Source organism: Cervus elaphus, chromosome 1 (assembly GCF_910594005.1).
Source record: "Cervus elaphus chromosome 1, mCerEla1.1, whole genome shotgun sequence".
Taxonomy (NCBI): Eukaryota; Metazoa; Chordata; class Mammalia; order Artiodactyla; family Cervidae; genus Cervus; species Cervus elaphus.
The window spans coordinates 5,922,324-5,994,412 of record NC_057815.1 but is presented as its reverse complement, the minus strand read 5'-3'; positions in this window follow the sequence as shown (position 1 = coordinate 5,994,412).

Below are 72,089 nucleotides of genomic sequence, written 5' to 3'. Positions count from 1 at the left end.
ATATCCCTGCAGTGACTTGAATGCAGGCTCGTCTTGCATCTCCCAAGACGAAAGGATGTCTGAATCCCCTGTGGAGACCACAGAAAAAGAACTATTTCCCCACCTCATCGCGACCGGAGGCCTCACATTCTTTGAAAACTCCAGAGGGACGCGGAGATCAGTTCCTCCAAAGGAGACGATGCCTGACTCCTCGTGAAAATTGATAGGAGTCCCAGGATTCCTGTGTCACGGGGAAAGGGACCCTTGGTCTCCCGCCTCAGCTGGAGAGGCGTCCCAATTGCCCTGCCAAGCCTCGAGGAGAATCCCGAGTTGTCCCTCGCAACTAGGCAGGAGTCCTGACGCGGCTGAACAAAGACGTGTGTGTAAGGGCCATCCCCGTCGTAACTCCAGAATATACACCAGGTTCCCGACGCAACTCGAGAAAAACCATGAGACTTCCCCCTCGCCGCGAGATGAGGCCCGATTCCCCTGCACTGCGTGCAGAGCAATTCCGTCTTGCACATCACACATCAAAGGAGCCTTGATTTCCTTGATGGCACTCCAGAGAAACCCCAAGAACACTGTTTCAAGGTAGAGGGATCCTGAGGTCCCTGTAGCCACACAAAAGAGCTCCGTGGACAAAAAATCAACTCGAGTTGAGAGGTTAGTCCCTGGCTTCGACTCCAGAGGAATACCACCTTACCACAAGCACCTCAAGAGGAGGCTTCTCTCAGCTCTAGATATGTGAGAGGGACCCTGAGTTTGCGGCCTCAAGTGGAATGGACACCGTGATGCCCTGACTCGAAATAAGGCTGAATATCCCTGCAGTGACTTGAATGCAGGCTCGTCTTGCATCTCCCAAGACGAAAGGATATCTGAAACCCCTGTGGACACCACAGAGAAAACCTACTTCCCCACCTCATCGCGTCCGGAGGCCTCACATCCTTTGAAAACTCCAGAGGTACGCGGAGATCAGTGCCTCCAAAGGAGACGATGCCTGACTCCTCGTGAAACTTGATAGGAGTCCCAGGATTCCTGTGGCACGTGGAAAGGGACCCTTGGTCTCCCGTCTCAGCTGGAGAGGCATCCCAATTGCCCTGTCAAGCCTCGAGGAGAATCCCGAGTTGTCCCTCGCAACTAGGCAGGAGTCCTCACGTCGCTGAACAAACACGTGGGTGGAAGGGCCATCCCCGTCGTAACTCGAGAATATACCCCAGGTTCACACAGCAACTCGAGAAAAACCATGAGACTTCCCCCTCGCCGAAAAATGACCACCGATACCGTGCACTTCGTGCAGAGCAATTCCCTGTTGCACATCACACATGAAAGGAGCCTTGATTTCCTTGATGGCACTCCAGAGAAACCCCAAGCACACTGTTTCAAGGCTAGAGGGAAACTGAGGTCACTGTAGCAACACGAAAGAGCTCCGTGGACCAAGAATCAACTCGAGATGAGAGGTTAGTCCCTGGCTTCGACTCCAGAGGAATACCACCTTACCACAAGCACCTCAAGAGGAGGCTTCTCTCAGCTCTAGGTATGTGAGAGGGACCCTGAGTTTGCGGCCTCAAGTGAAATGGACACCGCGATGCCCTGACTCAAAATAAGGCCGGATATCCCTGCAGTGACTTGAATGCAGGCTCGTCTTGCATCTCCCAAGATGAAAGGATGACTGAATCCCCTGTGGAGACCACAGAGAAAGACCTAGTTCCCCACCTCATCGCGACCGGAGGCCTCACATCCTTTGAAAACTCCAGAGGTACACGGAGATCAGTGCCTCCAAAGGAGACGATGCCTGACTCCTCGTGAAACTTGATAGGAGTCCCAGGATTCCTGTGGCACGTGGAAAGGGACCCTTGGTCTACCGCCTCAGCTGGAGAGGCGTCCCAATTGCCCTGCCAAGCCTCGAGGAGAATCCCGAGTTGTCCCTCGCAACTAGGCAGGAGTCTTGACGTCGCTGAACAAACACGTGTGTGGAAGGGCCATCCCCGTCGTAACTCGAGAATATACCCCAGGTTCCCGCCGCAACTCGAGAAAAAGCATGAGACTTCCCCCTCACCGCGAGATGAGGCCCGATTCCCCTGCACTGCGTGCAGAGCAATTCCGTGTTGCACATCACACATGAAAGGAGCCTGGATTTCCTTGATGGCACTCCAGAAAAACCCCAAGAACACTGTTTCAAGGCTAGAGGGATCCTGAGGTCACTGTAGCAGCACGAAAGAGCTCCGTGGACCAACAATCAACTCGAGATGAGAGGTTAGTCCCTGGCTTCGACTCCAGAAGAATATCACCTTACCAGAAGCACTTCAAGAGGAGGCTTCTCTCAGCTCTAGGTATGTGAGAGGGACCCTGAGTTTGCGGCCTCAAGTGGAATGGACACCGCGATGCCCTGACTCGAAATAAGGCCGGATATCCCTGCAGTGACTTGAATGCAGGCTCGTCTTGCATCTCCCAAGACGAAAGGATGTCTGAATACCCTGTGGAGACCACAGAAAAAGAACTAGTTCCCCACCTCATCGCGACCGGAGGCCTCACATTCTTTGAAAACTCCATAGGTACGCGGAGATCAGTGCCTCCATAGGAGACGATGCCTGACTCCTCATGAAAATTGATAGGAGTCCCAGGATTCCTGTGGCACGTTGAAAGGGACCCTTGGTCTCCCGCCTCAGCTGGAGAGGCGTCCCAATTGCCCTGCCAAGCCTCGAGGAGAATCTCGAGTTGTCCCTCGCAACTAGGCAGGAGTCCTGACGCGGCTGAACAAACACGTGTGTGTAAGGGCCATCCCCGTCGTAACTCGAGAATATACCCCAGGTTCCCGACGCAACTCGAGAAAAACCATGAGACTTCGCCCTCGCCGCGAGATGAGGCCCGATTCACCTGCACTGCGTGCAGAGCAATTCCGTCTTGCACATCACACATCAAAGGAGCCTTGATTTCCTTGATGGCACTCCAGAGAAACCCCAAGAACACTGTTTCAAGGTAGAGGGATCCTGAGGTCGCTGTAGCCACACAAAAGAGCTCCGTGGACAAAAAATCAACTCGAGTTGAGAGGTTAGTCCCTGGCTTCGACTCCAGAGGAGTACCACCTTACCACAAGCACCTCAAGAGGAGGCTTCTCTCAGCTCTAGATATGTGAGAGGGACCCTGAGTTTGCGGCCTCAAGTGGAATGGACACCGTGATGCCCTGACTCGAAATAAGGCCGAATATCCCTGCAGTGACTTGAATGCAGGCTCGTCTTGCATCTCCCAAGACGAAAGGATGTCTGAATCCCCTGTGGAGACCACAGAGAAAGACCTAGTTCCCCACCTCATCGCGACCGGAGGCCTCACATCCTTTGAAAATTCCAGAGGTATGCGGAGATCAGTGCCTCCAAAGGAGACGATGCCTGACTCCTCGTGAAACTTGATAGGAGTCCCAGGATTCCTGTGGCACATGGAAAGGGACCCGTGGTCTACCGACTCAGCTGGAGAGGCGTCCCAATTGCCCTGCCAAGCCCCCAGGAGAATCCCGAGTTGTCCCTCTTAACTAGGCAGGAGTCCTGACGTCGCTGAACAAACACGTGGGTGGAAGGGCCATCCCCGTCGTAACTCGAGAATATTCCCCAGGTTCCCGCCGCAACTCGAGAAAAACCATGAGACTACCCCCTCGCCGCGAGATGAGGCCCGATTCCCCTGCACTGCGGGCAGAGCAATTCCGTGTTGCACATCACACATGAAAGGAGCCTTGATTTCCTTGATGGCACTCCAGAGAAACCCCAAGAACACTGTTTCAAGGCTCGAGGGATCCTGAGGTCACTGTAGCAACAAGAAAGAGCTCCGTGGACCAAAAATCAACTCGAGATGAGAGGTTAGTCCCTGGATTCGACTCCAGAGGAATACCACCTTACCACAAGCACCTCAAGAGGAGGCTTCTCTCAGCTCTAGCTATGTGAGAGGGACCCTGAGTTTGCGGCCTCAAGTGGAATGGGCACCGCGATGCCCTGACTCGAAATAAAGCCGGATATCCCTGCAGTGACTTGAATGCAGCTCGTCTTGCATCTCCCAAGACGAAAGGATGTCTGAATCCCCTGTGGAGACCACAGAGAAAGACCTACTTCCCCACCTCATCGCGACCGGAGGCCTCACACCCTTAAAAACTCCAGCGATACGCAGAGATCAGTACCTCCAAAGGAGACGATGCCTGACTCCTCGTGAAACTTGATAGGAGTCCCAGGATTCCTGCGGCACGTGGAAAGGGACCCTTGGTCTCCCGCCTCAGATTGAGAGGCATCCCAATTGCCCTGCCAAGCCTCGAGGAGAATCCCGAGTTGTCCCTCGCAACTAGGCAGGAGTCTTGAAGTCGCTGAACAAACACGTGTGTGGAAGGGCCATCCCCGTCGTAACTCGAGAATATACCCCAGGTTCCCGCCGCAACTCGAGAAAAAGGATGAGACTTCCCCCTCGCCGCGAGATGACGCTCGATTCCCCTGCACTGCGTGCAGAGCAATTCCGTGTTGCACATCACACATGAAAGGAGCCTTGATTTCCTTGATGGCACTCCAGAAAATCCCCAAGAACACTGTTTCAAGGCTAGAGGGATCCTGAGGTCACTGTAGCCACACGAAAGAGCTCCGTTGACCAAAAATCAACTCGAGATGAGAGGTTAGTCCCTGGCTTCGACTCCAGAAGAATATCACCTTACCAGAAGCACCTCAAGAGGAGGCTTCTCTCAGTTCTAGGTATGTGAGAGGGACCCTGATTTGCGGCCTCAAGTGGAATGGACACCGCGATGCCCTGACTCGAAATAAGGCCGGATATCCCTGCAGTGACTTGAATGCAGGCTCGTCTTGCATCTCCCAAGACGAAAGGATGTCTGAATCCCATGTGGAGACCACAGAAAAAGAACTAGTTCCCCACCTCATCTCGACCGGAGGCCTCACATTATTTGAAAACTCCAGAGGTACGCGGAGATCAGTGCCTCCAAAGGAGACGATGCCTGACTCCTCGTGAAACTTGATAGGAGTCCCAAGATTCCTGTGGCACGTGGAAAGGGATACTTGGTCACCCCCCTCAGCTGGAGAGGCGTCCCAATTGCCCTGCCAAGCCTCGAGGAGAATCCCGAGTTGTCCCTCGCAACTAGGCAGGAGTCCTGACGTCGCTGAACAAGCACGTGTGTGGAAGGGCCATCCCCGTCGTAACTCGAGAATATACCCCAGGTTCCCGCCGAAACTCGAGAAAAACCATGAGACTTCCCCCTAGCCGCAAAATGAGGCCCGATTCACCTGCACTGCGTGCAGAGCAATTCCGTGTTGCACATCACACATGAAAGGAGCCTTGATTTCTTTGATGGCACTCCAGAGAAACCCCAAGAACACTGTTTCAAGGTAGAGGGATCCTGAGGTCACTGTAGCCACACAAAAGAGCTCTGTGGACCAAAAATCAACTTGAGTTGAGAGGTTAGTCCCTGGCAGCGACTCCAGAGGAATACCACCTTACCACAAGCACCTCAAGAGGAGGCTTCTCTCAGCTCTAGATATGTGAGAGGGACCCTGAGTTTGCGGCCTCAAGTGGAATGGACACCGTGTTGCCCTGACTCGAAATAAGGCCGAATATCCCTGCAGTGACTTGAATGCAGGCTCGTCTTTCATCTCCCAAGACGAAAGGATGTCTGAATCCCCTGTGGAGACCACAGAGAAAACCTACTTCCCCACCTCATCGCGACCGGAGGCCTCACATCCTTTGAAAACTCCAGAGGTACGCGGAGATCAGTGCCTCCAAAGGAGACGATGCCTGACTCCTCATGAAACTTGATAGGAGTCCCAGGATTCCTGTGGCACATGGAAAGGGACCCTTGGTCTCCCGCCTCAGCTGGAGAGGCGTCCCAATTGTCCTGCCAAGCCGCGAGGAGAATCCCGAGTTGTCCCTCGCAACTAGGCAGGAGTCCTGACGTCGCTGAACAAACACGTGTGTGGAAGGGCCATCCCCGTCCTAACTCGAGAATATACCCCAGGTTCCCGCCGCAACTCGAGAAAAACCATGAGACTTCCCCCTCGCCGCGAGATGAGGCCCGATTCCCCTGCACTGCGTGCAGAGCAATTCCGTGTTGCACATCACACATGATAGGAGCCCTGATTTCCTTGATGGCACTCCAGAGAAACCCCAAGAACACTGTTTCAAGGCTAGAGGGATCCTGAGGTCACTGGAGCAACACGAAAGAGCTCCGTGGACCAAAAATCAACTCGAGATGAGAGGTTAGTCCCTGGCTTCGACTCCAGAGGAATACCACCTTACCACAAGCACCTCAAAAGGAGGCTTCTCTCAGCTCTAGATATGTGAGAGGGACCCTGAGTTTGCGGCCTCAAGTGAAATGGACACCGCGATGCCCTGACTCGAAATAAGGCCGAATATCCCTGCAGTGACTTGAATGCAGGCTCGTCTTGCATCTCCCAAGACGAAAGGATATCTGAAACCCCTGTGGACACCACAGAGAAAACCTACTTCCCCACCTCATCGCGTCCGGAGGCCTCACATCCTTTGAAAACTCCAGAGGTACGCGGAGATCAGTGCCTCCAAAGGAGACGATGCCTGACTCCTCGTGAAACTTGATAGGAGTCCCAGGATTCCTGTGGCACGTGGAAAGGGACCCTTGGTCTCCCGTCTCAGCTGGAGAGGCATCCCAATTGCCCTGTCAAGCCTCGAGGAGAATCCCGAGTTGTCCCTCGCAACTAGGCAGGAGTCCTGACGTCGCTGAACAAACACGTGGGTGGAAGGGCCATCCCCGTCGTAACTCGAGAATATACCCCAGGTTCACACAGCAACTCGAGAAAAACCATGAGACTTCCCCCTCGCCGAAAAATGACCACCGATACCGTGCACTTCGTGCAGAGCAATTCCCTGTTGCACATCACACATGAAAGGAGCCTTGATTTCCTTGATGGCACTCCAGAGAAACCCCAAGCACACTGTTTCAAGGCTAGAGGGAAACTGAGGTCACTGTAGCAACACGAAAGAGCTCCGTGGACCAAGAATCAACTCGAGATGAGAGGTTAGTCCCTGGCTTCGACTCCAGAGGAATACCACCTTACCACAAGCACCTCAAGAGGAGGCTTCTCTCAGCTCTAGGTATGTGAGAGGGACCCTGAGTTTGCGGCCTCAAGTGAAATGGACACCGCGATGCCCTGACTCAAAATAAGGCCGGATATCCCTGCAGTGACTTGAATGCAGGCTCGTCTTGCATCTCCCAAGATGAAAGGATGACTGAATCCCCTGTGGAGACCACAGAGAAAGACCTAGTTCCCCACCTCATCGCGACCAGAGGCCTCACATCCTTTGAAAACTCCAGAGGTACACGGAGATCAGTGCCTCCAAAGGAGACGATGCCTGACTCCTCGTGAAACTTGATAGGAGTCCCAGGATTCCTGTGGCACGTGGAAAGGGACCCTTGGTCTACCGCCTCAGCTGGAGAGGCGTCCCAATTGCCCTGCCAAGCCTCGAGGAGAATCCCGAGTTGTCCCTCGCAACTAGGCAGGAGTCTTGACGTCGCTGAACAAACACGTGTGTGGAAGGGCCATCCCCGTCGTAACTCGAGAATATACCCCAGGTTCCCGCCGCAACTCGAGAAAAAGCATGAGACTTCCCCCTCACCGCGAGATGAGGCCCGATTCCCCTGCACTGCGTGCAGAGCAATTCCGTGTTGCACATCACACATGAAAGGAGCCTGGATTTCCTTGATGGCACTCCAGAAAAACCCCAAGAACACTGTTTCAAGGCTAGAGGGATCCTGAGGTCACTGTAGCAGCACGAAAGAGCTCCGTGGACCAACAATCAACTCGAGATGAGAGGTTAGTCCCTGGCTTCGACTCCAGAAGAATATCACCTTACCAGAAGCACTTCAAGAGGAGGCTTCTCTCAGCTCTAGGTATGTGAGAGGGACCCTGAGTTTGCGGCCTCAAGTGGAATGGACACCGCGATGCCCTGACTCGAAATAAGGCCGGATATCCCTGCAGTGACTTGAATGCAGGCTCGTCTTGCATCTCCCAAGACGAAAGGATGTCTGAATACCCTGTGGAGACCACAGAAAAAGAACTAGTTCCCCACCTCATCGCGACCGGAGGCCTCACATTCTTTGAAAACTCCATAGGTACGCGGAGATCAGTGCCTCCATAGGAGACGATGCCTGACTCCTCATGAAAATTGATAGGAGTCCCAGGATTCCTGTGGCACGTTGAAAGGGACCCTTGGTCTCCCGCCTCAGCTGGAGAGGCGTCCCAATTGCCCTGCCAAGCCTCGAGGAGAATCTCGAGTTGTCCCTCGCAACTAGGCAGGAGTCCTGACGCGGCTGAACAAACACGTGTGTGTAAGGGCCATCCCCGTCGTAACTCGAGAATATACCCCAGGTTCCCGACGCAACTCGAGAAAAACCATGAGACTTCGCCCTCGCCGCGAGATGAGGCCCGATTCACCTGCACTGCGTGCAGAGCAATTCCGTCTTGCACATCACACATCAAAGGAGCCTTGATTTCCTTGATGGCACTCCAGAGAAACCCCAAGAACACTGTTTCAAGGTAGAGGGATCCTGAGGTCGCTGTAGCCACACAAAAGAGCTCCGTGGACAAAAAATCAACTCGAGTTGAGAGGTTAGTCCCTGGCTTCGACTCCAGAGGAGTACCACCTTACCACAAGCACCTCAAGAGGAGGCTTCTCTCAGCTCTAGATATGTGAGAGGGACCCTGAGTTTGCGGCCTCAAGTGGAATGGACACCGTGATGCCCTGACTCGAAATAAGGCCGAATATCCCTGCAGTGACTTGAATGCAGGCTCGTCTTGCATCTCCCAAGACGAAAGGATGTCTGAATCCCCTGTGGAGACCACAGAGAAAGACCTAGTTCCCCACCTCATCGCGACCGGAGGCCTCACATCCTTTGAAAATTCCAGAGGTATGCGGAGATCAGTGCCTCCAAAGGAGACGATGCCTGACTCCTCGTGAAACTTGATAGGAGTCCCAGGATTCCTGTGGCACATGGAAAGGGACCCGTGGTCTACCGACTCAGCTGGAGAGGCGTCCCAATTGCCCTGCCAAGCCCCCAGGAGAATCCCGAGTTGTCCCTCTTAACTAGGCAGGAGTCCTGACGTCGCTGAACAAACACGTGGGTGGAAGGGCCATCCCCGTCGTAACTCGAGAATATTCCCCAGGTTCCCGCCGCAACTCGAGAAAAACCATGAGACTACCCCCTCGCCGCGAGATGAGGCCCGATTCCCCTGCACTGCGGGCAGAGCAATTCCGTGTTGCACATCACACATGAAAGGAGCCTTGATTTCCTTGATGGCACTCCAGAGAAACCCCAAGAACACTGTTTCAAGGCTCGAGGGATCCTGAGGTCACTGTAGCAACAAGAAAGAGCTCCGTGGACCAAAAATCAACTCGAGATGAGAGGTTAGTCCCTGGATTCGACTCCAGAGGAATACCACCTTACCACAAGCACCTCAAGAGGAGGCTTCTCTCAGCTCTAGCTATGTGAGAGGGACCCTGAGTTTGCGGCCTCAAGTGGAATGGACACCGCGATGCCCTGACTCGAAATAAAGCCGGATATCCCTGCAGTGACTTGAATGCAGCTCGTCTTGCATCTCCCAAGACGAAAGGATGTCTGAATCCCCTGTGGAGACCACAGAGAAAGACCTACTTCCCCACCTCATCGCGACCGGAGGCCTCACACCCTTAAAAACTCCAGCGATACGCAGAGATCAGTACCTCCAAAGGAGACGATGCCTGACTCCTCGTGAAACTTGATAGGAGTCCCAGGATTCCTGCGGCACGTGGAAAGGGACCCTTGGTCTCCCGCCTCAGATTGAGAGGCATCCCAATTGCCCTGCCAAGCCTCGAGGAGAATCCCGAGTTGTCCCTCGCAACTAGGCAGGAGTCTTGAAGTCGCTGAACAAACACGTGTGTGGAAGGGCCATCCCCGTCGTAACTCGAGAATATACCCCAGGTTCCCGCCGCAACTCGAGAAAAAGGATGAGACTTCCCCCTCGCCGCGAGATGACGCTCGATTCCCCTGCACTGCGTGCAGAGCAATTCCGTGTTGCACATCACACATGAAAGGAGCCTTGATTTCCTTGATGGCACTCCAGAAAATCCCCAAGAACACTGTTTCAAGGCTAGAGGGATCCTGAGGTCACTGTAGCCACACGAAAGAGCTCCGTTGACCAAAAATCAACTCGAGATGAGAGGTTAGTCCCTGGCTTCGACTCCAGAAGAATATCACCTTACCAGAAGCACCTCAAGAGGAGGCTTCTCTCAGTTCTAGGTATGTGAGAGGGACCCTGATTTGCGGCCTCAAGTGGAATGGACACCGCGATGCCCTGACTCGAAATAAGGCCGGATATCCCTGCAGTGACTTGAATGCAGGCTCGTCTTGCATCTCCCAAGACGAAAGGATGTCTGAATCCCATGTGGAGACCACAGAAAAAGAACTAGTTCCCCACCTCATCTCGACCGGAGGCCTCACATTATTTGAAAACTCCAGAGGTACGCGGAGATCAGTGCCTCCAAAGGAGACGATGCCTGACTCCTCGTGAAACTTGATAGGAGTCCCAAGATTCCTGTGGCACGTGGAAAGGGATACTTGGTCACCCCCCTCAGCTGGAGAGGCGTCCCAATTGCCCTGCCAAGCCTCGAGGAGAATCCCGAGTTGTCCCTCGCAACTAGGCAGGAGTCCTGACGTCGCTGAACAAGCACGTGTGTGGAAGGGCCATCCCCGTCGTAACTCGAGAATATACCCCAGGTTCCCGCCGAAACTCGAGAAAAACCATGAGACTTCCCCCTAGCCGCAAAATGAGGCCCGATTCACCTGCACTGCGTGCAGAGCAATTCCGTGTTGCACATCACACATGAAAGGAGCCTTGATTTCTTTGATGGCACTCCAGAGAAACCCCAAGAACACTGTTTCAAGGTAGAGGGATCCTGAGGTCACTGTAGCCACACAAAAGAGCTCTGTGGACCAAAAATCAACTTGAGTTGAGAGGTTAGTCCCTGGCAGCGACTCCAGAGGAATACCACCTTACCACAAGCACCTCAAGAGGAGGCTTCTCTCAGCTCTAGATATGTGAGAGGGACCCTGAGTTTGCGGCCTCAAGTGGAATGGACACCGTGTTGCCCTGACTCGAAATAAGGCCGAATATCCCTGCAGTGACTTGAATGCAGGCTCGTCTTTCATCTCCCAAGACGAAAGGATGTCTGAATCCCCTGTGGAGACCACAGAGAAAACCTACTTCCCCACCTCATCGCGACCGGAGGCCTCACATCCTTTGAAAACTCCAGAGGTACGCGGAGATCAGTGCCTCCAAAGGAGACGATGCCTGACTCCTCATGAAACTTGATAGGAGTCCCAGGATTCCTGTGGCACATGGAAAGGGACCCTTGGTCTCCCGCCTCAGCTGGAGAGGCGTCCCAATTGTCCTGCCAAGCCGCGAGGAGAATCCCGAGTTGTCCCTCGCAACTAGGCAGGAGTCCTGACGTCGCTGAACAAACACGTGTGTGGAAGGGCCATCCCCGTCCTAACTCGAGAATATACCCCAGGTTCCCGCCGCAACTCGAGAAAAACCATGAGACTTCCCCCTCGCCGCGAGATGAGGCCCGATTCCCCTGCACTGCGTGCAGAGCAATTCCGTGTTGCACATCACACATGATAGGAGCCCTGATTTCCTTGATGGCACTCCAGAGAAACCCCAAGAACACTGTTTCAAGGCTAGAGGGATCCTGAGGTCACTGGAGCAACACGAAAGAGCTCCGTGGACCAAAAATCAACTCGAGATGAGAGGTTAGTCCCTGGCTTCGACTCCAGAGGAATACCACCTTACCACAAGCACCTCAAAAGGAGGCTTCTCTCAGCTCTAGATATGTGAGAGGGACCCTGAGTTTGCGGCCTCAAGTGAAATGGACACCGCGATGCCCTGACTCGAAATAAGGCCGAATATCCCTGCAGTGACTTGAATGCAGGCTCGTCTTGCATCTCCCAAGACGAAAGGATATCTGAAACCCCTGTGGACACCACAGAGAAAACCTACTTCCCCACCTCATCGCGTCCGGAGGCCTCACATCCTTTGAAAACTCCAGAGGTACGCGGAGATCAGTGCCTCCAAAGGAGACGATGCCTGACTCCTCGTGAAACTTGATAGGAGTCCCAGGATTCCTGTGGCACGTGGAAAGGGACCCTTGGTCTCCCGTCTCAGCTGGAGAGGCATCCCAATTGCCCTGTCAAGCCTCGAGGAGAATCCCGAGTTGTCCCTCGCAACTAGGCAGGAGTCCTGACGTCGCTGAACAAACACGTGGGTGGAAGGGCCATCCCCGTCGTAACTCGAGAATATACCCCAGGTTCACACAGCAACTCGAGAAAAACCATGAGACTTCCCCCTCGCCGAAAAATGACCACCGATACCGTGCACTTCGTGCAGAGCAATTCCCTGTTGCACATCACACATGAAAGGAGCCTTGATTTCCTTGATGGCACTCCAGAGAAACCCCAAGCACACTGTTTCAAGGCTAGAGGGAAACTGAGGTCACTGTAGCAACACGAAAGAGCTCCGTGGACCAAGAATCAACTCGAGATGAGAGGTTAGTCCCTGGCTTCGACTCCAGAGGAATACCACCTTACCACAAGCACCTCAAGAGGAGGCTTCTCTCAGCTCTAGGTATGTGAGAGGGACCCTGAGTTTGCGGCCTCAAGTGAAATGGACACCGCGATGCCCTGACTCGAAATAAGGCCGGATATCCCTGCAGTGACTTGAATGCAGGCTCGTCTTGCATCTCCCAAGATGAAAGGATGACTGAATCCCCTGTGGAGACCACAGAGAAAGACCTAGTTCCCCACCTCATCGCGACCGGAGGCCTCACATCCTTTGAAAACTCCAGAGGTACACGGAGATCAGTGCCTCCAAAGGAGACGATGCCTGACTCCTCGTGAAACTTGATAGGAGTCCCAGGATTCCTGTGGCACGTGGAAAGGGACCCTTGGTCTCCCGCCTCAGCTGGAGAGGCGTCCCAATTGCCCTGCCAAGCCTCGAGGAGAATCCCGTGTTGTCCCTCGCAACTAGGCAGGAGTCTTGACGTCGCTGAACAAACACGTGTGTGGAAGGGCCATCCCCGTCGTAACTCGAGAATATACCCCAGGTTCCCGCCGCAACTCGAGAAAAACCATGAGACTTTCCCCTCGCCACGAGATGAGGCCCGATTCCCCTGCACTGCGTGCAGAGCAATTCCGTGTTGCACATCACACATGAAAGGAGCCTGGATTTCCTTGATGGCACTCCAGAAAAACCCCAAGAACACTGTTTCAAGGCTAGAGGGATCCTGAGGTCACTGTAGCAGCACGAAAGAGCTCCGTGGACCAACAGTCAACTCGAGATGAGAGGTTAGTCCCTGGCTTCGACTCCAGAAGAATATCACCTTACCAGAAGCACTTCAAGAGGAGGCTTCTCTCAGCTCTAGCTATGTGAGAGGGACCCTGATTTGCGGCCTCAAGTGGAATGGACACCGCGATGCCCTGACTCGAAATAAGGCCGGATATCCCTGCAGTGACTTGAATGCAGGCTCGTCTTGCATCTCCCAAGACGAAAGGATGTCTGAATACCCTGTGGAGACCACAGAAAAAGAACTAGTTCCCCACCTCATCGCGACCGGAGGCCTCACATTCTTTGAAAACTCCATAGGTACGCGGAGATCAGTGCCTCCATAGGAGACGATGCCTGACTCCTCATGAAAATTGATAGGAGTCCCAGGATTCCTGTGGCACGGGGAAAGGGACCCTTCGTCTCCCGCCTCAGCTGGAGAGGCGTCCCAATTGCCCTGCCAAGCCTCGAGGAGAATCTCGAGTTGTCCCTCGCAACTAGGCAGGAGTCCTGACGCGGCTGAACAAACACGTGTGTGTAAGGGCCATCCCCGTCGTAACTCGAGAATATACCCCAGGTTCCCGACACAACTCGAGAAAAACCATGAGACTTCGCCCTCGCCGCGAGATGAGGCCCGATTCACCTGCACTGCGTGCAGAGCAATTCCGTCTTGCACATCACACATCAAAGGAGCCTTGATTTCCTTGATGGCACTCCAGAGAAACCCCAAGAACACTGTTTCAAGGTAGAGGGATCCTGAGGTCGCTGTAGCCACACAAAAGAGCTCCGTGGACAAAAAATCAACTCGAGTTGAGAGGTTAGTCCCTGGCTTCGACTCCAGAGGAGTAGCACCTTACCACAAGCACCTCAAGAGGAGGCTTCTCTCAGCTCTAGATATGTGAGAGGGACCCTGAGTTTGCGGCCTCAAGTGGAATGGACACCGTGATGCTCTGACTCGAAATAAGGCCGAATATCCCTGCAGTGACTTGAATGCAGGCTCGTCTTGCATCTCCCAAGACGAAAGGATATCTGAATCCCCTGTGGAGACCACAGAGAAAGACCTAGTTCCCCACCTCATCGCGACCGGAGGCCTCACATCCTTTGAAAATTCCAGAGGTATGCGGAGATCAGTGCCTCCAAAGGAGACGATGCCTGACTCCTCGTGAAACTTGATAGGAGTCCCAGGATCCCTGTGGCACATGGAAAGGGACCCGTGGTCTACCGACTCAGCTGGAGAGGCGTCCCAATTGCCCTGCCAAGCCCCCAGGAGAATCCCGAGTTGTCCCTCTTAACTAGGCAGGAGTCCTGACGTCGCTGAACAAACACGTGGGTGGAAGGGCCATCCCCGTCGTAACTCGAGAATATACCCCAGGTTCCCGCCGCAACTCGAGAAAAACCATGAGACTACCCCCTCGCCGCGAGATGAGGCCTGATTCCCCTGCACTGCGGGCAGAGCAATTCCGTGTTGCACATCACACATGAAAGGAGCCTTGATTTCCTTGATGGCACTCCAGAGAAACCCCAAGAACACTGTTTCAAGGCTAGAGGGATCCTGAGGTCACTGTAGCAACAAGAAAGAGCTCCGTGGACCAAAAATCAACTCGAGATGAGAGGTTAGTCCCTGGATTCGACTCCAGAGGAATACCACCTTACCACAAGCACCTCAAGAGGAGGCTTCTCTCAGCTCTAGCTATGTGAGAGGGACCCTGAGTTTGCGGCCTCAAGTGGAATGGACACCGCGATGCCCTGACTCGAAATAAAGCCGGATATCCCTGCAGTGACTTGAATGCAGGCTCGTCTTGCATCTCCCAAGACGAAAGGATGTCTGAATCCCCTGTGGAGACCACAGAGAAAGACCTACTTCCCCACCTCATCGCGACCGGAGGCCTCACACCCTTAAAAACTCCAGCGATACGCAGAGATCAGTACCTCCAAAGGAGACGATGCCTGACTCCTCGTGAAACTTGATAGGAGTCCCAGGATTCCTGCGGCACGTGGAAAGGGACCCTTGGTCTCCCGCCTCAGATTGAGAGGCATCCCAATTGCCCTGCCAAGCCTCGAGGAGAATCCCGAGTTGTCCCTCGCAACTAGGCAGGAGTCTTGACGTCACTGAACAAACACGTGTGTGGAAGGGCCATCCCCGTCGTAACTCGAGAATATACCCCAGGTTCCCGCCGCAACTCGAGAAAAAGCATGAGACTTCCCCCTCGCCGCGAGATGACGCCCGATTCCCCTGCACTGCGTGCAGAGCAATTCCGTGTTGCACATCACACATGAAAGGAGCCTTGATTTCCTTGATGGCACTCCAGAAAATCCCCAAGAACACTGTTTCAAGGCTAGAGGGATCCTGAGGTCACTGTAGCCACACGAAAGAGCTCCGTTGACCAAAAATCAACTCGAGATGAGAGGTTAGTCCCTGGCTTCGACTCCAGAAGAATATCACCTTACCAGAAGCACCTCAAGAGGAGGCTTCTCTCAGTTCTAGGTATGTGAGAGGGACCCTGAAATGCGGCCTCAAGTGGAATGGACACCGCGATGCCCTGACTCGAAATAAGGCCGGATATCCCTGCAGTGACTTGAATGCAGGCTCGTCTTGCATCTCCCAAGACGAAAGGATGTCTGAATCCCCTGTGGAGACCACAGAAAAAGAACTAGTTCCCCACCTCATCTCGACCGGAGGCCTCAGATCCTTTGAAAACTCCAGAGGTACGCGGAGATCAGTGCCTCCAAAGGAGACGATGCCTGACTCCTCGTGAAACTTGATAGGAGTCCCAAGATTCCTGTGGCATGTGGAAAGGGACACTTGGTCTCCCCCCTCAGCTGGAGAGGCATCCCAATTGCCCTGCCAAGCCTCGAGGAGAATCCCGAGTTGTTCCTCGCAACTAGGCAGGAGTCCTGACGTCGCTGAACAAGCACGTGTGTGGAAGGGCCATCCCCGTCGTAACTCGAGAATATACCCCAGGTTCCCGCCGCAACTCGAGAAAAACCATGAGACTTCCCCCTCGCCGCAAAATGAGGCCCGATTCACCTGCACTGCGTGCAGAGCAATTCCGTGTTGCGCATTACACATGAAAGGAGCCTTGATTTCTTTGATGGCACTCCAGAGAAACCCCAAGAACACTGTTTCAAGGTAGAGGGATCCTGAGGTCACTGTAGCCACACAAAAGAGCTCTGTGGACCAAAAATCAACTCGAGTTGAGAGGTTAGTCCCTGGCATCGACTCCAGAGGAATACCACCTTACCACAAGCACCTCAAGAGGAGGCTTCTCTCAGCTCTAGATATGTGAGAGGGACCCTGAGTTTGCGGCCTCAAGTGGAATGGACACCGTGTTGCCCTGACACGAAATAAGGCCGAATATCCCTGCAGTGACTTGAATGCAGGCTCCTCTTGCATCTCCCAAGACGAAAGGATGTCTGAATCCCCTGTGGAGACCACAGAGAAAACCTACTTCCACACCTCATTGCGACCGGAAGCCTCACATCCTTTGAAAACTCCAGAGGTACGCGGAGATCAGTGCCTCCAAAGGAGATGATGCCTGACTCCTCGTGAAACTTGATAGGAGTCCCAGGATTCCTGTGGCACGTGGAAAGGGACTCTTGGTCTCCCGCCTCAGCTGGAGAGGCGTCCTAATTGCCCTGCCAAGCCTCGAGGAGAATCCCGAGTTGTCCCTCGCAACTAGGCAGGAGTCCTGCAGTCGCTGAACAAACACGTGTGTGGAAGGGCCATCCCCGTCCTAACGCGAGAATATACCCCAGGTTCCCGCCGCAACTCGAGAAAAACCATGAGATTTCCCCCTCGGCACGAGATGTGGCCCGATTCCCCTGCACTGCGTGCAGAGCACTTCCGTGTTGCACATCACACATGAAAGGAGCCTTGATTTCCTTGATGGCACTCCAGAGAAACCCCAAGAACACTGTTTCAAGGCTAGAGGGATTCTGAGGTCACTGTAGCAACACGAAAGAGCTCCGTGGACCAAAAATCAACTCGAGATGAGAGGATAGTACCTGGCTTCGACTCCAGAGGAATACCACCTTACCACAAGCACCTCAAGAGCAGGCTTATCTCAGCTCTAGGTATGTGAGAGGGACCCTGAGTTTGCGGCCTCAAGTGGAATGGAGACCGCGATGCCCTGACTCGAAATAAGGCTGAATATTCCTGCAGTGACATGAATGCAGGCTCGTCTTGCATCTCCCAAGACGAAAGGATGTCTGAATCCTCTGTGGAGATCACAAGGAAACCTACTTCCCCACCTCATCGCGACCGGAGGCCTCACATCCTTTGAAAACTCCAGAGGTACGCGGAGATCAGTGCCTCCAAAGGAGACGATGCCTGACTCCTCGTGAAACTTGATAGGAGTCCCAGGATTCCTGTGGCACGTGGAAAGGGACCCTTGGTCTCCCGCCTCATCTGGAGAGGCGTCCCAATTGCCCTGCTAAGCCTCGAGGAGATTCCCGAGTTGTCCCTCGCAACTAGGCAGGAGTCCTGACGTCGCTGAACAAACACGTGGGTGGAAGGGCCATCCCCGTCGTAACTCGAGAATATACCCCAGGTTCCCGCCGCAACTCGAGAAAAACCATGAGACTACCCCCTCGCCGCGAGATGAGGCCCGATTCCCCTGCACTGCGGGCAGAGCAATTCCGTATTGCACATCACACATGAAAGGAGCCTTGATTTCCTTGATGGCACTCCAGAGAAACCCCAAGAACACTGTTTCAAGGCTAGAGGGATCCTGAGGTCACTGTAGCACCAAGAAAGAGCTCCGTGGACCAAAAATCAACTCGAGATGAGAGGTTAGTCCCTGGCTTCGACTCCAGAGGCATACCACCTTACCACAAGCACCTCAAGAGGAAGCTTCTCTCAGCTCTAGCTATGTGAGAGGGACCCTGAGTTTGCGGCCTCAAGTGGAATGGACACCGCGATGCCCTGACTCGATATAAGGCCGGATATCCCTGCAGTGACTTGAATGCAGGCTCGTCTTGCATCTCCCAAACGAAAGGATATCTGAAACCCCTGTGGAGACCACAGAGAAAGACCTAGTTCCCCACCTCATCACGACCGGAGACCTCACATCCTTTGAAAACTCCAGAGGTACGCGGAGATCAGTGCTTCCAAAGGAGACGATGCCTGACTCCTCGTTAAACTTGATAGGAGTCCCAGGATTCCTGTGGCACGTGGAAAGGGACCCTTGGTCTCCCGTCTCAGCTGGAGAGGCATCCCAATTGCCCTGCCAAGCCTCGAGGAGAATCCCGAGTTGTCCCTCGCAACTAGGCAGGAGTCCTGACGTCGCTGAACAAACACGTGGGTGGAAGGGCCATCCCCGTCGTATCTCGAGAATATACCCCAGGTTCCCACCGCAACTCGAGAAAAACCATGAGACTTCCCCCTCGCCGAAAGATGAGGCCCGATTCCCCTGCACTGCGTGAAGAGCAATTCCGTGTTGCACATCAAACATGAAAGGAGCCTTGATTTCCTTGATGGCACTCCAGAGAAACCCCAAGAACACTGTTTCAAGGCTAGAGGGATCCTGAGGTCACTGTAGCAACAAGAAAGAGCTCCGTGGACCAAAAATCAACTCGAGATGAGAGGTTAGTCCCTGGCTTCGACTCCAGAGGAATACCACCTTACCACAAGCACCTCAAGAGGAGGCTTCTCTCATCTCTAGATATGTGAGAGGGACCCTGAGTTTGCGGACTCAAGTGGAATGGACACCGAGATGCCCTGACTCGAAATAAGGCCGGATATCCCTGCAGTGACTTGAATGCAGGCTCGTCTGGCATCTCCCAAGACGAAAGGATGTCTGAATCCCCTGTGGAGACCACAGAGAAAGACCGAGTTCCCCACCTCATCGCGACCGGAGGCCTCACATCCTTTGAAAATTCCAGAGGTACGCAGAGATCAGTGCCTCCAAAGGAGACAATGCCTGACTCCTCGTGAAACTTGATAGGAGTCCCAGGATTCCTGTGGCACGTGGAAAGGGACTCTTGGTCTCCCGCCTCAGCTGGAGAGGCGTCCCAATTGCCCTGCCAAGCCTCGAGGAGAATCCCGAGTTGTCCCTCGCAACTAGGCAGGAGTCCTGCCGTCGCTGAACAAACACGTGTGTGGAAGGGCCATCCCCGTCGTAACTCGAGAATAAACCCCAGGTTCCCGCCGCAACTCAAGAAAAACCATGAGAATTCCCCCTCGCCGCGAGATGAGGCCCGATTCTCCTGCACTGCGTGCAGAGCAATTCCGTGTTGCACATCACACATGAAAGGAGCCTTGATTTCCTTGATGGCACTCCAGAGAAACCCCAAGAACACTGTTTCAAGGCTAGAGGGATCCTGAGGTCACTGTAGCAACACGAAAGAGCTCCGTGGACCAAAAATCAACTCGAGATGAGAGGTTAGTCCCTGGCTTCGACTCCAGAGGAATACCACCTTACCACAAGCACCTCAAGAGCAGGATTATCTCAGCTCTAGCTATGTGAGAGGGACCCTGAGTTTGCGGCCTCAAGTGGAATGGACACCGCGATGCCCTGACTCGAAATAAGGCCGGATATCCCTGCAGTGAATTGAATGCAAGCTCGTCTTGCATCTCCCAAGACGAAAGGATGTCTGAATCCCCTGTGGAGACCACAGAGAAAACCTACTTCCCCACCTCATCGCAACCGGAGGCCTCAAATCCTTTGAAAACTCCAGAGGTACGCGGAGATCAGTGCCTGCAAAGGAGACGATGCCTGACTCCTCGTGAAACTTGATAGGAGTCCCAGGATTCCTGTGGCACGTGGAAAGGGACCCTTGGTCTCCCGTCTCAGCTGGAGAGGCATCCCAATTGCCCTGTCAAGCCTCGAGGAGAATCCCGAGTTGTCCCTCGCAACTAGGCAGGAGTCCTGACGTCGCTGAACAAACACGTGGGTGGAAGGGCCATCCCCGTCGTATCTCGAGAATATACCCCAGGTTCCCACCGCAACTCGAGAAAAACCATGAGACTTCCCCCTCGCCGAAAGATGAGGCCCGATTCCCCTGCACTGCGTGCAGAGCAATTCCGTGTTGCACATCAAACATGAAAGGAGCCTTGATTTCCTTGATGGCACTCCAGAGAAACCCCAAGAACACTGTTTCAAGGCTAGAGGGATCCTGAGGTCACTGTAGCAACAAGAAAGAGCTCCGTGGACCAAAAATCAACTCGAGATGAGAGGTTAGTCCCTGGCTTCGACTCCAGAGGAATACCACCTTACCACAAGCACCTCAAGAGGAGGCTTCTCTCACCTCTAGATATGTGAGAGGGACCCTGAGTTTGCGGCCTCAAGTGGAATGGACACCGAGATGCCCTGACTCGAAATAAGGCCGGATATCCCTGCAGTGACTTGAATGCAGGCTCGTCTTGCATCTCCCAAGACGAAAGGATGTCTGAATCCCCTGTGGAGACCACAGAGAAAACCTACTTCCCCACCTCATCGCAACCGGAGGCCTCAAATCCTTTGAAAACTCCAGAGGTACGCGGAGATCAGTGCCTGCAAAGGAGACGATGCCTGACTCCTCGTGAAACTTGATAGGAGTCCCAGGATTCCTGTGGCACATGGAAAGGGACACTTGGTCTACCGCCTCAGCTGGAGAGGCGTCCCAATTGCCCTGCCAAGCCCCCAGGAGAATCCCCAGTTGTCCCTCGCAACTAGGCAGGAGTCCTGACGTCGCTGAACAAACACGTGGGTGGAAGGGCCATCCCCGTCGTAACTCGAGAATATACCCCAGGTTCCCGCCGCAACTCGAGAAAAATCATGAGACTTCCCCCTCGCCGGGAGATGAGGCCCGATTCCCCTTCACTGCGGGCAGAGCAATTCCGAGTTTCACATCACACATGAAAGGAGCCTTGATTTCCTTGATGGCACTCCAGAGAAACCCCAAGAACACTGTTTCAAGGCTAGAGGGATCCTGAGGTCACTGTAGCAACAAGAAAGAGCTCCGTGGACCAAGAATCAACTCGAGATGAGAGGTTAGTCCCTGGCTTCGACTCCAGAGGAATACCACCTTACCACAAGCACCTCAAGAGGAGGCTTCTCTCAGCTCTAGGTATGTGAGAGGGACCCTGAGTTTGCGGCCTCAAGTGGAATGGACACCGTGATGCCGTGACTCGAAATAAGGCCGGATATCCTTGCAGTGACTTGAATGCAGGCTCGTCTTGCATCTCCCAAGACGAAAGGATGTCTGAATCCCCTGTGGAGACCATAGAAAAAGACCTAGTTGCCTACCTCATCGCGAACGGAGGCCTCACATCCTTTGAAAACTACAGAGGGACACGGAGATCAGAGCCTCCAAAGGAGACGATGCCTGACTCCTCGTGAAACTTGATAGGATTACCAGGATTCCTGTGGCACGTGGAAAGGGACCCTTGGTCTCCCGCCTCAGCTGGAGAGGCGTCCCAATTGCCCTGCCAAGCCTCGAGGAGAATCCCGAGTTGTCCCTCGCAACTAGGCAGGAGTCCTGACGTCGCTGAACAAACACGTGTGTGGAAGGGCCATCCCCGTCGTAACTCGAGAATATACCCCAGGTTCCCGCCGCAACTCGAGAAAAAGCATGAGACTTCCCCCTCGCTGCAAAATGAGGCCCGATTCCCCTGCACTGCGTGCAGAGCAATTCCGTGTTGCACATCACACATGAAAGGACCCTTGATTTCCTTGATGGCACTCCAGAAAAACCCCAAGAACACTGTTTCAAGGCTAGAGGGATCCTGAGATCACTGTAGCCACATGAAAGAGCTCCGTGGACCTAAAATCAACTCAAGATGAGAGGTTAGTCCCTGGCTTCGACTCCAGAGGAATATCACCTTACCAGAAGCACCTCAAGAGGAGGCTTCTCTCTGCTCTAGGTATGTGAGAGGGACCCTGATTTGGGGCCTCAAGTGGAATGGACACCGCGATGCCCTGACTCGAAATAAGGCCGGATATCCCTGCAGTGACTTGAATGCAGGCTCGTCTTACATCTCCCAAGACGAAAGGATGTCTGACTCTCCTGTGGAGACCACAGAAAAAGAACAAGTTCCCCACCTCATCGCGACCGGAGGCCTCACATTCTTTGAAAACTCCAGAGGTACGCGGAGATCAGTGCCTCCAAAGGAGACGATGCCTGACTCCTCGTGAAACATGATAGGAGTCCCAGGATTCCTGTGGCACATGGAAAGGGACCCTTGGTCTCCTGCCTCACCTGGAGAGGCGTCCCAATTGCCCTGCCAAGCCTCGAGGAGAATCCCGAGTTGTCCCTCGCAACTAGGCAGGAGTCCTGACGTCGCTGAACAAACACGTGGGTGGAAGGGCCATCCCCGTCGTAACTCGAGAATATACCCCAGGTTCCCGCCGCAACTGGAGAAAAACCATGAGACATCCCCCTCGCCGCGAGATGAGGCCCGATTCCCCTGCACTGCGTGCAGAGCAATTCCGTGTTGCACATCACACATGAAAGGAGCCTTGATTTCCTTGATGGCACTCCAGAGACACGCCAAGAACACTGTTTCAAGGCTCGAGGGATCCTGAGGTCACTGTAGCAACACGAAAGAGCTCCGTGGACCAAGAATCAACTCGAGATGAGAGGTTAGTCCCTGGCTTCGACTCCAGAGGAATACCACCTTACCACAAGCACCTCAAGAGGAGGCTTCTCTCAGCTCTAGATATGTGAGAGGGACACTGAGTTTGCGGCCTCAAGTGGAATGGACACCGTGATGCCCTGACTCGAAATAAGGCCGAATATCCCTGCAGTGACTTGAATGCAGGCTCGTCTTGCATCTCCCAAGACGAAAGGATGTCTGAATCCCCTGTGGAGACCACAGAGAAAGACATACTTCCCCACCTCATCGCGACCGGAGGCCTCACATCCTTTGAAAATTCCAGAGGTACCCGGAGATCAGTGCCTCCAAAGGAGGCGATGCCTGACTCCTCGTGAAACTTGATAGGAGTCCCAGGATTCCTGTGGCACTTGGAAAGGGACCCTTGGTCTACCGCCTCAGCTGCAGATGCGTCCCAATTGCCCTGCCAAGCCTCGAGGAGAATCCCGAGTTGTCCCTCGCAACTAGGCAGGAGTCCTGACGTCGCTGAACAAACACATGTGTGGAAGGGCCATCCCCGTCGTAACTCGAGAATATACCCCAGGTTCCCGCCGCAACTCGAGAAAAACCATGAGACTTCCCCCTCGCCGCGAGATGAGTCCCGATTCCCCTACACTGCATGCCGAGCAATTCCGTGTTGCACATCACACATGAAAGGAGCCTTGATTTCCTTGATGGCACTCCAGAGAATCCCCAAGAACACTGTTTCAAGGCTAGAGGGATTCTGAGGTCACTGTAGCAACAAGAAAGAGCTCCGTGGACCAAAAATCAACTCGAGATGAGAGGTTAGTCCCTGGCTTCGACTCCAGAGGAATACCACCTTACCACAAGCACCTCAAGAGGAGGCTTCTCTCAGCTCTAGCTATGTGAGAGGGACCCTGAGTTTGCGGCGTCAAGTGGAATGGACACCGCGATGCCCTGACTCGAAATGAGGCAGGATATCCCTGCAGTGACTTAAATGCAGGCTCGTTTTGCATCTCCCAAGACGAAAGGATGCCTGAATCCCCTGAGGAGACCACAGAGAAAGACATAGTTCCCCACTTCATCGCGACCGGAGGGCTCACATCCTTTGAAAAATCCAGAGGTACGCGGAGATCAGTGCCTCCAAAGGAGACGATGCCTGACTCCTCGTGAAACTTGATAGGAGTCCCAAGATTCCTGTGGCACGTGGAAAGGGACACTTGGTCTCCCCCCTCAGCTGGAGAGGCGTCCCAATTGCCCTGCCAAGCCTCGAGGAGAATCCCGAGTTGTTCCTCGCAACTAGGCAGGAGTCCTGACGTCGCTGAACAAACACGTGTGTGGAAGGGCCATCCACGTCATAACTCGAGAATATACCCCAGGTTCCCGCCGCAACTCGAGAAAAACCATGAGACTTCCCCCTCGCCGCAAAATGAGGCCCGATTCACCTGCACTGCGTGCAGAACAATTCCGTGTTGCGCATCACACATGAAAGGAGCCTTGATTTCTTTGATGGCACTCCAGAGAAACCCCAAGAACACTGTTTCAAGGTAGAGGGATCCTGAGGTCACTGTAGCCACACAAAAGAGCTCTGTGGACCAAAAATCAACTCGAGTTGAGAGGTTAGTCCCTGGCATCGACTCCAGAGGAATACCACCTTACCACAAGCACCTCAAGAGGAGGCTTCTCTCACCTCTAGATATGTGAGAGGGACCCTGAGTTTGCGGCCTCAAGTGGAATGGACACCGCGATGCCCTGACTCGAAATAAGGCCGGATATCCCTGCAGTGACTTGAATGCAGGCTCGTCTTGCATCTCCCAAGACGAAAGGATGTCTGAATCCCCTGTGGAGACCACAGAGAAAACCTACTTCCCCACCTCATCGCAACCGGAGGCCTCAAATCCTTTGAAAACTCCAGAGGTACGCGGAGATCAGTGCCTGCAAAGGAGACGATGCCTGACTCCTCGTGAAACTTGATAGGAGTCCCAGGATTCCTGTGGCACATGGAAAGGGACCCTTGGTCTACCGCCTCAGCTGGAGAGGCGTCCCAATTGCCCTGCCAAGCCCCCAGGAGAATCCCCAGTTGTCCCTCGCAACTAGGCAGGAGTCCTGACGTCGCTGAACAAACACGTGTGTGGAAGGGCCATCCCCGTCGTAACTCGAGAATATACCCCAGGTTCCCGCCGCAACTCGAGAAAAAGCATGAGACTTCCCCCTCGCTGCAAAATGAGGCCCGATTCCCCTGCACTGCGTGCAGAGCAATTTCGTGTTGCACATCACACATGAAAGGACCCTTGATTTCCTTGATGGCACTCCAGAAAAACCCCAAGAACACTGTTTCAAGGCTAGAGGGATCCTGAGATCACTGTAGCCACATGAAAGAGCTCCGTGGACCTAAAATCATCTCGAGATGAGAGGTTAGTCCCTGGCTTCGACTCCAGAGGAATATCACCTTACCAGAAGCACCTCAAGAGGAGGCTTCTCTCTGCTCTAGGTATGTGAGAGGGACCCTGATTTGGGGCCTCAAGTGGAATGGACACCGCGATGCCCTGACTCGAAATAAGGCCGGATATCCCTGCAGTGACTTGAATGCAGGCTCGTCTTACATCTCCCAAGACGAAAGGATGTCTGACTCTCCTGTGGAGACAACAGAAAAAGAACAAGTTCCCCACCTCATCGCGACCGGAGGACTCACATTCTTTGAAAATTCCAGAGGTACCCGGAGATCAGTGCCTCCAAAGGAGACGATGCCTGACTCCTCGTGAAACTTGATAGGAGTCCCAGGATTCCTGTGGCACATGGAAAGGGACCCTTGGTCTCCCGCCTCAGCTGGAGAGGCGTCCCAATTGTCCTGCCAAGCCTCGAGGAGAATCCCGAGTTGTCCCTCGCAACTAGGCAGGAGTCCTGACGTCGCTGAACAAACACGTGTGTGGAAGGGCCATCCCCGTCGTAACTCGAGAATATACCCCAGGTTCCCGCCGCAACTCGAGAAAAACCATGAGACTTCCCCCTCGCCGCGAGATGAGGCCCGATTCCCCTGCACTGCGTGCAGAGCAATTCCGTGTTGCACATCACACATGACAGGAGCCCTGATTTCCTTGATGGCACTCCAGAGAAACCCCAAGAACACTGTTTCAAGGCTAGAGGGATCCTGAGGTCACTGTAGCAACACGAAAGAGCTCCGTGGACCAAAAATCAACTCGAGATGAGAGGTTAGTCCCTGGCTTCGACTCCAGAGGAATACCACCTTACCACAAGCACCTCAAGAGCAGGCTTCTCTCAGCTCTAGCTATGTGAGAGGGACCCTGAGTTTGCGACCTCAAGTGGAATGGACACCGCGATGCCCTGACTCGAAATAATGCCGGATATCCCTGGAGTGACTTAAATGCAGGCTCGTTTTGCATCTCCCAAGAAGAAAGGATGTCTGAATCCGCCTTGGAGACCACAGAGAAAGACCTAGTTCCCCACTTTATCGGGACCAGAGGCCTCACATCCTTTGAAAACTCCAGAGGTACGCGGAGATCAGTGCCTCCAAAGGAGACGATGCCTGACTCCTCGTGAAACTTGATAGGAGTCCCAGGATTCCTGTGGCACGTGGAAAGGGACCCTTGGTCTCCCGCCTCAGCTGGAGAGGCGTCCCAATTGCCCTGCCAAGCCTCGAGGAGAATCCCGAGTTGTCCCTCACAACTAGGCAGGAGTCCTGCCGTCGCTGAACAAACACGTGTGTGGAAGGGCCATCCCCGTCCTAACTCGAGAATATACCCAAGGTTCCCGCCGCAACTCGAGAAAAACCATGAGACTTCCCCCTCGGCGCGAGATGAGGCCCGATTCCCCTGCACTGCGTGCAGAGCACTTCCGTGTTGCACATCACACATGAAAGGAGCCTTGATTTCCTTGATGGCACTCCAGAGAAACCCCAAGAACACTGTTTCAAGGTAGAGGGATCCTGAGGTCACTGTAGCCACACAAAAGAGCTCTGTGGACCAAAAATCAACTCGAGTTGAGAGGTTAGTCCCTGGCATCGACTCCAGAGGAATACCACCTTACCACAAGCACCTCAAGAGGAGGCTTCTCTCACCTCTAGATATGTGAGAGGGACCCTGAGGTTGCGGCCTCAAGTGGAATGGACACCGCGATGCCCTGACTCGAAATAAGGCCGGATATCCCTGCAGTGACTTGAATGCAGGCTCGTCTTGCATCTCCCAAGACGAAAGGATGTCTGAATCCCCTGTGGAGACCACAGAGAAAACCTACTTCCCCACCTCATCGCAACCGGAGGCCTCAAATCCTTTGAAAACTCCAGAGGTACGCGGAGATCAGTGCCTGCAAAGGAGACGATGCCTGACTCCTCGTGAAACTTGATAGGAGTCCCAGGATTCCTGTGGCACATGGAAAGGGACCCTTGGTCTACCGCCTCAGCTGGAGAGGCGTCCCAATTGCCCTGCCAAGCCCCCAGGAGAATCCCCAGTTGTCCCTCGCAACTAGGCAGGAGTCCTGACGTCGCTGAACAAACACGTGTGTGGAAGGGCCATCCCCGTCGTAACTCGAGAATATACCCCAGGTTCCCGCCGCAACTCGAGAAAAAGCATGAGACTTCCCCCTCGCTGCAAAATGAGGCCCGATTCCCCTGCACTGCGTGCAGAGCAATTTCGTGTTGCACATCACACATGAAAGGACCCTTGATTTCCTTGATGGCACTCCAGAAAAACCCCAAGAACACTGTTTCAAGGCTAGAGGGATCCTGAGATCACTGTAGCCACATGAAAGAGCTCCGTGGACCTAAAATCAACTCGAGATGAGAGGTTAGTCCCTGGCTTCGACTCCAGAGGAATATCACCTTACCAGAAGCACCTCAAGAGGAGGCTTCTCTCTGCTCTAGGTATGTGAGAGGGACCCTGATTTGGGGCCTCAAGTGGAATGGACACCGCGATGCCCTGACTCGAAATAAGGCCGGATATCCCTGCAGTGACTTGAATGCAGGCTCGTCTTACATCTCCCAAGACGAAAGGATGTCTGACTCTCCTGTGGAGACAACAGAAAAAGAACAAGTTCCCCACCTCATCGCGACCGGAGGACTCACATTCTTTGAAAACTCCAGAGGTACGCGGAGATCAGTGCCTGCAAAGGAGACGATGCCTGACTCCTCGTGAAACTTGATAGGAGTCCCAGGATTCCTGTGGCACATGGAAAGGGACCCTTGGTCTCCTGCCTCACCTGGAGAGGCGTCCCAATTGCCCTGCCAAGCCTCGAGGAGAATCCCGAGTTGTCCCTCGCAACTAGGCAGGAGTCCTGACTTCGCTGAACAAACACGTGGGTGGAAGGGCCATCCCCGTCGTAACTCGAGAATATACCCCAGGTTCCCGCCGCAACTCGAGAAAAACCATGAGACTTCCCCCTCGCCGCGAGATGAGGCCCGATTCCCCTGCACTGCGGGCAGAGCAATTCCGTGTTGCACATCACACATGAAAGGAGCCTTGATTTCCTTGATGGCACTCCAGAGAAACCCAAAGAACACTGTTTCAAGGCTCGAGGGATCCTGAGGTCACTGTAGCAACACGAAAGAGCTCCGTGGACCAAGAATCAACTTGAGATGAGAGGTTAGTCCCTGGCTTCGACTCCAGAGGAATACCACCTTACCACAAGCACCTCAAGAGGAGGCTTCTCTCAGCTCTAGCTATGTGAGAGGGACCCTGAGTTTGCGGCCTCAAGTGGAATGGACACCGTGATGCCCTGACTCGAAATAAGGCCGAATATCCTTGCAGTGACTTGAATGCAGGCTCGTCTTGCATCTCCCAAGACGAAAGGATGTCTGAATCCCCTGTGGAGACCATAGAAAAAGACCTAGTTTCCCACCTCATCGCGACCGGAGGCCTCACATCCTTTGAAAACTACAGAGGGACACGGAGATCAGTGCCTCCAAAGGAGACGATGCCTGACTCCTCGTGAAACTTGATAGGAGTACCAGGATTCCTGTGGCACGTGGAAAGGGACCCTTGGTCTCCCGCCTCAGCTGGAGAGGCGTCCCAATTGCCCTGCCAAGCCTCGAGGAGAATCCCGAGTTGTCCCTCGCAACTAGGCAGGAGTCCTGACGTCGCTGAACAAACACGTGTGTGGAAGGGCCATCCCCGTCGTAACTCGAGAATATACCCCAGGTTCCCGCCGCAACTCGAGAAAAAGCATGAGACTTCCCCCTCGCTGCAAAATGAGGCCCGATTCCCCTGCACTGCGTGCAGAGCAATTCCGTGTTGCACATCACACATGAAAGGACCCTTGATTTCCTTGATGGCACTCCAGAATAACCCCAAGAACACTGTTTCAAGGCTAGAGGGATCCTGAGATCACTGTAGCCACATGAAAGAGCTCCGTGGACCTAAAATCAACTCGAGATGAGAGGTTAGTCCCTGGCTTCGACTCCAGAGGAATATCACCTTACCAGAAGCACCTCAAGAGGAGGCTTCTCTCTGCTCTAGGTATGTGAGAGGGACCCTGATTTGGGGCCTCAAGTGGAATGGACACCGCGATGCCCTGACTCGAAATAAGGCCGGATATCCCTGCAGTGACTTGAATGCAGGCTCGTCTTACATCTCCCAAGACGAAAGGATGTCTGACTCTCCTGTGGAGACCACAGAAAAAGAACAAGTTCCCCACCTCATCGCGACCGGAGGCCTCACATTCTTTGAAAACTCCAGAGGTACGCGGAGATCAGTGCCTCCAAAGGAGACGATGCCTGACTCCTCGTGAAACTTGATAGGAGTCCCAGGATTCCTGTGGCACATGGAAAGGGACCCTTGGTCTCCCGCCTCACCTGGAGAGGCGTCCCAATTGCCCTGCCAAGCCTCGAGGAGAATCCCGAGTTGTCCCTCGCAACTAGACAGGAGTCCTGACGTCGCTGAACAAACACGTGGGTGGAAGGGCCATCCCCGTCGTAACTCGAGAATATACCCCAGGTTCCCGCCGCAACTCGAGAAAAACCATGAGACTTCCCCCTCGCCGCGAGATGAGGCCCGATTCCCCTGCACTGCGTGCAGAGCAATTCCGTGTTGCACATCACACATGAAAGGAGCCTTGATTTCCTTGATGGCACTCCAGAGAAACACCAAGAACACTGTTTCAAGGCTCGAGGGATCCTGAGGTCACTGTAGCAACACGAAAGAGCTCCGTGGACCAAGAATCAACTCGAGATGAGAGGTTAGTCCCTGGCTTCGACTCCAGAGGAATACCACCTTACCACAAGCACCTCAAGAGGAGGCTTCTCTCAGCTATAGGTATGTGAGAGGGACCCTGAGTTTGCGGCCTCAAGTGGAATGGACACCGCGATGCCCTGACGCAAAATAAGGCCGGATATCCCTGCAGTGACTTGAATGCAGGCTCGTCTTACATTTCCCAAGACGAAAGGATGTCTGACTCCCCTGTGGAGACCACAGAAAAAGAACTAGTTCCCCACCTCATCGCGACCGTAGGCCTCACATTCTTTGAAAACTCCAGAGGTACGCGCAGATCAGTGCCTCCAAAGGAGACGATGCCTGACTCCTCGTGAAACTTGATAGGAGTCCCAGGATTGCTGTGGCACGTGGAAAGGGACTTTTGGTCTCCCCTCTCAGCTGGAGAGGTGTCCCAATTGCCCTGCAAAGGCTCGAGGAGAATCCCGAGTTGTCCCTCGCAACTAGGCAGGAGTCCTGACGTCACTGAACAAACACGTGGGTGGAAGGGCCATCCCCGTCGTAACTCGAGAATATACCCCAGATTCCCGACGCAACTCGAGAAAAACCATGAGACTTCCCCCTCGCCGCAATATGAGGCCCGATACTCTGCACTGCGTGCAGAGCAATTCCCTGTTGCACATCACACATGAAAGGAGCCTTGATTTCCTTGATGGCACTCCAGAGAAACCCCAAGAACACTGTTTCAAGGCTAGAGGGAAACTGAGGTCACTGTAGCAACACGAAAGAGCTCCGTGGACCAAGAATCAACTCGAGATGAGAGGTTAGTCCCTGGCTTCGACTCCAGATGAATACCACCTTACTACAAGCACCTCAAGAGGAGGCTTCTCTCAGCTCTAGATATGTGAGAGGGACCCTGAGTTTGCGGCCTCAAGTGGAATGGATACCACGATGCCCTGACTCGAAATAAGGCCGGATATCCCTGCAGTGACTTGAATGAAGGCTCGACTTGCATCTCCCAAGATGAAAGGATGTCTGAATCCCCTGTGGAGACCACAGAGAATGACCTAGTTCCCCACCTCATCGCGACCGGACGCCTCACATCCTTTGAAAACTCCAGAGGTACGCGGAGATCAGTGCCTCCAAAGGAGACGATGCCTGACTCCTCGTGAAACTTGATAGGAGTCACAGGATTCCTGTGGCACGTGGAAAGGGACCCTTGGTCTCCCGCCTCAGCTGGAGAGGCGTCCCAATTGTCCTGCCAAGCCTCGAGGAGAATCCCGAGTTGTCCCTCGCAACTAGGCAGGAGTCCTGACGTCGCTGAACAAACACGTGTGTGGAAGGGCCATCCCCGTCCTAACTCGAGAATATACCCCAGGTTCCTGCCGCAACTCGAGAAAAACCATGAGACTTTCCCCTCGCCGCGAGATGAGGCCTGATTCCCCTGCACTGCGTGCAGAGCAATTCCGTGTTGCACATCACACATGATAGGAGCCCTGATTTCCTTGATGGCACTCCAGAGAAACCCCAAGAACACTGTTTCAAGGCTAGAGGGATCCTGAGGTCACTGTAGCAACACGAAAGAGCTCCGTGGACCAAAAATCAACTCGAGATGAGAGGTTAGTCCCTGGCTTCGACTCCAGAGGAATACCACCTTACCACAAGCACCTCAAGAGGAGGCTTCTCTCAGCTCTATCTATGTGAGAGGGACCCTGAGTTTGCGACCTCAAGTGGAATGGACACCGCGATGCCCTGACTCGAAATAATGCCGGATATCCCTGAAGTGACTTAAATGCAGGCTCGTTTTGCATCTCCCAAGAAGAAAGGATGTCTGACTCCCCTGTGGAGACCACAGAAAAAGAACTAGTTCCCCACCTCATCGCGACCAGAGGCCTCACATCCTTTGAAAACTCCAGAGGTACGCGGAGATCAGTGCCTCCAAAGGAGGCGATGCCTGACTCCTCGTGAAACTTGATAGGAGTCCCAGGATTCCTGTGGCACGTGGAAAGGGACCCTTGGTCTACCGCATCAGCTGGAGAGGTGTCCCAATTGCCCTGCCAAGCTTCGAGGAGAATCCCGAGTTGTCCCTCGCAACTAGGCAGGAGTCCTGACGTCGCTGAACAAACACGTGGGTGGAAGGGCCATCCCCGTCGTAACTCGAGAATATAGCCCAGGTTCCCGCCGCAACTCGAGAAAAACCATGAGACTTCCCCCTCGCCGCGAGATGAGGCCCGATTCCCCTACACTGCGTGCAGAGCAATGCCGTGTTGCACATCACACATGAAAGGAGCCTTGATTTCCTTGATGGCACTCCAGAGAAACCCCAAGAACACTGTTTCAAGGCTCGAGGGATCCTGAGGTCACTGTAGCAACACGAAAGAGCTCCGTGGACCAAAAATCAACTCGAGATGAGAGGTTAGTCCCTGGCTTCGACTCCAGAGGAATACCACCTTACCACAAGCACCTCAAGAGCAGGCTTATCTCAGCTCTAGGTATGTGAGAGGGACCCTGAGTTTGCGGCCTTAAGTGGAATGGACACCGCGATGCCCTGACGCGAAATAAGGCCGGATATCCCTGCAGTGACTTGAATGCAGGCTCGTCATGCATCTCCCAAGATGAAAGGATGTCTGAATCCCTGTGGAGACCAGAGAGAAAGACCGAGTTCCCCACCTCATCGCGACCGGAGGCCTCACATCCTTTCAAAACTCCAGAGGCATGCGGAGATCAGTGCCTCCAAAGGAGATGATGACTGACTCCTCGTGAAACTTGATAGGAGTCCCAGGATTCCTGTGGCACGTGGAAAGGGACCCTTGGTCTCCCGCCTCAGCTGGAGAGGCGTCACAATTGCACTGCCAAGCCTCGAGGAGAATCCCGAATTGTCCCTCGCAACTAGGCAGGAGTCCTGACGTCGCTGAACAAACACGTGGGTAGAAGGGCCATCCCCGTCGTAACTCGAGAATATACCCCAGGTTTCCGCCGCAACTCGAGAAAAACCATGAGACTTCCCCCTCGCCACTAGAGGAGGCCTGATTCTCCGGCACTGCCTGCAGAGCAATTCCGTGTTTCACATCACACATGAAAGGAGCCTTGATTTCCTTGATGGCACTCCAGAGAAACCCCAAGAACACTGTTTCAAGGCTAGAGGGATCCTGAGGTCACTGGAGCAACACGAAAGAGCTCCGTGGACCAAAAATCAACTCGAGATGAGAGGTTAGTCCCTGGCTTCGACTCCAGAGGAATACCACCTTACCACAAGCACCTCAAGAGGAGGCTTCTCTCAGCTCTAGCTATGTGAGAGGGACCCTGAGTTTGAGGCCTCAAGTGAAATGGACACCGTGATGCCCTGACTCGAAATAAGGCCGGATATCCGTGCAGTGACTTGAATGCAGGCTCCTCTTGCATCTCCCAAGACGAAAGGATGTCTGAATCCCCTGTGGAGACAACAGAGAAAGACCTAGTCCCCCACCTCATCGCGACCGGAGGCCTCACTTCCTTTGAAAACTCCAGAGGTACGAGGAGATCAGTGCCTCCAAAGGAGACGATGCCTGACTCCTCGTGAAACTTGATAGGAGTCCCAGGATTCCTGTGGCAGGTGGAAAGGGACACTTGGTCTCCCACCTCAGCTGGAGAGGCGTCCCAATTGCCCTGCCAAGCCTCGAGGAGAATCCCGAGTTGTCCCTCGCAACTAGGCAGGAGTCCTGACGTTGCTGAACAAACACGTGGGTGGAAGGGCCATCCCCGTCGTAACTCGAGAATATACCCCAGGTTCCCGCCGCAACTCGAGAAAAACCATGAGACTTCCCCCTCGCCGCAAAATGAGGCCCGATTCCCCTGCACTGCGTGCAGAGCAATTCCGTCTTGCACATCACACATCAAAGGAGCCTTGATTTCCTTGATGGCACTCCAGAGAAACCCCAAGAACACTGTTTCAAGGCTAGAGGGATCCTGAAGTCATTGTAGCAACACGAAACAGCTCCGTGGAACAAAAATCAACCCGAGATGAGAGGTTACTCCCTGGCTTCGACTCCAGAGGAATACCACCTTACCACAAGCACCTCAAGAGGAGGCTTCTCTCAGCTCTAGGTATGTGAAAGGGACCCTGAGTTGGCGGCCTCAAGTGCAATGGAGACCGCGATGCCCTGACTCGAAATAAGGCTGAATATTCCTGCAGTGACTTGAATGCAGGCTCGTCTTGCATCTCCCAAGACGAAAGGATGTCTGAATCCTCTGTGGAGACCTCAAGGAAACCTACTTCCCCACCTCATCGCGACCGGAGTCCTCACATCCTTTGAAAACTCCAGAGGTATGCGGAGATCAGTGCCTCCAAAGGAGACGATGCCTGACTCCTCGTGAAACTTGATAGGAGTCCCAGGATTCCTGTGGCACGTGGAAAGGGACCCTTGGTATCCCTCCTCAGCTGGAGAGGCGTCCCAATTGCCCTGCCAAGCCTCGAGGAGATTCCCGAATTGTACCTCGCAACTAGGCAGGAGTCCTGACGTCGCTGAACAAACACGTGGGTGGAAGGGCCATCCCCGTCGTAACTAGAGAATATACACCAGGTTCCCGCCGCAACTCGAGAAAAACCATGAGACTACCCCTCGCCGCGAGATGAGGCCCGATTCCCCTGCACTGCGGGCAGAGCAATTCCGTATTGCACATCACACATGAAAGGAGCCTTGATTTCCTTGATGGCACTCCAGAGAAACCCCAAGAACACTGTTTCAAAGCTAGAGGGATCCTGAGGTCACTGTAGTACCAAGAAAGAGCTCCGTGGACCAAAAATCAACTCGAGATGAGAGGTTAGTCCCTGGCTTCGACTCCAGAGGCATACCACCTTACCACAAGCACCTCAAGAGGAAGCTTCTCTCAGCTCTAGCTATGTGAGAGGGACCCGGAGTTTGCGGCCTCAAGTGGAATGGACACCGCGATGCCCTGACTCGATATAAGGCCGGATATCCCTGCAGTGACTTGAATGCAGGCTCGTCTTGCATCTCCCAAACGAAAGGATATCTGAAACCCCTGTGGAGACCACAGAGAAAGACCTAGTTCCCCACCTCATCACGACCGGAGGCCTCACATCCTTTGAAAACTCCAGAGGTATGCGGAGATCAGTGCTTCCAAAGGAGACGATGCCTGACTCCTCGTTAAACTTGATTGGAGTCCCAGGATTCCTGTGGCACGTGGAAAGGGACCCTTGGTCTCCCGTCTCAGCTGGAGAGGCATCCCAATTGCCCTGCCAAGCCTCGAGGAGAATCCCGAGTTGTCCCTCGCAACTAGGCAGGAGTCCTGACGTCGCTGAACAAACACGTGGGTGGAAGGGCCATCCCCGTCGTATCTCGAGAATATACCCCAGGTTCCCGCCGCAACTCGAGAAAAACCATGAGACTTCCCCCTCGCCGCGAGATGAGGCCCGATTCCCCTGCACTGCGTGCAGAGCAATTCCGTGTTGCACATCACACATGAAAGGAGCCTTGATTTCCTTGATGGCACTCCAGAGAAACCCCAAGAACACTGTTTCAAGGCTAGCGGGATCCTGAGGTCACTGTAGCAACAAGAAAGAGCTCCGTGGACCAAAAATCAACTCGAGATGAGAGGTTAGTCCCTGGCTTCGACTCCAGAGGAATACCACCTTACCACAAGCACCCCAAGAGGAGGCTTCTCTCAGCTCTAGGTATGTGAGAGGGACCCTGATTTGCGGCCTCAGGTGGAATGGACACCGCGATGCCCTGACTCGTAATAAGGCCGGATATCCCTGCAGTGACCTGAATGCAGGCTCGTCTTGCATCTCCCAAGACGAAAGGATGTCTGAATCCCCTGTGGAGACCACAGAAAAAGAACTAGTTCCCCACCTCATCGCGACCGGAGGCCTCACATTCTTTGAAAACTCCAGAGGTACGCGGAGATCAGTGCCTCCAAAGGAGACGATGCCTGACTCCTTGTGAAAATTGATAGGAGTCCCAGGATTCCTGGGGCACGGGGAAAGGGACCCTTGGTCTCCCGCCTCAGCTCGAGAGGCGTCCCAATTGCCCTGCCAAGCCTCGAGGAGAATCCCGAGTTGTCCCTCGCAACTAGGCAGGAGTCCTGACGTCGCTGAATAAACACGTGCGTGGAAGGGCAATCCCCGTCTTAACTCGAGAATATACCCCAGGTTCCCGACGCTACTCGAGAAAAACCATGAGACTTCCCCCTCGCCGCGAGATGGGGCCCGATTCCCCTGCACTGCGTGCAGAGCAATTCCGTCTTGCACATCACACATCAAAGGAGCCTTGATTTCCTTGATGGCACTCCAGAGAAACCCCAAAAACACTGTTTCAATGTAGAGGGATCCTGAGGTCGCTGTAGCCACACAAAAGAGCTCCGTGGACAAAAAATCAACTCGAGTTGAGAGGTTAGTCCCTGGCTTCGACTCCAGAGGAATACCACCTTACTACAAGCACCTCAAGAGGAGGCTTCTCTCAGCTCTAGGTATGTGAGAGGGACCCTGAGTTTGCGGCCTCAAGTGGAATGGACACCGTGATTCCCTGACTCGAAATAAGGCCGAATATCCCTGCAGTGACTTGAAAGCAGGCTCGTCTTGCATCTCCCAAGACGAAAGGATGTCTGAATCCCCTGTGGAGACCACAGAGAAAGACCTAGTTCCCCACCTCATCGCGACCGGAGGCCTCACATCCTTTGAAAATTCCAGAGGTACGCGGAGATCAGTGCCTCCAAAGGAGACGATGCCTGACTCCTCGTTAAACTTGATAGGAGTCCCAGGATTCCTGTGGCACGTGGAAAGGGACCCTTGGTCTCCCGTCTACTGGAGAGGCATCCCAATTGCCCTGCCAAGCCTCGAGGAGAATCCCGAGTTGTCCCTCGCAACTAGGCAGGAGTCCTGACGTCGCTGAACAAACACGTGGGTGGAAGGGCCATCCCCGTCGTATCTCGAGAATATACCCCAGGTTCCCGCCGCAACTCGAGAAAAACCATGAGACTTCCCCCTCGCCGAGAGATGAGGCCCGATTCCCCTGCACTGCGTGCAGAGCAATTCCGTGTTGCACATCACACATGAAAGGAGCCTTGATTTCCTTGATGGCACTCCAGAGAAACCCCAAGAACACTGTTTCAAGGCTAGAGGGATCCTGAGGTCACTGTAGCAACAAGAAAGAGCTCCGTGAACCAAAAATCAACTCGAGATGAGAGGTTAGTCCCTGGCTTCGACTCCAGAGGAATACCACCTTACCACAAGCACCCCAAGAGGAGGCTTCTCTCAGCTCTAGGTATGTGAGAGGGACCCTGATTTGCGGCCTCAAGTGGAATGGACACCGCGATGCCCTGACTCGTAATAAGGCCGGATATCCCTGCAGTGACCTGAATGCAGGCTCGTCTTGCATCTCCCAAGACGAAAGGATGTCTGAATACCCTGTGGAGACCACAGAAAAAGAACTAGTTCCCCACCTCATCGCGACCGGAGGCCTCACATTCTTTGAAAACTCCAGAGGTACGCGGAGATCAGTGCCTCCAAAGGAGACGATGCCTGACTCCTCGTGAAAATTGATAGGAGTCCCAGGATTCCTGGGGCACGGGGAAAGGGACCCTTGGTCTCCCGCCTCAGCTGGAGAGGCGTCCCAATTGCCCTGCCAAGCCTCGAGGAGAATCCCGAGTTGTCCCTCGCAACTAGGCAGGAGTCCTGACGTCGCTGAATAAACACGTGCGTGGAAGGGCAATCCCCGTCTTAACTCGAGAATATACCCCAGGTTCCCGACGCTACTCGAGAAAAACCATGAGACTTCCCCCTCGCCGCGAGATGGGGCCCGATTCCCCTGCACTGCGTGCAGAGCAATTCCGTCTTGCACATCACACATCAAAGGAGCCTTGTTTTCCTTGATGGCACTCCAGAGAAACCCCAAGAACACTGTTTGAAGGTAGAGGGATCCTGAGGTCGCTGTAGCAACACAAAAGAGCTCCGTGGACAAAAAATCAACTCGAGTTGAGAGGTTAGTCCCTGGCTTCGACTCCAGAGGAATACCACCTTACCACAAGCACCTCAAGAGGAGGCTTCTCTCAGCTCTAGGTATGTGAGAGGGACCCTGAGTTTGCGGCCTCAAGTGGAATGGACACCGTGATTCCCTGACTCGAAATAAGGCCGAATATCCCTGCAGTGACTTGAAAGCAGGCTCGTCTTGCATCTCCCAAGACGAAAGGATGTCTGAATCCCCTGTGGAGACCACAGAGAAAGACCTAGTTCCCCACCTCATCGCGACCGGAGGCCTCACATCCTTTGAAAATTCCAGAGGTACGCGGAGATCAGTGCCTCCAAAGGAGACGATGCCTGACTCCTCGTGAAACTTGATAGGAGTCCCAGGATTCCTGTGGCACATGGAAAGGGACACTTGGTCTCCCGCCTCAGCTGGAGAGGCGTCCCAATTGCCCTGCCAAGCCTCGAGGAGAATCCCGAGTTGTCCCTCGCAACTAGGCAGGAGTCCTGACGTTGCTGAACAAACACATGTGTGGAAGGGCCATCCCCGTCGTAACTCGAGAATATACCCCAGGTTCCCGCCGCAACTCGAGAAAAACCATGAGACTTCCCCCTTGCCGCGAGATGAGGCCCGATTCCCCTACACTGCGTGCAGAGCAATTCCGTGTTGCACATCACACATGAAAGGAGCCTTGATTTCTTTAATGGCACTCCAGAGAAACCCCAAGAACACTGTTTCAAGGTAGAGGGATCCTGAGGTCACTGTAGCCACACAAAAGAGCTCTGTGGACCAAAAATCAACTCGAGTTGAGAGGTTAGTCCCTGGCATCGACTCTAGAGGAATACCACCTTACCACAAGCACCTCAAGAGGAGGATTCTCTCAGCTCTAGATATGTGAGAGGGACCCTGAGTTTGCGGCCTCAAGTGGAATGGACACCGTGTTGCCCTGACTCGAAATAAGGCCGAATATCCCTACAGTGACTTGAATGCAGGCTCGTCTTGCATGTCCCAAGACGAAAGGATGTCTGAATCCCCTGTGGAGACCACAGAGAAAACCTAATTCCCCACCTCATCGCGACCGGAGGCCTCACATTCTTTGAAAACTCCAGAGGTACGCGCAGATCAGTGCCTCCAAAGGAGACGATGCCTGACTCCTCGTGAAACTTGATAGGAGTCCCAGGATTCCGGTGGCACGTGGAAAGGGACCCTTGGTCTCCCCTCTCAGCTGGAGAGGTGTCCCACTTGCCCTGCCAAGCCTCGAGGAGAATCCCGAGTTGTCCCTCGCAACTAGGCAGGAGTCCTTACGTCGCTGAGGAAACACGTGGGTGGAAGGGCCATCCCCGTCGTAACTCGAGAATATACCCCAGGTTCCCGACGCAACTCGAGAAAAACCATGAGACTTCCCCCTCGCCGCAATATGAGGCCCGATTCCCCTGCACTGCGTGCAGAGCAATTCAGAGTTGCACATCACACATGAAAGGAGCCTTGATTTCCTTGATGGCACTCCAGAGAAACCCCAAGAACACTGTTTCTAGGTAGAGGGATCCTGAGGTCACTGTAGCCACACAAAAGGGCTCCGTGGACAAAAAATCAACTCGAGTTGAGAGGTTAGTCCCTGGCTTCGACTCCAGAGGAATACCACCTTACCACAAGCACCTCAAGAGGAGGCTTCTCTCAGCTCTAGATATGTGACAGGGACCGTGAGTTTGCGGCCTCAAGTGGAATGGACACCGGGATGCCCTGACTGGAAATAAGGCCGAATATCCCTGCAGTGACTTGAATGCAGGCTCGTCTTGCATCTCGAAGACGAAAGGATGTCTGAATCCCCTGTGGAGACCACAGAGAAAACCTACTTCCCCACCTCATCGCGACCAGAGGCCACACATCCTTTGAAAACTCCAGAGGTACGCGGAGATCAGTGCCTCCAAAGGAGGCGATGCCTGACTCCTCGTGAAACTTGATAGGAGTCCCAGGATTCCTGTGGCACGTGGAAAGGGACCCTTGGTCTACCGAATCAGCTGGAGAGGCGTCCCAATTGCCCTGCCAAGCCTCGAGGAGAATCCCGAGTTGTCCCTCGCAACTAGGCAGGAGTCCTGACGTCGGTGAACAAACACGTGGGTGGAAGGGCCATCCCCGTCCTAACTCGAGAATATACCCCATGTTCCCGCCGCAACTCGAGAAAAACCATGAGACTTCCCCCTCGCCGCGAGATGAGGCCCGATTCCCCTGCACTGCGTGCAGAGCAATTCCGTGTTGCACATCACACATGAAAGGAGCCTTGATTTCCTTGATGGCACTCCAGAGAAACCCCAAGAACACTGTTTCAAGGCTAGAGGGATCCTGAGGTCACTGTAGCAACACGAAAGAGCTCCGTGGACCAAAAATCAACTCGAGATGAGAGGTTAGTCCCTGGCTTCGACTCCAGATGAATACCACCTTACCACAAGCACCTCAAGAGGAGGCTTCTCTCAGCTCTAGCTATGTGAGAGGGACCCTGAGTTTGCGGCCTCAAGTGGAATGGACACCGCAATGCCCTGACTCGAAATAAGGCCGGATATCCCTGGAGTGACATAAATGCAGGCTCGTCATGCATCTCCCAAGAAGAAAGGATGTCTGAATCCGCTGTGGAGACCACAGAGAAAGACATAGTTCCCCACTGCATCGCGACGAGAGGCCTCACATCCTTTGAAAATTCCAGAGGTACGCGGAGATCAGTGCCTCCAAAAGAGACGATGCCTGACTCCTCGTGAAACTTGATAGGAGTCCCAGGATTCCTGTGGCACGTGGAAAGGGACCCTTGGTCTCCCGCCTCAGCTGGAGAGGCGTCCCAATTGCCCTGCCAAGCCTCGAGGAGAATCCCGAGTTGTCCCTCGCAACTAGGCAGGAGTCCTGCCGTCGCTGAACAAACACGTGTGTGGAAGGGCCATCCCCGTCGTAACTCGAGAATATACCCCAGGTTCCCGCCACAACTCGAGAAAAACCATGAGACTTCCCCCTCGCCGCGAGATGAGGCGCGATTCCCCTGCACTGCGTGCAGAGCAATTCCGTGTTGCACATCACACATGAAAGGAGCCTTGATTTCCTTGATGGCACTCCAGAGAAACCCCAAGAACACTGTTTCAAGGCTAGAGGGATCCTGAGGTCACTGTAGCAACACGAAAGAGCTCCGTCGACCAAAAATCAACTCGAGATGAGAGGTTAGTCGCTGGCTTCGACTCCAGAGGAATACCACCTTACCACAAGCACCTCAAGAGGAGGCTTCTCTCAGCTCTAGCTATGTGAGAGGGACCCTGAGTTTGCGGCCTCAAGTGGAATGGACACCGCGATGCCCTGACTCGAAATAAGGCCGGATATCCCTGCAGTGACTTAAATGCAGGCTCGTTTTGCATCTCCCAAGAAGAAAGGATGTCTGAATCCGCTGTGGAGACCACAGAGAAAGACTTAGTTCCCCACTTCATCGCGACGAGAGGCCTCACATCCTTTGAAAATTCCAGAGGTACGCGGAGATCAGTGCCTCCAAAGGAGACGATGCCTGACTCCTCGTGAAACTTGATAGGAGTCCCAGGATTCCTGTGGCACGTGGAAAGGGACACTTGGTCTCCCGCCTGAGCTGGAGAGGCGTCCCAATTGCCCTGCCAAGCCTCGAGGGGAATCCCGAGTTGTCCCTCGCAACTAGGCAGGAGTCCTGACGTCGCTGAACAAACACGTGTGTGGAAGGGCCATCCCCGTCGTAACTCGAGAATATACCCCAGGTTCCCGCCGCAACTCGAGAAAAAGCATGAGACTTCCCCCTCGCTGCAAAATGAGGCCCGATTCCCCTACACTGCGTGCAGAGCAATTCCGTGTTGCACATCACACATGAAAGGAGCGTTGATTTCCTTGATGGCACTCCAGAAAAACCCCAAGAACACTGTTTCAAGGCTAGAGGGATCCTGAGATCACTGTAGCCACACGAAAGTGCTCCGTGGACCTAAAATCAACTCGAGATGAGAGGTTAGTCCCTGGCTTCGACTCCAGAGGAATATCATCTTACCAGAAGCACCTCAAGAGGAGGCTTCTCTCTGCTCTAGTTATGTGAGAGGGACCCTGATTTGGGGCCTCAAGTGGAATGGTCACCGCGATGCCCTGACTCGAAATAAGGCCGGATATCCCTGCAGTGACTTGAATGCAGGCTCGTCTTGCATCTCGAAGACGAAAGGATGTCTGAATCCCCTGTGGAGACCACAGAGAAAGACCTACTTCCCCACCTCATCGCGACCAGAGGCCTCAGATCTTTTGAAAACTCAAGAGGTACGCGGAGATCAGTGCCTCCAAAGGAGACGATGCCTGACTCCACGTGAAACTTGATAGGAGTCCCAGGATTCCTGTGGCACGTGGAAAGGGACCCTTGGTCTCCCGCCTCAGCTGGAGAGGCGTCCCAATTGCCCTGGCAAGCCTCGAGGAGAATCCCGAGTTGTCCCTCGCAACTAGGCAGGAGTCCTGACGTCGGTGAACAAACACGTGTGTGGAAGGGCCATCCCCGTCGTAAATCGAGAATATAACCCAGCTTCCCGCCGCAACTCAAGAAAAACCATGAGACTTCCCCCTTGCCGAGAGATGAGGCCCGATTCCCCTGCTCTGCATGCAGAGTAATTCCGTGTTGCACATCACACATGAAAGGAGTTTAATTTCCTTGATGGCACTCCAGGGAAACCCCCAGAACACTGTTCCAAGGCTAGAGGGATCCTGAGTTCACTGTAGCAACACGAAAGAGCTCCGTGGACCAAAAATCAACTCGAGATGAGAGGTTAGTCCCTGGCTTCGACTCCAGAGGAATACCACCTTACCACAAGCACCTCAAGAGGAGGCTTCTCTCAGCTCTAGCTATGTGAGAGGGACCCTGAGTTTGCGGCCTCAAGTGGAATGGACACCGCGATGCCCTGACTCGAAATAAGGCCGGATATCCCTGGAGTGACTTAAATGCAGGCTCGTTTTGCATCTCCCAAGAAGAAAGGATGTCTGAATCCGCTGTGGAGACCACAGAGAAAGACATAGTTCCCCACTTCATCGCGACGAGAGGCCTCACATCCTTTGAAAATTCCAGAGGTACGCGGAGATCAGTGCCTCCAAAGGAGGCGATGCCTGACTCCTCGTGAAACTTGATAGGAGTCCCAGGATTCCTCTGGCACGTGGAAAGGGACCCTTGGTCTCCCGCCTCAGCGGGAGAGGCGTCCCAATTGCCCTGCCAAGCCTCGAGGAGAATCCCGAGTTGTCCCTCGCAACTAGGCAGGAGTCCTGCCGTCGCTGAACAAACACGTGTGTGGAAGGGCCATCCCCGTCGTAACTCGACAATAAACTCTAGGTTCCCGCCGAAACTCGAGAAAAACCATGAGAATTCCCCCTCGCCGCGAGATGAGGCCCGATTCTCCTGCACTGCGTGCAGAGCAATTCCGTGTTGCACATCACACATGAAAGGAGCCTTGATTTCCTTGATGGCACTCCAGAGAAACCCCAAGAACACTGTTTCAAGGCTAGAGGGATCCTGAGGTCACTCAAGCAACACGAAAGAGCTCCGTGGACCAAAAATCAACTCGAGATGAGAGGTTAGTCCCTGGGTTCGACTCTAGAGGAATACCACCTTACCACAAGCACCTCAAGAGCAGGCTTATCTCAGCTCTAGGTATGTGAGAGGGACCCTGAGTTTGCGGCCTCAAGTGGAATGGACACCGTGATGCCCTGACTCGAAATAAGGCCGGATATCCTTGCAGTGACTTGAATGCAGGCTCGTCTTGCATCTCCCAAGACGAAAGGATGTCTGAATCCCCTGTGGAGACCATAGAAAAAGACCTAGTTGCCCACCTCATCGCGACCGGAGGCCTCACATCCTTTGAAAACTACAGAGGGACACGGAGATCAGTGCCTCCAAAGGAGACGATGCCTGACTCCTCGTGAAACTTGATAGGAGTCCCAGGATTCCTGTGGCACGTGGAAAGGGACCCTTGGTCTCCCGCCTCAGCTGGAGAGGCGTCCCAATTGCCCTGCCAAGCCTCGAGGGGAATCCCGAGTTGTCCCTCGCAACTAGGCAGGAGTCCTGACGTCGCTGAACAAACACGTGTGTGGAAGGGCCATCCCCGTCGTAACTCGAGAATATACCCCAGGTTCCCGCCGCAACTCGAGAAAAAGCATGAGACTTCCCCCTCGCTGCAAAATGAGGCCCGATTCCCCTGCACTGCGTGCAGAGCAATTCCGTGTTGCACATCACACATGAAAGGAGCGTTGATTTCCTTGATGGCACTCCAGAAAAACCCCAAGAACACTGTTTCAAGGCTAGAGGGATCCTGAGATCACTGTAGCCACACGAAAGAGCTCCGTGGACCTAAAATCAACTCGAGATGAGAGGTTAGTCCCTGGCTTCGACTCCAGAGGAATATCATCTTACCAGAAGCACCTCAAGAGGAGGCTTCTCTCTGCTCTAGTTATGTGAGAGGGACCCTGATTTGGGGCCTCAAGTGGAATGGACACCGCGATGCCCTGACTCGAAATAAGGCTGGATATCCCTGCAGTGACTTGAATGCAGGCTCATCTTACATCTCCCAAGACGAAAGGATGTCTGACTCTCCTGTGGAGACCACAGAAAAAGAACAAGTTCCCCACCTCATCGCGACCGGAGGCCTCACATCCTTTGAAAACTCCAGAGGTACGCGGAGATCAGTGCCTCCAAAGGAGACGATGCCTGACTCCTCGTGAAACTTGATAGGAGTCCCAGGATTCCTGTGGCACGTGGAAAGGGACCCTTGGTCTCCCGCCTCACCTGGCGAGGCGTCCCAATTGCCCTGCCAAGCCTCGAGGAGAATCCCGAGTTGTCCCTCGCAACTAGGCAGGAGTCCTGATGTCGCTGAACAAACACGTGGGTGGAAGGGCCATCCCCGTCGTAACTCGAGAATATACCCCAGGATCCCGCCGCAACTGGAGAAAAACCATGAGACTTCCCCCTCGCCGCGAGATGAGGCCCGATTCCCCTGCACTGCGTGCAGAGCAATTCCGTGTTGCACATCACACATGAAAGGAGCCTTGATTTCCTTGATGGCACTCCAGAGAAACCCCAAGAACACTGTTTCAAGGCTAGAGGGATCCTGAGGTCACTGTAGCAACACGAAAGAGCTCCGTGGACCAAAAATCAACTCGAGATGAGAGGTTAGTCCCTGGCTTCGACTCCAGAGGAATACCACCTTACCACCAGCACCTCAAGAGCAGGATTATCTCAGCTCTAGCTATGTGAGAGGGACCCTGAGTTTGCGGCCTCAAGTGGAATGGTCACCGCGATGCCCTGACTCGATATAAGGCCGGATATCCCTGCAGTGACTTGAATGCAGGCTCGTCTTGCATCTCCCAAGATGAAAGGATGTCTGAATCCCCTGTGGAGACCACAGAGAAAGACCTACTTCCCCACCTCATCGCGACCGGAGGCCTCAGATCTTTTGAAAACTCAAGAGGTACGCGGAGATCAGTGCCTCCAAAGGAGACGATGCCTGACTCCACGTGAACCTTGATAGGAGTCCCAGGATTCCTGTGGCACGTGGAAAGGGACCCTTGGTCTCCCGCCTCAGCTGGAGAGGCGTCCCAATTGCCCTGCCAAGCCTCGAGGAGAATCCCGAGTTGTCCCTCGCAACTAGGCAGGAGTCCTGACGTCGGTGAACAAACACGTGTGTGGAAGGGCCATCCCCGTCGTAAATCGAGAATATAACCCAGCTTCCCGCCGCAACTCAAGATAAACCATGAGACTTCCCCCTTGCCGCGAGATGAGGCCCGATTCCCCTGCTCTGCATGCAGAGTAATTCCGTGTTGCACATCACACATGAAAGGAGCCTTGATTTCCTTGATGGCACTCCAGAGAAACCCCAAGAACACTGTTTCTAGTTAGAGGGATCCTGAGGTCACTGTAGCCACACAAAAGAGCTCCGTGGACAAAAAATCAACTCGAGTTGAGAGGTTAGTCCCTGGCTTCGACTCCAGAGGAATACCACCTTACCACAAGCACCTCAAGAGGAGGCTTCTCTCAGCTCTAGATATGTGAGAGGGACCCTGAGTTTGCGGCCTCAAGTGGAATGGACACCGCGATGCCCTGACTGGAAATAAGGCCGAATATCCCTGCAGTGACTTGAATGCAGGCTTGTCTTGCATCTCGAAGACGAAAGGATGTCTGAATCCCCTGTGGAGACCACAGAGAAAGACATAGTTCCCCACTTCATCGCGACCGGAGGGCTCACATCCTTTGAAAACTCCAGAGGTACGCGGAGATCAGTGCCTCCAAAGGAGACGATGCCTGACTCCTCGTGAAACTTGATAGGAGTCCCAAGATTCCTGTGGCACGTGGAAAGGGACACTTGGTCTCCCCCCTCAGCTGGAGAGGCGTTCCAATTGCCCTGCCAAGTCTCGAGGAGAATCCCGAGTTGTCCCACGAAACTAGGCAGGAGTCCTGACGTCGCTGAACAAACACGTGGGTGGAAGGGCCATCCCCGTCGTAACTCGAGAATATAGCCCAGGTTCCCGCCGCAACTCGAGAAAAACCATGAGACTTCCCCCTCGCCGCAAAATGAGGCCCGATTCCCCTGCACTGCGTGCAGAGCAATGCCGTGTTGCAAATAACACATGAAAGGAGCCTTGATTTCCTTGATGGCACTCCAGAGAAACCCCAAGAACACTGTTTCAAGGCTCGAGGGATCCTGAGGTCACTGTAGCAACACGAAAGAGCTCCGTGGACCAAAAATCAACTCGAGATGAGAGGTTAGTCCCTGGCTTCGACTCCAGAGGAATACCACCTTACCACAAGCACCTCAAGAGCAGGCTTATCTCAGCTCTAGGTATGTGAGAGGGACCCTGAGTTTGCGGCCTCAAGTGGAATCGAGACCGCGATGCCCTGACTCGAAATAAGGCCGAATATCCCTGCAGTGACTTGAATGCAGGCTCGTCTTGCATCTCCCAAGAAGAAAGGATGTCTGAATCCCCTGTGGAGACCGCAGAGAAAACCTACTTCCCCACCTCATCGCGAACGGAGGCCTCACAACCTTTGAAAAGTCCAGAGGTACGCGGAGATCAGTGCCTCCAAAGGAGACGATGCCTGACTCCTCGTGAAACTTGATAGGAGTCCCAGGATTCCTGTGACACATGGAAAGGGACCCTTGGTCTCCGGCCTCAGCTGGAGAGGCATCCCAATTGCCCTGCCAAGCCTCGAGGAGAATCCCGAGTTGTCCCTCGCAACTAGGCAGGAGTCCTGACGTCGCTGAACAAACACGTGGGTGGAAGGGCCATCCCCGTCGTAACTCGAGAATATACCCCAGGTTCCCGCCGCAACTCGAGAAAAACCATGAGACTTCCCCTTTGCCGCGAGATGAGGCCCGATTCCCCTGCACTGCGTGCAGAGCAATTCCGAGTTGCACATCACACATGAAAGGAGCCTTGATTTCCTTGATGGCACTCCAGAGAAACCCCAAGAACACTGTTCCAAGGCTAGAAGGATCCTGAGGTCACTGTAGCAACACGAAAGAGCTCCGTGGACCAAAAATCAACTCGAGATGAGCGGTTACTCCCTGGCTTCGACTCCAGAGGAATACCACCTTACGAGAAGCACCTCAAGAGAAGGCTTCTCTCAGCTCTAGGTATGTGAAAGGGACCCTGAGTTGGCGGCCTCAAGTGCAATGGACACCGTGATGTCCTGACTCGAAATAAGGCCGGATATCCTTGCAGTGACTTCAATGCTGGCTCGTCTTGCATCTCCCAAGACGAAAGGATGTCTGACTCCCCTGTGGAGACCATAGAAAATGACCTAGTTCCCCACCTCATCACGACCAGAGGCCTCACATCCTTTGAAAACTCCAGAGGTACGCGGAGATCAGTGCCTCCAAAGGAGACGATGCCTGACTCCTCGTGAAACTTGATAGGAGTCCCAGGTTTCCTGTGGCACGTGGAAAGGGACCCTAGGTCTCCCGCCTCAGCTGGAGAGGCATCCCAATTGCCCTGCCAAGCCTCGAGGAGAATCCCGAGTTGTCCCTCGCAACTAGGCAGGAGTCCTGACGTCACTGAACAAACACGTGGGTGGAAGGGCCATCCCCGTCGTAACTCGAGAATATACCCCAGGTTCCCGCCGCAACTCGAGAAAAACCATGAGACTTCCCCCTCGCCGCGAGATGAGGCCCGATTCCCCTGCACTGCGTGCAGAGCAATTCCGTGTTGCACAGTACACATGAAAGGAGCCTTGATTTCCTTGATGGCACTCCAGAGAAACCCCAAGAACAGTGTTTCAAGGCTACAGGGATCCTGAGGTCACTGTAGCAACACGGAAGAGCTCCGTGGACCAAAAATCAACTTGAGATGAGAGGTTAGTCCCTGGCTTCGACTCCAGAGAAATACCACCTTACCACAAGCACCTCAAGAGGAGGCTTCTCTCAGCTCTAGGTATGTGAAAGGGACCCTGAGTTTGCGGCCTCAAGTGGAATGGACACCGCGATGCCCTGACGCGAAATAAGGCCGGATATCCCTGCAGTGACTTGAATGCAGGCTCGTCTTACATCTCCCAAGACGAAAGGATGTCTGACTCCCCTGTGGAGACCAGAGAAAAAGAACTAGTTCCCCACCTCATCGCGACCAGAGGCCTCACATTCTTTGAAAACTCCAGAGGTACGCACAGATCAGTGCCTCCAAAGGAGATGATGCCTGACTCCTCGTGAAACTTGATAGGAGTCCCAGGATTCCTGTGGCACATGGAAAGGGACCCTTGGTCTCCTGTCTCAGCTGGAGAGGCGTCCCAATTGCCCTGCCAAGCCTCGAGGAGAATCCCGAGTTCTCCCTCGCAACTAGGCAGGAGTCCTGACGTGGCTGAACAAACACGTGGGTGGAAGGGCCATCCCCGTTGTAACTCGAGCATATACCCCAGGTTTCCGCCGCAACTCGAGAAAAACCATGAGACTTCCCCCTCGCCGCGAGATGAGGGCCGATTCCCCTGCACTGCGTGCAGAGCAATTCAGAGTTGCACATCACACATGAAAGGAGCCTTGATTTCCTTGATGGCACTCCAGAGAAACCCCAAGAACACTCTTTCTAGGTAGAGGGATCCTGAGGTCACTGTAGCCACACAAAAGAGCTCCGTGGACAAAAAATCAACTCGAGTTGAGAGGTTAGTCCCTGGCTTCGACTCCAGAGGAATACCACCTTACCACAAGCACCTCAAGAGGAGGCTTCTCTCAGCTCTAGGTATGTGAGAGGGACCCTGAGTTTGCGGTCTCAAGTGGAATGGACACCGCGATGCCCTGACTGGAAATAAGGCCGAATATCCCTGCAGTGACTTGAATGCAGGCTCGTCTTGCATCTCGAAGACGAAAGGATGTCTGAATCCCCTGTGGAGAACACAGAGAAAACCTACTTCCCCACCTCATCGCGACCAGAGGCCTCACATCCTTTGAAAACTCCAGAGGTACGCGGAGATCAGTGCCTCCAAAGGAGGCGATGCCTGACTCCTCGTGAAACTTGATAGGAGTCCCAGGATTCCTGTGGCACGTGGAAAGGGACCCTTGGTCTACCGCATCAGCTGGAGAGGCGTCCCAATTGCCCTGCCAAGCCTCGAGGAGAATCCCGAGTTGTCCCTCGCAACTAGGCAGGAGTCCTGACGTCGCTGAACAAACACGTGTGTGGAAGGGCCATCCCCGTCGTAACTCGAGAATATACCCCAGGTTCCCGCCATAACTCGAGAAAAACCATGAGACTTCCCCCTCGCCGCGAGATGAGGCCCGATTCCCCTGCACTGCGTGCAGAGCAATTTCGTGTTGCACATCACACATGAAAGGAGCCTTGATTTCCTTGATGGCACTCCAGAGAAACCCCAAGAACACTGTTTCAAGGCTAGAGGGATCCTGAGGTCACTGTAGCAACACGAAAGAGCTCCGTGGACCAAAAATCAACTCGAGATGAGAGGTTAGTCCCTGGCTTCGACTCCAGAGGAATACCATCTTACCACAAGCACCTCAAGAGGAGGCTTCTCTCAGCTCTAGCTATGTGAGAGGGACCCTGAGTTTGCGGCCTCAAGTGGAATGGACACCGCGATGCCCTGACTCGAAATAAGGCCGGATATCCCTGCAGTGACTTAAATGCAGGCTCGTTTTGCATCTCCCAAGACGAAAGGATGTCTGAATCCCCTGTGGAGACCACAGAGAAAGACATAGTTCCCCACCTCATCGCGACCTGAGGGCTCACATCCTTTGAAATCCCCAGAGGTACGCGGAGATCAGTGCCTCCAAAGGAGACGATGCCTGACTCCTCGTGAAACTTGATAGGAGTCCCAAGATTCCTGTGGCATGTGGAAAGGGACACTTGATCTCCAGCCTCAGTTTGAGAGGAGTCCCAATTGCCCTGCCAAGCCTCGAGGAGAATCCCGAGCTGTCCCTCGCAACTAGGCAGGAGTCCTGACGTCGCTGAACAAGCACGTGTGTGGAAGGGCCATCCCCGTCGTAACTCGAGAATATACCCCAGGTTTCCGCCGCAACTCGAGAAAAACCATGAGACTTCCCGCTCGCCGCAAAATGAGGCCCGATTCCCCTGCACTGCGTGCAGAGCAATTGCGTGTTGCACATCACACAAGAAAGGAGCCTTGATTTCCTTGATGGCACTCCAGAGAAACCCCAAGACCACTGTTTTAAGGCTCAAGGGATCCTGAGGTCACTGTAGCAACACGAAAGAGCTCCGTGGACCAAAAATCAACTCGAGATGAGAGGTTAGTCCCTGGCTTCGATTCCAGAGGAATACCACCTTACCACAAGCACCTCAAGAGGAGGCTTCTCTCAGCTCTAGCTATGTGAGAGGGACCCTGAGTTTGCGGCCTCAAGTGGAATGGACACCGCGATGCCCTGACTCGAAATCAGGCCGGATATCCCTGCAGTAACTTGAATGCAGGCTCGTCTTGCATCTCCCAAGACGAAAGGATGTCTGAATCCCCTGTGGAGACCACAGAGAAAGACCTAGTTCCCCACCTCATCGCGACCGGAGGCCTCAGATCTTTTGAAAACTCAAGAGGTACGCGGAGATCAGTGCCTCTAAAGGAAACGATGCCTGACTCCACGTGAAACTTGATAGGAGTCCCAGGATTCCTGTGGCACGTGGAAAGGGACCCTTGGTCTCCCGCCTCAGCTGGAGAGGCGTCCCAATTGCCCTGCCAAGCCTCGAGGAGAATCCCGAGTTGTCCCTTGAAACTAGGCAGGAGTCCTGACGTCGCTGAACAAACACGTGGGTGGAAGGGCCATCCCCGTCGTAACTCGAGAATATAGCCCAGGTTCCCGCCGCAACTCGAGAAAAACCATGAGACTTCCCCCTCGCCGCGAGATGAGGCCCGATTCCCCTGCACTGCGTGCAGAGCAATGCCGTGTTGCACATAACACATGAAAGGAGCCTTGATTTCCTTGATGGCACTCCAGAGAAACCCCAAGAACACTGTTTCAAGGCTCGAGGGATCCTGAGGTCACTGTAGCAACACGAAAGAGCTCCGTGGACCAAAAATCAACTCGAGATGAGAGGTTAGTCCCTGGCTTCGACTCCAGAGGAATACCACCTTACCACAAGCACCTCAAGAGCAGGCTTATCTCAGCTCTAGGTATGTGAGAGGGACCCTGAGTTTGCGGCCTCATGTGGAATCGAGACCGCGATGCCCTGACTGGAAATAAGGGCGAATATCCCTGCAGTGACTTGAATGCAGGCTCGTCTTGCATCTCCCAAGAAGAAAGGATGTCTGAATCCCCTGTGGAGACCGCAGAGAAAACCTACTTCCCCACCTCATCGCGAACGGAGGCCTCACAACCTTTGAAAAGTCCAGAGGTACGCGGAGATCAGTGCCTCCAAAGGAGACGATGCCTGACTCCTCGTGAAACTTGATAGGAGTCCCAGGATTCCTGTGACACATGGAAAGGGACCCTTGGTCTCCCGCCTCAGCTGGAGAGGCATCCCAATTGCCCTGCCAAGCCTCGAGGAGAATCCCGAGTTGTCCCTTGCAACTAGGCAGGAGTCCTGACGTCACTGAACAAACACGTGGGTGGAAGGGCCATCCCCGTCGTAACTCGAGAATATACCCCAGGTTCCCGCCGCAACTCGAGAAAAACCATGAGACTTCCCCTTTGCCGCGAGATGAGGCCCGATTCCCCTGCACTGCGTGCAGAGCAATTCCGAGTTGCACATCACACATGAAAGGAGCCTTGATTTCCTTGATGGCACTCCAGAGAAACCCCAAGAACACTGTTCCAAGGCTAGAAGGATCCTGAGGTCACTGTAGCAACACGAAAGAGCTCCGTGGACCAAAAATCAACTCGAGATGAGAGGTTAGTCCCTGGCTTCGACTCCAGAGGAATACCACCTTACGAGAAGCACCTCAAGAGAAGGCTTCTCTCAGCTCTAGGTATGTGAAAGGGACCCTGAGTTGGCGGCCTCAAGTGCAATGGACACCGTGATGTCCTGACTCGAAATAAGGCCGGATATCCTTGCAGTGACTTCAATGCTGGCTCGTCTTGCATCTCCCAAGACGAAAGGATGTCTGACTCCCCTGTGGAGACCATAGAAAATGACCTAGTTCCCCACCTCATCACGACCAGAGGCCTCACATCCTTTGAAAACTCCAGAGGTACGCGGAGATCAGTGCCTCCAAAGGAGACGATGCCTGACTCCTCGTGAAACTTGATAGGAGTCCCAGGTTTCCTGTGGCACGTGGAAAGGGACCCTAGGTCTCCCGCCTCAGCTGGAGAGGCATCCCAATTGCCCTGCCAAGCCTCGAGGAGAATCCCGAGTTGTCCCTCGCAACTAGGCAGGAGTCCTGACGTCACTGAACAAACACGTGGGTGGAAGGGCCATCCCCGTCGTAACTCGAGAATATACCCCAGGTTCCCACCGCAACTCGAGAAAAACCATGAGACTTCCCCCTCGCCGCGAGATGAGGCCCGATTCCCCTGCACTACGTGCAGAGCAATTTCGTGTTGCACATCACACATGAAAGGAGCCTTGATTTCCTTGATGGCACTCCAGAGAAACCCCAAGAACAGTGTTTCAAGGCTACAGGGATCCTGAGGTCACTGTAGCAACACGGAAGAGCTCCGTGGACCAAAAATCAACTTGAGATGAGAGGTTAGTCCCTGGCTTCGACTCCAGAGAAATACCACCTTACCACAAGCACCTCAAGAGGAGGCTTCTCTCAGCTCTAGGTATGTGAAAGGGACCCTGAGTTTGCGGCCTCAAGTGGAATGGACACCGCGATGCCCTGACGCGAAATAAGGCCGGATATCCCTGCAGTGACTTGAATGCAGGCTCGTCTTACATCTCCCAAGACGAAAGGATGTCTGACTCCCCTGTGGAGACCACAGAAAAAGAACTAGTTCCCCACCTCATCGCGACCAGAGGCCTCACATTCTTTGAAAACTCCAGAGGTACGCACAGATCAGTGCCTCCAAAGGAGATGATGCCTGACTCCTCGTGAAACTTGATAGGAGTCCCAGGATTCCTGTGGCACATGGAAAGGGACCCTTGGTCTCCTGTCTCAGCTAGAGAGGCGTCCCAATTGCCCTGCCAAGCCTCGAGGAGAATCCCGAGTTCTCCCTCGCAACTAGGCAGGAGTCCTGACGTGGCTGAACAAACACGTGGGTGGAAGGGCCATCCCCGTTGTAACTCGAGCATATACCCCAGGTTTCCACCGCAACTCGAGAAAAACCATGAGACTTCCCCCTCGCCGCGAGATGAGGGCCGATTCCCCTGCACTGCGTGCAGAGCAATTCAGAGTTGCACATCACACATGAAAGGAGCCTTGATTTCCTTGATGGCACTCCAGAGAAACCCCAAGAACACTGTTTCTACGTAGAGGGATCCTGAGGTCACTGTAGCCACACAAAAGAGCTCCGTGGACAAAAAATCAACTCGAGTTGAGAGGTTAGTCCCTGGCTTCGACTCCAGAGGAATACCACCTTACCACAAGCACCTCAAGAGGAGGCTTCTCTCAGCTCTAGATATGTGAGAGGGACCCTGAGTTTGCGGCCTCAAATGGAATGGACACCGCGATGCCCTGACTGGAAATAAGGCCGAATATCCCTGCAGTGACTTGAATGCAGGCTCGTCTTGCATCTCGAAGACGAAAGGATGTCTGAATCCCCTGTGGAGAACACAGAGAAAACCTACTTCCCCACCTCATCGCGACCAGAGGCCTCACATCCTTTGAAAACTCCAGAGGTACGCGGAGATCAGTGCCTCCAAAGGAGGCGATGCCTGACTCCTCGTGAAACTTGATAGGAGTCCCAGGATTCCTGTGGCACGTGGAAAGCGACCCTTGGTCTACCGCATCAGCTGGAGAGGCGTCCCAATTGCCCTGCCAAGCCTCGAGGAGAATCCCGAGTTGTCCCTCGCAACTAGGCAGGAGTCCTGACGTCGCTGAACAAACACGTGTGTGGAAGGGCCATCCCCGTCGTAACTCGAGAATATACCCCAGGTTCCCGCCACAACTCGAGAAAAACCATGAGACTTCCCCCTCGCCGCGAGATGAGGCGCGATTCCCCTGCACTGCGTGCAGAGCAATTCCGTGTTGCACATCACACATGAAAGGAGCCTTGATTTCCTTGATGGCACTCCAGAGAAACCCCAAGAACACTGTTTCAAGGCTAGAGGGATCCTGAGGTCACTGTAGCAACACGAAAGAGCTCCGTCGACCAAAAATCAACTCGAGATGAGAGGTTAGTCGCTGGCTTCGACTCCAGAGGAATACCACCTTACCACAAGCACCTCAAGAGGAGGCTTCTCTCAGCTCTAGCTATGTGAGAGGGACCCTGAGTTTGCGGCCTCAAGTGGAATGGACACCGCGATGCCCTGACTCGAAATAAGGCCGGATATCCCTGCAGTGACTTAAATGCAGGCTCGTTTTGCATCTCCCAAGAAGAAAGGATGTCTGAATCCGCTGTGGAGACCACAGAGAAAGACTTAGTTCCCCACTTCATCGCGACGAGAGGCCTCACATCCTTTGAAAATTCCAGAGGTACGCGGAGATCAGTGCCTCCAAAGGAGACGATGCCTGACTCCTCGTGAAACTTGATAGGAGTCCCAGGATTCCTGTGGCACGTGGAAAGGGACACTTGGTCTCCCGCCTGAGCTGGAGAGGCGTCCCAATTGCCCTGCCAAGCCTCGAGGGGAATCCCGAGTTGTCCCTCGCAACTAGGCAGGAGTCCTGACGTCGCTGAACAAACACGTGTGTGGAAGGGCCATCCCCGTCGTAACTCGAGAATATACCCCAGGTTCCCGCCGCAACTCGAGAAAAAGCATGAGACTTCCCCCTCGCTGCAAAATGAGGCCCGATTCCCCTACACTGCGTGCAGAGCAATTCCGTGTTGCACATCACACATGAAAGGAGCGTTGATTTCCTTGATGGCACTCCAGAAAAACCCCAAGAACACTGTTTCAAGGCTAGAGGGATCCTGAGATCACTGTAGCCACACGAAAGTGCTCCGTGGACCTAAAATCAACTCGAGATGAGAGGTTAGTCCCTGGCTTCGACTCCAGAGGAATATCATCTTACCAGAAGCACCTCAAGAGGAGGCTTCTCTCTGCTCTAGTTATGTGAGAGGGACCCTGATTTGGGGCCTCAAGTGGAATGGTCACCGCGATGCCCTGACTCGAAATAAGGCCGGATATCCCTGCAGTGACTTGAATGCAGGCTCGTCTTGCATCTCGAAGACGAAAGGATGTCTGAATCCCCTGTGGAGACCACAGAGAAAGACCTACTTCCCCACCTCATCGCGACCAGAGGCCTCAGATCTTTTGAAAACTCAAGAGGTACGCGGAGATCAGTGCCTCCAAAGGAGACGATGCCTGACTCCACGTGAAACTTGATAGGAGTCCCAGGATTCCTGTGGCACGTGGAAAGGGACCCTTGGTCTCCCGCCTCAGCTGGAGAGGCGTCCCAATTGCCCTGGCAAGCCTCGAGGAGAATCCCGAGTTGTCCCTCGCAACTAGGCAGGAGTCCTGACGTCGGTGAACAAACACGTGTGTGGAAGGGCCATCCCCGTCGTAAATCGAGAATATAACCCAGCTTCCCGCCGCAACTCAAGAAAAACCATGAGACTTCCCCCTTGCCGAGAGATGAGGCCCGATTCCCCTGCTCTGCATGCAGAGTAATTCCGTGTTGCACATCACACATGAAAGGAGTTTAATTTCCTTGATGGCACTCCAGGGAAACCCCCAGAACACTGTTCCAAGGCTAGAGGGATCCTGAGTTCACTGTAGCAACACGAAAGAGCTCCGTGGACCAAAAATCAACTCGAGATGAGAGGTTAGTCCCTGGCTTCGACTCCAGAGGAATACCACCTTACCACAAGCACCTCAAGAGGAGGCTTCTCTCAGCTCTAGCTATGTGAGAGGGACCCTGAGTTTGCGGCCTCAAGTGGAATGGACACCGCGATGCCCTGACTCGAAATAAGGCCGGATATCCCTGGAGTGACTTAAATGCAGGCTCGTTTTGCATCTCCCAAGAAGAAAGGATGTCTGAATCCGCTGTGGAGACCACAGAGAAAGACATAGTTCCCCACTTCATCGCGACGAGAGGCCTCACATCCTTTGAAAATTCCAGAGGTACGCGGAGATCAGTGCCTCCAAAGGAGGCGATGCCTGACTCCTCGTGAAACTTGATAGGAGTCCCAGGATTCCTCTGGCACGTGGAAAGGGACCCTTGGTCTCCCGCCTCAGCGGGAGAGGCGTCCCAATTGCCCTGCCAAGCCTCGAGGAGAATCCCGAGTTGTCCCTCGCAACTAGGCAGGAGTCCTGCCGTCGCTGAACAAACACGTGTGTGGAAGGGCCATCCCCGTCGTAACTCGACAATAAACTCTAGGTTCCCGCCGAAACTCGAGAAAAACCATGAGAATTCCCCCTCGCCGCGAGATGAGGCCCGATTCTCCTGCACTGCGTGCAGAGCAATTCCGTGTTGCACATCACACATGAAAGGAGCCTTGATTTCCTTGATGGCACTCCAGAGAAACCCCAAGAACACTCTTTCAAGGCTAGAGGGATCCTGAGGTCACTCAAGCAACACGAAAGAGCTCCGTGGACCAAAAATCAACTCGAGATGAGAGGTTAGTCCCTGGGTTCGACTCTAGAGGAATACCACCTTACCACAAGCACCTCAAGAGCAGGCTTATCTCAGCTCTAGGTATGTGAGAGGGACCCTGAGTTTGCGGCCTCAAGTGGAATGGACACCGTGATGCCCTGACTCGAAATAAGGCCGGATATCCTTGCAGTGACTTGAATGCAGGCTCGTCTTGCATCTCCCAAGACGAAAGGATGTCTGAATCCCCTGTGGAGACCATAGAAAAAGACCTAGTTGCCCACCTCATCGCGACCGGAGGCCTCACATCCTTTGAAAACTACAGAGGGACACGGAGATCAGTGCCTCCAAAGGAGACGATGCCTGACTCCTCGTGAAACTTGATAGGAGTCCCAGGATTCCTGTGGCACGTGGAAAGGGACCCTTGGTCTCCCGCCTCAGCTGGAGAGGCGTCCCAATTGCCCTGCCAAGCCTCGAGGGGAATCCCGAGTTGTCCCTCGCAACTAGGCAGGAGTCCTGACGTCGCTGAACAAACACGTGTGTGGAAGGGCCATCCCCGTCGTAACTCGAGAATATACCCCAGGTTCCCGCCGCAACTCGAGAAAAAGCATGAGACTTCCCCCTCGCTGCAAAATGAGGCCCGATTCCCCTGCACTGCGTGCAGAGCAATTCCGTGTTGCACATCACACATGAAAGGAGCGTTGATTTCCTTGATGGCACTCCAGAAAAACCCCAAGAACACTGTTTCAAGGCTAGAGGGATCCTGAGATCACTGTAGCCACACGAAAGAGCTCCGTGGACCTAAAATCAACTCGAGATGAGAGGTTAGTCCCTGGCTTCGACTCCAGAGGAATATCATCTTACCAGAAGCACCTCAAGAGGAGGCTTCTCTCTGCTCTAGTTATGTGAGAGGGACCCTGATTTGGGGCCTCAAGTGGAATGGACACCGCGATGCCCTGACTCGAAATAAGGCTGGATATCCCTGCAGTGACTTGAATGCAGGCTCATCTTACATCTCCCAAGACGAAAGGATGTCTGACTCTCCTGTGGAGACCACAGAAAAAGAACAAGTTCCCCACCTCATCGCGACCGGAGGCCTCACATCCTTTGAAAACTCCAGAGGTACGCGGAGATCAGTGCCTCCAAAGGAGACGATGCCTGACTCCTCGTGAAACTTGATAGGAGTCCCAGGATTCCTGTGGCACGTGGAAAGGGACCCTTGGTCTCCCGCCTCACCTGGCGAGGCGTCCCAATTGCCCTGCCAAGCCTCGAGGAGAATCCCGAGTTGTCCCTCGCAACTAGGCAGGAGTCCTGATGTCGCTGAACAAACACGTGGGTGGAAGGGCCATCCCCGTCGTAACTCGAGAATATACCCCAGGATCCCGCCGCAACTGGAGAAAAACCATGAGACTTCCCCCTCGCCGCGAGATGAGGCCCGATTCCCCTGCACTGCGTGCAGAGCAATTCCGTGTTGCACATCACACATGAAAGGAGCCTTGATTTCCTTGATGGCACTCCAGAGAAACCCCAAGAACACTGTTTCAAGGCTAGAGGGATCCTGAGGTCACTGTAGCAACACGAAAGAGCTCCGTGGACCAAAAATCAACTCGAGATGAGAGGTTAGTCCCTGGCTTCGACTCCAGAGGAATACCACCTTACCACCAGCACCTCAAGAGCAGGATTATCTCAGCTCTAGCTATGTGAGAGGGACCCTGAGTTTGCGGCCTCAAGTGGAATGGTCACCGCGATGCCCTGACTCGATATAAGGCCGGATATCCCTGCAGTGACTTGAATGCAGGCTCGTCTTGCATCTCCCAAGATGAAAGGATGTCTGAATCCCCTGTGGAGACCACAGAGAAAGACCTACTTCCCCACCTCATCGCGACCGGAGGCCTCAGATCTTTTGAAAACTCAAGAGGTACGCGGAGATCAGTGCCTCCAAAGGAGACGATGCCTGACTCCACGTGAACCTTGATAGGAGTCCCAGGATTCCTGTGGCACGTGGAAAGGGACCCTTGGTCTCCCGCCTCAGCTGGAGAGGCGTCCCAATTGCCCTGCCAAGCCTCGAGGAGAATCCCGAGTTGTCCCTCGCAACTAGGCAGGAGTCCTGACGTCGGTGAACAAACACGTGTGTGGAAGGGCCATCCCCGTCGTAAATCGAGAATATAACCCAGCTTCCCGCCGCAACTCAAGATAAACCATGAGACTTCCCCCTTGCCGCGAGATGAGGCCCGATTCCCCTGCTCTGCATGCAGAGTAATTCCGTGTTGCACATCACACATGAAAGGAGCCTTGATTTCCTTGATGGCACTCCAGAGAAACCCCAAGAACACTGTTTCTAGTTAGAGGGATCCTGAGGTCACTGTAGCCACACAAAAGAGCTCCGTGGACAAAAAATCAACTCGAGTTGAGAGGTTAGTCCCTGGCTTCGACTCCAGAGGAATACCACCTTACCACAAGCACCTCAAGAGGAGGCTTCTCTCAGCTCTAGATATGTGAGAGGGACCCTGAGTTTGCGGCCTCAAGTGGAATGGACACCGCGATGCCCTGACTCGAAATAAGGCCGGATATCCCTGCAGTGACTTGAATGCAGGCTTGTCTTGCATCTCGAAGACGAAAGGATGTCTGAATCCCCTGTGGAGACCACAGAGAAAGACATAGTTCCCCACTTCATCGCGACCGGAGGGCTCACATCCTTTGAAAACTCCAGAGGTACGCGGAGATCAGTGCCTCCAAAGGAGACGATGCCTGACTCCTCGTGAAACTTGATAGGAGTCCCAAGATTCCTGTGGCACGTGGAAAGGGACACTTGGTCTCCCCCCTCAGCTGGAGAGGCGTTCCAATTGCCCTGCCAAGTCTCGAGGAGAATCCCGAGTTGTCCCTCGAAACTAGGCAGGAGTCCTGACGTCGCTGAACAAACACGTGGGTGGAAGGGCCATCCCCGTCGTAACTCGAGAATATAGCCCAGGTTCCCGCCGCAACTCGAGAAAAACCATGAGACTTCCCCCTCGCCGCAAAATGAGGCCCGATTCCCCTGCACTGCGTGCAGAGCAATGCCGTGTTGCAAATAACACATGAAAGGAGCCTTGATTTCCTTGATGGCACTCCAGAGAAACCCCAAGAACACTGTTTCAAGGCTCGAGGGATCCTGAGGTCACTGTAGCAACACGAAAGAGCTCCGTGGACCAAAAATCAACTCGAGATGAGAGGTTAGTCCCTGGCTTCGACTCCAGAGGAATACCACCTTACCACAAGCACCTCAAGAGCAGGCTTATCTCAGCTCTAGGTATGTGAGAGGGACCCTGAGTTTGCGGCCTCAAGTGGAATCGAGACCGCGATGCCCTGACTCGAAATAAGGCCGAATATCCCTGCAGTGACTTGAATGCAGGCTCGTCTTGCATCTCCCAAGAAGAAAGGATGTCTGAATCCCCTGTGGAGACCGCAGAGAAAACCTACTTCCCCACCTCATCGCGAACGGAGGCCTCACAACCTTTGAAAAGTCCAGAGGTACGCGGAGATCAGTGCCTCCAAAGGAGACGATGCCTGACTCCTCGTGAAACTTGATAGGAGTCCCAGGTTTCCTGTGGCACGTGGAAAGGGACCCTAGGTCTCCCGCCTCAGCTGGAGAGGCATCCCAATTGCCCTGCCAAGCCTCGAGGAGAATCCCGAGTTGTCCCTCGCAACTAGGCAGGAGTCCTGACGTCACTGAACAAACACGTGGGTGGAAGGGCCATCCCCGTCGTAACTCGAGAATATACCCCAGGTTCCCGCCGCAACTCGAGAAAAACCATGAGACTTCCCCCTCGCCGCGAGATGAGGCCCGATTCCCCTGCACTGCGTGCAGAGCAATTCCGTGTTGCACAGTACACATGAAAGGAGCCTTGATTTCCTTGATGGCACTCCAGAGAAACCCCAAGAACAGTGTTTCAAGGCTACAGGGATCCTGAGGTCACTGTAGCAACACGGAAGAGCTCCGTGGACCAAAAATCAACTTGAGATGAGAGGTTAGTCCCTGGCTTCGACTCCAGAGAAATACCACCTTACCACAAGCACCTCAAGAGGAGGCTTCTCTCAGCTCTAGGTATGTGAAAGGGACCCTGAGTTTGCGGCCTCAAGTGGAATGGACACCGCGATGCCCTGACGCGAAATAAGGCCGGATATCCCTGCAGTGACTTGAATGCAGGCTCGTCTTACATCTCCCAAGACGAAAGGATGTCTGACTCCCCTGTGGAGACCAGAGAAAAAGAACTAGTTCCCCACCTCATCGCGACCAGAGGCCTCACATTCTTTGAAAACTCCAGAGGTACGCACAGATCAGTGCCTCCAAAGGAGATGATGCCTGACTCCTCGTGAAACTTGATAGGAGTCCCAGGATTCCTGTGGCACATGGAAAGGGACCCTTGGTCTCCTGTCTCAGCTGGAGAGGCGTCCCAATTGCCCTGCCAAGCCTCGAGGAGAATCCCGAGTTCTCCCTCGCAACTAGGCAGGAGTCCTGACGTGGCTGAACAAACACGTGGGTGGAAGGGCCATCCCCGTTGTAACTCGAGCATATACCCCAGGTTTCCGCCGCAACTCGAGAAAAACCATGAGACTTCCCCCTCGCCGCGAGATGAGGGCCGATTCCCCTGCACTGCGTGCAGAGCAATTCAGAGTTGCACATCACACATGAAAGGAGCCTTGATTTCCTTGATGGCACTCCAGAGAAACCCCAAGAACACTCTTTCTAGGTAGAGGGATCCTGAGGTCACTGTAGCCACACAAAAGAGCTCCGTGGACAAAAAATCAACTCGAGTTGAGAGGTTAGTCCCTGGCTTCGACTCCAGAGGAATACCACCTTACCACAAGCACCTCAAGAGGAGGCTTCTCTCAGCTCTAGGTATGTTAGAGGGACCCTGAGTTTGCGGTCTCAAGTGGAATGGACACCGCGATGCCCTGACTGGAAATAAGGCCGAATATCCCTGCAGTGACTTGAATGCAGGCTCGTCTTGCATCTCGAAGACGAAAGGATGTCTGAATCCCCTGTGGAGAACACAGAGAAAACCTACTTCCCCACCTCATCGCGACCAGAGGCCTCACATCCTTTGAAAACTCCAGAGGTACGCGGAGATCAGTGCCTCCAAAGGAGGCGATGCCTGACTCCTCGTGAAACTTGATAGGAGTCCCAGGATTCCTGTGGCACGTGGAAAGGGACCCTTGGTCTACCGCATCAGCTGGAGAGGCGTCCCAATTGCCCTGCCAAGCCTCGAGGAGAATCCCGAGTTGTCCCTCGCAACTAGGCAGGAGTCCTGACGTCGCTGAACAAACACGTGTGTGGAAGGGCCATCCCCGTCGTAACTCGAGAATATACCCCAGGTTCCCGCCATAACTCGAGAAAAACCATGAGACTTCCCCCTCGCCGCGAGATGAGGCCCGATTCCCCTGCACTGCGTGCAGAGCAATTTCGTGTTGCACATCACACATGAAAGGAGCCTTGATTTCCTTGATGGCACTCCAGAGAAACCCCAAGAACACTGTTTCAAGGCTAGAGGGATCCTGAGGTCACTGTAGCAACACGAAAGAGCTCCGTGGACCAAAAATCAACTCGAGATGAGAGGTTAGTCCCTGGCTTCGACTCCAGAGGAATACCATCTTACCACAAGCACCTCAAGAGGAGGCTTCTCTCAGCTCTAGCTATGTGAGAGGGACCCTGAGTTTGCGGCCTCAAGTGGAATGGACACCGCGATGCCCTGACTCGAAATAAGGCCGGATATCCCTGCAGTGACTTAAATGCAGGCTCGTTTTGCATCTCCCAAGACGAAAGGATGTCTGAATCCCCTGTGGAGACCACAGAGAAAGACATAGTTCCCCACCTCATCGCGACCTGAGGGCTCACATCCTTTGAAATCCCCAGAGGTACGCGGAGATCAGTGCCTCCAAAGGAGACGATGCCTGACTCCTCGTGAAACTTGATAGGAGTCCCAAGATTCCTGTGGCATGTGGAAAGGGACACTTGATCTCCAGCCTCAGTTTGAGAGGAGTCCCAATTGCCCTGCCAAGCCTCGAGGAGAATCCCGAGCTGTCCCTCGCAACTAGGCAGGAGTCCTGACGTCGCTGAACAAGCACGTGTGTGGAAGGGCCATCCCCGTCGTAACTCGAGAATATACCCCAGGTTTCCGCCGCAACTCGAGAAAAACCATGAGACTTCCCGCTCGCCGCAAAATGAGGCCCGATTCCCCTGCACTGCGTGCAGAGCAATTGCGTGTTGCACATCACACAAGAAAGGAGCCTTGATTTCCTTGATGGCACTCCAGAGAAACCCCAAGACCACTGTTTTAAGGCTCAAGGGATCCTGAGGTCACTGTAGCAACACGAAAGAGCTCCGTGGACCAAAAATCAACTCGAGATGAGAGGTTAGTCCCTGGCTTCGATTCCAGAGGAATACCACCTTACCACAAGCACCTCAAGAGGAGGCTTCTCTCAGCTCTAGCTATGTGAGAGGGACCCTGAGTTTGCGGCCTCAAGTGGAATGGACACCGCGATGCCCTGACTCGAAATCAGGCCGGATATCCCTGCAGTAACTTGAATGCAGGCTCGTCTTGCATCTCCCAAGACGAAAGGATGTCTGAATCCCCTGTGGAGACCACAGAGAAAGACCTAGTTCCCCACCTCATCGCGACCGGAGGCCTCAGATCTTTTGAAAACTCAAGAGGTACGCGGAGATCAGTGCCTCTAAAGGAAACGATGCCTGACTCCACGTGAAACTTGATAGGAGTCCCAGGATTCCTGTGGCACGTGGAAAGGGACCCTTGGTCTCCCGCCTCAGCTGGAGAGGCGTCCCAATTGCCCTGCCAAGCCTCGAGGAGAATCCCGAGTTGTCCCTTGAAACTAGGCAGGAGTCCTGACGTCGCTGAACAAACACGTGGGTGGAAGGGCCATCCCCGTCGTAACTCGAGAATATAGCCCAGGTTCCCGCCGCAACTCGAGAAAAACCATGAGACTTCCCCCTCGCCGCGAGATGAGGCCCGATTCCCCTGCACTGCGTGCAGAGCAATGCCGTGTTGCACATAACACATGAAAGGAGCCTTGATTTCCTTGATGGCACTCCAGAGAAACCCCAAGAACACTGTTTCAAGGCTCGAGGGATCCTGAGGTCACTGTAGCAACACGAAAGAGCTCCGTGGACCAAAAATCAACTCGAGATGAGAGGTTAGTCCCTGGCTTCGACTCCAGAGGAATACCACCTTACCACAAGCACCTCAAGAGCAGGCTTATCTCAGCTCTAGGTATGTGAGAGGGACCCTGAGTTTGCGGCCTCATGTGGAATCGAGACCGCGATGCCCTGACTGGAAATAAGGGCGAATATCCCTGCAGTGACTTGAATGCAGGCTCGTCTTGCATCTCCCAAGAAGAAAGGATGTCTGAATCCCCTGTGGAGACCGCAGAGAAAACCTACTTCCCCACCTCATCGCGAACGGAGGCCTCACAACCTTTGAAAAGTCCAGAGGTACGCGGAGATCAGTGCCTCCAAAGGAGACGATGCCTGACTCCTCGTGAAACTTGATAGGAGTCCCAGGATTCCTGTGACACATGGAAAGGGACCCTTGGTCTCCCGCCTCAGCTGGAGAGGCATCCCAATTGCCCTGCCAAGCCTCGAGGAGAATCCCGAGTTGTCCCTTGCAACTAGGCAGGAGTCCTGACGTCACTGAACAAACACGTGGGTGGAAGGGCCATCCCCGTCGTAACTCGAGAATATACCCCAGGTTCCCGCCGCAACTCGAGAAAAACCATGAGACTTCCCCTTTGCCGCGAGATGAGGCCCGATTCCCCTGCACTGCGTGCAGAGCAATTCCGAGTTGCACATCACACATGAAAGGAGCCTTGATTTCCTTGATGGCACTCCAGAGAAACCCCAAGAACACTGTTCCAAGGCTAGAAGGATCCTGAGGTCACTGTAGCAACACGAAAGAGCTCCGTGGACCAAAAATCAACTCGAGATGAGAGGTTAGTCCCTGGCTTCGACTCCAGAGGAATACCACCTTACGAGAAGCACCTCAAGAGAAGGCTTCTCTCAGCTCTAGGTATGTGAAAGGGACCCTGAGTTGGCGGCCTCAAGTGCAATGGGCACCGTGATGTCCTGACTCGAAATAAGGCCGGATATCCTTGCAGTGACTTCAATGCTGGCTCGTCTTGCATCTCCCAAGACGAAAGGATGTCTGACTCCCCTGTGGAGACCATAGAAAATGACCTAGTTCCCCACCTCATCACGACCAGAGGCCTCACATCCTTTGAAAACTCCAGAGGTACGCGGAGATCAGTGCCTCCAAAGGAGACGATGCCTGACTCCTCGTGAAACTTGATAGGAGTCCCAGGTTTCCTGTGGCACGTGGAAAGGGACCCTAGGTCTCCCGCCTCAGCTGGAGAGGCATCCCAATTGCCCTGCCAAGCCTCGAGGAGAATCCCGAGTTGTCCCTCGCAACTAGGCAGGAGTCCTGACGTCACTGAACAAACACGTGGGTGGAAGGGCCATCCCCGTCGTAACTCGAGAATATACCCCAGGTTCCCACCGCAACTCGAGAAAAACCATGAGACTTCCCCCTCGCCGCGAGATGAGGCCCGATTCCCCTGCACTACGTGCAGAGCAATTTCGTGTTGCACATCACACATGAAAGGAGCCTTGATTTCCTTGATGGCACTCCAGAGAAACCCCAAGAACAGTGTTTCAAGGCTACAGGGATCCTGAGGTCACTGTAGCAACACGGAAGAGCTCCGTGGACCAAAAATCAACTTGAGATGAGAGGTTAGTCCCTGGCTTCGACTCCAGAGAAATACCACCTTACCACAAGCACCTCAAGAGGAGGCTTCTCTCAGCTCTAGGTATGTGAAAGGGACCCTGAGTTTGCGGCCTCAAGTGGAATGGACACCGCGATGCCCTGACGCGAAATAAGGCCGGATATCCCTGCAGTGACTTGAATGCAGGCTCGTCTTACATCTCCCAAGACGAAAGGATGTCTGACTCCCCTGTGGAGACCACAGAAAAAGAACTAGTTCCCCACCTCATCGCGACCAGAGGCCTCACATTCTTTGAAAACTCCAGAGGTACGCACAGATCAGTGCCTCCAAAGGAGATGATGCCTGACTCCTCGTGAAACTTGATAGGAGTCCCAGGATTCCTGTGGCACATGGAAAGGGACCCTTGGTCTCCTGTCTCAGCTAGAGAGGCGTCCCAATTGCCCTGCCAAGCCTCGAGGAGAATCCCGAGTTCTCCCTCGCAACTAGGCAGGAGTCCTGACGTGGCTGAACAAACACGTGGGTGGAAGGGCCATCCCCGTTGTAACTCGAGCATATACCCCAGGTTTCCACCGCAACTCGAGAAAAACCATGAGACTTCCCCCTCGCCGCGAGATGAGGGCCGATTCCCCTGCACTGCGTGCAGAGCAATTCAGAGTTGCACATCACACATGAAAGGAGCCTTGATTTCCTTGATGGCACTCCAGAGAAACCCCAAGAACACTGTTTCTACGTAGAGGGATCCTGAGGTCACTGTAGCCACACAAAAGAGCTCCGTGGACAAAAAATCAACTCGAGTTGAGAGGTTAGTCCCTGGCTTCGACTCCAGAGGAATACCACCTTACCACAAGCACCTCAAGAGGAGGCTTCTCTCAGCTCTAGATATGTGAGAGGGACCCTGAGTTTGCGGCCTCAAATGGAATGGACACCGCGATGCCCTGACTGGAAATAAGGCCGAATATCCCTGCAGTGACTTGAATGCAGGCTCGTCTTGCATCTCGAAGACGAAAGGATGTCTGAATCCCCTGTGGAGAACACAGAGAAAACCTACTTCCCCACCTCATCGCGACCAGAGGCCTCACATCCTTTGAAAACTCCAGAGGTACGCGGAGATCAGTGCCTCCAAAGGAGGCGATGCCTGACTCCTCGTGAAACTTGATAGGAGTCCCAGGATTCCTGTGGCACGTGGAAAGCGACCCTTGGTCTACCGCATCAGCTGGAGAGGCGTCCCAATTGCCCTGCCAAGCCTCGAGGAGAATCCCGAGTTGTCCCTCGCAACTAGGCAGGAGTCCTGACGTCGCTGAACAAACACGTGTGTGGAAGGGCCATCCCCGTCGTAACTCGAGAATATACCCCAGGTTCCCGCCGCAACTCGAGAAAAACCATGAGACTTCCCCCTCGCCGCGAGATGAGGCCCGATTCCCCTGCACTGCGTGCAGAGCAATTTCGTGTTGCACATCACACATGAAAGGAGCCTTGATTTCCTTGATGGCACTCCAGAGAAACCCCAAGAACACTGTTTCAAGGCTAGAGGGATCCTGAGGTCACTGTAGCAACACGAAAGAGCTCCGTGGACCAAAAATCAACTCGAGATGAGAGGTTAGTCCCTGGCTTCGACTCCAGAGGAATACCACCTTACCACAAGCACCTCAAGAGGAGGCTTCTCTCAGCTCTAGCTATGTGAGAGGGACCCTGAGTTTGCGGCCTCAAGTGGAATGGACACCGCGATGCCCTGACTCGAAATAAGGCCGGATATCCCTGCAGTGACTTAAATGCAGGCTCGTTTTGCATCTCCCAAGACGAAAGGATGTCTGAATCCCGTGTGGAGACCACAGAGAAAGACATAGTTCCCCACCTCATCGCGACCGGAGGGCTCACATCCTTTGAAATCCCCAGAGGTACGCGGAGATCAGTGCCTCCAAAGGAGACGATGCCTGACTCCTCGTGAAACTTGATAGGAGTCCCAAGATTCCTGTGGCCCGTGGAAAGGGACACTTGATCTCTAGCCTCAGATTGAGAGGAGTCCCAATTGCCCTGCCAAGCCTCGAGGAGAATCCCGAGTTGTCCCTCGCAACTAGGCAGGAGTCCTGATGTCGCTGAACAAGCACGTGTGTGGAAGGGCCATCCCCGTCATAACTCGAGAATATACCCCAGGTTTCCGCCGCAACTCGAGAAAAACCATGAGACTTCCCGCTCGCCGCAAAATGAGGCCCGATTCCCCTGCACTGCGTGCAGAGCAATTGCGTGTTGCACATCAAACAAGAAAGGAGCCTTGATTTCCTTGATGGCACTCCAGAGAAACCCCAAGACCACTGTTTTAAGGCTCAAGGGATCCTGAGGTCACTGTAGCAACACGAAAGAGCTCCGTGGACCAAAAATCAACTCGAGATGAGAGGTTAGACCCTGGCTTCGATTCCAGAGGAATACCACCTTACCACAAGCACCTCAAGAGGAGGCTTCTCTCAGCTCTAGCTATGTGAGAGGGACCCTGAGTTTGCGGCCTCAAGTGGAATGGACACCGCGATGCCCTGACTCGAAAGCAGGCCGGATATCCCTGCAGTAACTTGAATGCAGGCTCGTCTTGCATCTCCCAAGACGAAAGGATGTCTGAATCCCCTGTGGAGACCACAGAGAAAGACCTAGTTCCCCACCTCATCGCGACCGGAGGCCTCAGATCTTTTGAAAACTCAAGAGGTACGCGGAGATCAGTGCCTCTAAAGGAAACGATGCCTGACTCCACGTGAAACTTGATAGGAGTCCCAGGATTCCTGTGGCACGTGGAAAGGGACCCCTGGTCTCCCGCCTCAGCTGGAGAGGCGTCCCAATTGCCCTGCCAAGCCTCGAGGAGAATCCCGAGTTGTCCCTCGCAACTAGGCAGGAGTCCTGACGTGGCTGAACAAACACGTGGATGGAAGGGCCATCCCCGTCGTAAATCGAGAATATACCCCAGGTTCCCGCCGCAACTCGAGAAAAACCATGAGACTTCACCCTCGCCGCGAGATGAGGCCCGATTCCCCTGCACTGCATGCAGAGTAATTCCGTGTTGCACATCACACATGAAAGGAGCCTTGATTTCCTTGATGGCACTCCAGAGAAACCCCAAGAACACTGTTTCAAGGCTAGAGGGATCCTGAGGTCACTGTAGCCACACTAAAGAGCTCCGTGGACCAAAAATCAACTCGAGATGAGAGGTTAGTCCCTGGGTTCGAATCCAGAGGAATACCACCTTACCACAAGCACCTAAAGAGGAGGCTTCTCTCAGCTCTAGGTATCTGAGAAGGACCCTGAGATTGCGGCCTCAAGTGGAATGGACACCGTGATGCCCTGACTCGAAATAAGGCCGGATATCCTTGCAGTGACTTGAATGCAGGCTCGTCTTGCATCTCCCAAGACGAAAGGATGTCTGAATCCCCTGTGGAGACCATAGAAAAAGACCTAGTTCCCCACCTCATCACGACCAGAGGCCTCACAACCTTTGAAAACTCCAGAGGTACACGGAGATCAGTGCCTCCAAAGGAGACGATGCCTGACTCCTCGTGAAACTTGATAGGAGTCCCAGGATTCCTGTGGCACGTGGAAAGGGACCCTTGGTCTCCCGCGTCAGCTGGAGAGGCATCCCAATTGCCCTGCCAAGCCTCGAGGAGAATCCCGAGTTGTCCCTCGCAACTAGGGAGGAGTCCTGACGTCGCTGAACAAACACGTGTGTGGAAGGGCCATCCCCGTCGTAACTCGAGAATATACCCCAGGATCCTGCCGCAACTCGAGAAAGACCATGAGACTTCCCCCTCGCCGCGAGATGAGGCCCGATTCCCCTGCACTGCGTGCAGAGCAATTCAGAGTTGCACATCACACATGAAAGGAGCCTTGATTTCCTTGATGGCACTCCAGAGAAACCCCAAGAACACTGTTTCAAGGCTAGAGGGAAACTGAGGTCACTGTAGCAACACGAAAGAGCTCCGTGGACCAAGAATCAACTCGAGATGAGAGGTTAGTCCCTGGCTTCGACTCCAGAGGAATACCACCTTACTACAAGCACCTCAAGAGGAGGCTTCTCTCAGCTCTCGATATGTGAGAGGGACCCTGAGTTTGCGGCCTCAAGTGGAATGGATACCACGATGCCCTGACTCGAAATAAGGCCGGATATCCCTGCAGTGACTTGAATGCAGGCTTGTCTTGCATCTCCCAAGATGAAAGGATGTCTGAATCCCCTGTGGAGACCACAGAGAATGACCTACTTCCCCACCTCATCGCGACCGGAGGCCTCTCATCCTTTGAAAACTCCAGAGATACGCGGAGATCAGTGCCTCCAAAGGAGACGATGCCTGACTCCTCGTGAAACTTGATAGGAGTCCCAAGATTCCTGTGGCACGTGGAAAGGGACACTTGGTCTCCCCCCTCAGCTGGAGAGGCGTTTCAATTGCCCTGCCAAGTCTTGAGGAGAATCCCGAGTTGTCCCTCACAACTAGGCAGGAGTCCTGACGTCGCTGAACAAACACGTGGGTGGAAGGGCCATCCCTGTCGTAACTCGAGAATATAGCCCAGGTTCCCGCCGCAACGCGAGAAAAACCATGAGACTTCCCCCTCGCCGCGAGATGAGGCCCGATTCCCCTGCACTGCGTGCAGAGCAATTCAGAGTTGCACATCACACATGAAAGGAGCCTTGATTTCCTTGATGGCACTCCAGAGAAACCCCAAGAACACTGTTTCAAGGCTCGAGGGATCCTGAGGTCACTGTAGCAACACGAAAGAGCTCCGTGGACCAAAAATCAACTCGAGATGAGAGGTTAGTCCCTGGCTTCGACTCCAGAGGAATACCACCTTACCACAAGCACCTCAAGAGCAGGCTTATCTCAGCTCTAGGTATGTGAGAGGGACCCTGAGTTTGCGGCCTCAAGTGGAATCGAGACCGCGATGCCCTGACTCGAAATAAGGCCGAATAACCCTGCAGTGACTTGAATGCAGGCTCGTCTTGCATCTCCCAAGAAGAAAGGATGTCTGAATCCCCTGTGGAGACCGCAGAGAAAACCTACTTCCCCACCTCATCGCGAACGGAGGCCTCACAACCTTGGAAAAGTCCAGAGGTACGCGGAGATCAGTGCTTCCAAAGGAGACGATGCCTGACTCCTCGTGAAACTTGATAGGAGTCCCAGGATTCCTGTGACACATGGAAAGGGACCCTTGGTCTCCCGCCTCAGCTGGAGAGGCATCCCAATTGCCCTGCCAAGCCTCGAGGAGAATCCCGAGTTGTCCCTCGCAACTAGGCAGGAGTCCTGACGTCGCTGAACAAACACGTGGGTGGAAGGGCCATCCCCGTCGTAACTCGAGAATATACCCCAGGTTCCCGCCGCAACTCGAGAAAAACCATGAGACTTCCCCTTTGCCGCGAGATGAGGCCCGATTCCCCTGCACTGCGTGCAGAGCAATTCCGAGTTGCACATCACACATGAAAGGAGCCTTGATTTCCTTGCTGGCACTCCAGAGAAACCCCAAGAACACTCTTTCTAGGTAGAGGGATCCTGAGGTCACTGTAGCCACACAAAAGAGGTCCGTGGACAAAAAATCAACTCGAGTTAAGAGGTTAGTCCCTGGCTTCGACTCCAGAGGAATACCACCTTACCACAAGCACCTCAAGAGGAGGCTTCTCTCAGCTCTAGATATGTGAGAGGGACCCTGAGTTTGCGGCCTCAAGTGGAATGGACACCGTAATGTCCTGACTCGAAATAAGGCCAGATATCCTTGCAGTGACTTCAATGCAGGCTCGTCTTGCATCTGCCAAGATGAAAGGATGTCTGAATCCCCTGTGGAGACCACAGAGAAAGACCTAGTTTCCCACCTCATCGCGACCGGAGGCCTTACATCCTTTGAAAACTCCAGAGGTAGGCGCAGATAAGTGCCTCCAAAGGAGACGATGCCTGACTTCTCGTGAAACTTGATAGGAGTCCCAGGATTCCTGTGGCACGTGGAAAGGGACCCTTGGTCTCCCGCCTCAGCTGGAGAGGCGTCCCAATTGCCCTGCCAAGCCTCGAGGAGAATCCCGAGTTGTCCCTCGAAACTAGGCAGGAGTCCTGACGTCGCTGAACAAACACGTGGGTGGAGGGGCCATCCCCATTATAACTCGAGAATATACCCCAGGTTCCCGCCGCAACTCGAGAAAAACCATGAGACTTTCCCCTCGCCGCGAGATGAGGCCCGATTCCCCTGCACTGCGTGCCGAGCAATTCCGTCTTGCACATCACACATGAAACGAGCCTTGATTTCCTTGAT